Source organism: Solanum lycopersicum, chromosome 3 (genome assembly GCF_036512215.1).
Source record: "Solanum lycopersicum chromosome 3, SLM_r2.1".
In the NCBI taxonomy this organism is placed as follows: domain Eukaryota; kingdom Viridiplantae; phylum Streptophyta; class Magnoliopsida; order Solanales; family Solanaceae; genus Solanum; species Solanum lycopersicum.
The window spans coordinates 52,720,430-52,792,518 of NC_090802.1; the positions used below are offsets into that span (position 1 = coordinate 52,720,430).

The window sequence follows — 72,089 nt, forward strand, 5'->3', positions numbered from 1 at the left end:
AACCAACCTTGCTTTTTGCTTTTGAATATCTCCTTCCTGATTGAGTTTGATTTTGTAAATCCATTTTAGACTTACAACTTCTCTTTCTCTAGGAATAGCCACAAGCTCCCAAGTATTATTTTTTTCGATCATTCGAATTTGTTCTTCCATGGCTTTCTTCCAAACATCATGATTTATTGCTTCTTCATAATTTTCTGGCTCAACACCAGCAAAATTACATCTTTGATGAATGTCACTCAACATTTTTGTTCCTCTTGGAGGCGGTTCTTCGTTATCTGAATCTGAGATTTCTCCCCCTTGAGAGACATCTTCCTCTTTCTCATCCTCTTCTTGATTTGAAGATATGATAGCAATATTCTCTATCTTTTTATCCTCCCAATTCCATGTTGTTTTTTCATCAAAAATGACATCTCTACTAACAACAAGTTTGTTAGTTTTGACATCTAGAGGCACATATCCTTTTGTAACATCACTATAACCAAGAAAGACACATTTTTGACTTTTTTCATCCAATTTTGTTCTTTTCTCAGTAGGTACATGAGCATAACAAATACACCCAAAAATTTTAAAATGACTTACAGAAGGTTTAATTCCACTCCAAGCTTCAACTGGTGTCTTGTCCTTTAGTGCCTTTGTTGGACACCTGTTAAGGATGTGAACTGCTGTAAGCACTGCTTCTGCCCAAAAATATTTTGGCAGCCCTTTCTCATTCATCATATTTCTGGCCATTTCAACAATTGTTCTATTTCTTCTTTCAGATACGCCATTTTGTTGAGGAGTATACCTTGTTGTAAGTTTATTATTAATGCCTTCATTTTTGCAATATTCTTCAAATTCTTGACTTGTGTATTCACCTCCTCGATCATTGCGAATGGTTTTGATGTTGCAACCTTTTTGCTTCTCAACAAGAACTTTAAATTTCTTGAACGTAACAAATGTTTCTGACTTTCTTTCAACAAATAAACCCAAGTCATTCTTGAGAAATCATCTATAAAGATTAGAAAATACCTTTGATTTCCAAAAGATGGAGTGTTCATTGGTCCACAAATGTCGGTATGAATTAGTTCCAAAAATACACTTGCTCTCCAAGACACCTCTTTCGGAAAAGACTTCCTGTGTTGCTTTCCCATTATACAACTTTCACATGTATCCACCTCAGTATGTATCTCAGGAAGGCCTTGCACCATGTCCGTTTGATTGAGAAGCTTTAAACCATGAAAACTCAAGTGACAAAATCTTTTGTGCCAAAGCCATGAATCATCTACAATTTAATTTTTTAATGCATTGTAATGAAATTGCAAAGGGAAGTTTCTTTTTATCATCTTTACTTCAACAATGACTTGATTTGACTCAATTTTATCATTAATCTTGCAATAATTATCTCTAAACACAAGAGAATAACCATTTTTCATGAGTTGACCAACACTAAGCAAATTTTCTTCCAAATCAGGAACATAAAGAACATCATGAATTTGCTTACCGCATCATTTCATGTTGATCGAAATAGTACCTTTACCTTTCGCATCAACTAAGGCTCTATTCCCCATCTTCACTTTAGTAGTGATGCTATTATTAATTGAGAGGAAATCCTTTTCATCTCCAGTCATGTGATTAGTACAACCACTATCAACATATCATTCATTGCTTTTTGTTGAAGCATCAGATTTAGAAGCAAAGAAAAGATTTTCTTCCCTTTCTTCCTCATGTTTTTCACAAAAATTTGCTTGCTCCCGTTTCTTGTGCCAACAATCCTTTTCAACATGGCCAAACTTTTTACAAAAATTACATTGGGGCTTGCCTTTGTGCCAACTTTTTTTGCATTGTGATTAGTCTTTTTGTAAATTTTACATAAAAGACTAGAGTTTTTCTCACCTTTTTCTTCAACCTTCTTGGAAGAACCATCATGATCCTGCTTCTTTTTTGGCTTTTGATTTTTCTTCTGATGATTTTTTGAGAAATTTTGAGAATTCTCATTTATTTTAGACTGGAAAGCCGTCTCTTTAGGTTGATCTTCACGAAAAAAATTTCGCTTCTTGTGTGCACGAAATGATCCAAGTAGCTCTTTGATGGAAAGCTTAGAAAGATCTTTCGTCTTCTCAGTGATAGCAACGATGTACTCATACTTTTCTGTGACACTAATTAGAATCTTTTCCATAACTTGTTGGTCAGAAATTGTATCACTATGATTTCTCATTTCATTAACAGTATTCATGACTCTTGTGCAATATTCATCAATTTTTTCAGATTCTATCATCTTTAAATTTTGAAACTCTCTTCTAAGAGTTTGAAGATTTATAGTGCGTACATTTTCGTCACCATACATTTCAGTTTCCAGAAAATCCCAAGCTTCCTTTGCAGTCTCACAAGTAGCAATTTTTGCAAAAATGCTCCCGAGACTCCCATTTGGATTTTGCTTAAGGCTTTTGCATCTTGACAATACTTAGCCTCAAGATTTTTCATCTCTGCTGCTGTAAGATCACCATCGTTTTCTGGCTCTTCAAAGCCATTTGCAACAATAGTCTACAAACCTTCAGCTTTCAAATGTGTTCTCATTCTTATCTTCCAGTATTCAAAATCAGTTCCATCAAAAAATGGAGTAAGAACAACTGAAGAATCAGCACCTTCATTTGTTTTGGATGCCATATTTTTTTCTTCACCTAACCCTTGATTAAGAACGAAAACCTGCTCAGATACCAATTTGTAGGAAATGTGGAAGGAAATAATATCTTTAGAAATGCTCAAGTTTATTATAGGCTACTAAAGGCCACTTTGAGATAATTACAATCATCAACTACATCACTATTTATACTACTCAAAATAGAAAACAAAAAGTCTTGCACAAATAACTAAATACATGTATCACAATTTACTAGATACATGTACTACGGAATTCTGAAAAGACTTCTTGAAAAACTAAGAGACAATTTTGAAAGACTAAACATTCATGCATTAATTCCAACAGGTAAGACATCTATGCTTATTGGTGATATGGATATAGTGAGGTTGATGATTCATGTGCAGTAGGAGGATAAGTTGAAGGATAGAGAAAAATTGAGAAATAAGAAATCTAAGACAGGGAACAAATCTGGGCAGTGAACAAGTGATGCGAACTGGTCTTCTTTCCAACAGAAACATATGGGACCTGCTCCATCATCAGCTAGTGCACTTGCACCAAGGAACAAAGGTGAGTATAATAGTCAGAATTCACAAAATTTTATATCAAGACCTGCACAGTCTGGAGGTAGTGTGACACAAGGAGGTAACAGAGCTCCTACATGTCCCAAGTGTGGAAAAAATCACCCCGAAGCATGTCGTGATGGATTTACTGATTGTTTCAAGTGTGATCAAGAGGGCAACTTCATGAAAGAGTGTCCAAAAAATAGGCATCGCAATATAAATAGGGACAATAGAGCCCAATCTTCCTCTGTTGCTCACCAGTTATGGCTTCACATAGAGAATCTATTTCATGGACTAGCCAAGGAACAAAGTCTTTACTTGTGATGTTTATGCTTTACTTGATCTAGGAGTGAGTGTATCTTTTGTAACCCTCTCTCTCATGTATACATTCTCGCTTTCTGCAATAATATTTTCATGCTGACTGCAATAATATGTTCAGTTTCTGTTCCATTTCAACTAAAAACAGCCGGTTCCATTACATAAAAGATAGATCAGCAACTAAATTTGACATAAACGAGTTGAGACTTTGGATATACCTGCAAATTATACTCTAGACTATCAGCCTTTTCATCCTTAATTTTCAAGAAGCTATAGAGTTTTACAATTGTGTGCCACGTATAATGATGAAATATATGCTTCAGGTATATTAGAATGCGATAATTTTTGGACGAATTTTCATCTCGCAATGATTTATTTGTAAAGTGTTGCCTAATGCATGTTACTTGCTTGAAAATTCATGAATGAGCTATTTAATTTATAGCCTATTTCATATTTGCTTTCATTGGTCATGTCCAATTTAGATACACTGGTAAGTTCAAAGACACAAATTGAGACATATTTAGAATTTGAGTTTTATTAGTTTTAACCTTCTAAACTTAGTAGCTTTGAACCATTAGATTTTAAAATCAAGGGGTTAAGACCTACTATTGTTACAATTTTATCATATAAAGATATCTTTATGTAATAATCAATTATAATTTTTAGAACTATGATGTTTAAATCCTGGGTCTGCTAGTATATATATGTATTAATGTATTATAATTTTTATGTTTTGTGATATTTGAAAGGGCACCCAGGACCATTTTTAAAATAGTCATCGTAAATTTACATGGCTCAAAACGTTTACAAACACCTTCACAAACTTGCAAGTTTAGCTTAAAAGAAGCAATGAAACTAAGAAAGGGTACATGTTACGAAATTGTGCAATCTATTTATAAGTTGTTAATCCTAAGTGGATATGGAGATGTGCATCATTTATATCTTAACAAATCCATATGTACTCTCTCAAATAAATTATTGTATTTAGAAGTTTCAAAATTATCATTATTTATAAGTTGTTAATCCTAATTTTGGATTTAAGTCCTCTCAAGTGAATAAAACTTGAGGATAAAACTATGTATAACATTTTCAAACGTGCAAAGCACTGCACGTACGGTACTTGTCTAGTTAAATGGAAAAACGTAAGTTTTTTTTTTTAAATTATTCAGTGAATAAAATTATCGTGATACTGCGGTTAAATTTGTGTCAAACTTGAATATAATGTTGATGATTAAATATACATGAGAATCTCATCCATGAAGGGGTGATGAAGTTTGGAAATAAAGAGAACTCAATATGTGGAATCTTATCAGATTTTTAGGTGTATTTCGACAGTTTTCTTAGTGCTACTTTTGTTTAACAAGATAAACACTACAAAGTTAAAAAAAAGTTAAATATTGAGCACACCCAGCTTAACAATATATCTTAGAATGAAAAGGGAAGATATAATAAAACTTCCTTGATTTTATAAATTAGACAATTTAATTGGACCAACTATTTAGTATGTACGACAGAGGCGGAGCCAGGATTTTCAATAAAGAGATTCAAAATTTATAGAAATAGGTAGCCCAAAGGGGTTTGATATTTACTATATATACATATAAGCTTATTTTAACCATGTATAAATAATATAGTTTTTCGCCGAAGGGGTTTCGAATGAACCCCATTCATTGAGGGTAGCTCCGCCCCTAATGTACGATAATTACAACTATTTAGTTCTTAGGCCATCTAGGGAGACCCCGCCATTCCCTTTTTAATCTGATGTTGAACTCTTCAACATTACAAAAGTATATTGATACAGTGACATAATACATAAATATGTTCTTGACTACTAAAACATTAATAAATGAAGCATGATAAAAAATAGAGACAATTTCTTCTTTTCTTCCACTCTTGACTACTACAGATGCAAACCTTTGCTTTACTGCAACAAAGGAACTATTAAAAATGATAAGCTAATCCAAATGAAACATACTAAACATACCCAAACAACATGTACGGTTTGTCTAAAAAATGTATACATAGTTTGAAACTTTTTTTTTGTTTGCATATTTCAAGTTCAATTGGCAAATAAAAATATTGATTAACAAATAAAAGTTTAATGACTTGCGAGTTACATGAAATTAATGATATACAAGGGGAACATTTTCTCAAATTGTAAAAATGTAATGAAATACAAATTCATAAGTTACATGATTTAAATGATAATGACTGTGAAATAAATTCTTAAAGTTGAGTGACTGATTTAGAATATTAACTCCAAAACAGAGATGTGTCGCTTGACATACTATACTTGTATCCTTTTTATGGAAAAAAGTCAAAAATACCTCTAAAGAATGCAAAATAAATTACTTATACCCTTAATTATATTTTGGGATCAAACATACCCTGTTGCTATCCCAAGGGACCACAAACACCTTCAAGAGTTGAGTACCTAAATTTTTATTGATGTGGCAAGTCACATAGACTATTCCCTCCACCTAAGTGTTGCCAACTAGGATTTACTACAAAGAACTTGACCTTTAGAAGCCATAAAACACAAAATCCTTGTCACTAAAGGTTATGAGTGATTCTTAGTGGCGACTAAGGTTGCAACAAGATTTGCTAGTAAAACCTCTTTTTTCAACAAAAAAAATATGATAATTAATTTTTGGTTGCAACATAATTTTCTAAAATAAATAAGTTGTTACGAAATCATCAAAATTAGTTCATGAATCAAATCTCCTATTACATAATGTATTATTATAAATTTTATACATTTGCATATGACATAAGAATAAAATATACATTGTCTTCAAAGTCCTCCTTAATCGATATCGATATCATTTTATTTTTAAAAAAATAATGAAGAAAAAATGCAAATTCAGCATTTGATGTTAAAAAACCGTTTGTGACGATATTTTGGGCTTTGTGGTGACTATTATTACCGCTAATGGACTACTTTTCTTTTAGTGAATCCTAGTTGACAATGCCCGCCTTGTCAGTAATAATTTAGAGTATTAATTTTTGAGGGTATTTGTAGTCTCTTAGGATATCAGCGGCGACATTTTTTATCCCAAAATGTAACGAAGAATATACGTGGTCTGTTCCACATAGTTCATGAGAAATTTTGACCATTTTCTGTAAAATTTAAAACCTCCAATGTATCTCTTAAAAATCCTCAAAAGATTTACGGAATATAATAAAAAAAAAAAAGCAAATTTTACCAGTCACAATGTCCAAACATTGATGAAAATAAAATTTCAAAAGAAACAGAGTTTATGTATTGATCTTGAGTCTTACCTTTTGTATTTTTTTAGCCATGGCTATTACTCTGTATTACATGCTAACAACAGGCAAAAACCTTTCGAAGGGCACCAGTAAACATCTTAGCTACTTTTTCAAGAAAATGAAAAATTTGAAGATAAATGTTGCGGTGACAAAAAATAAAAAAAGAGAAGGAGAGAGGGATCATAGAAAAACTTACAATTTCTTTTACGTTAATGAGACACATTTCATTAATTAATTTGAAGAGACTAAAATATTCTTACATAAAATATAAAAGGACACCCAGTAGACATGTTGATACCTATGTTTTAAATATTGTTGTTGTTGTATTAGATTTAAATACTAAAATTTGGTATTAACTCTATTTTGAAGTTACAATAGTATTTGGTAAAAATGTTAAGGCAACAATCATTTAATGAGAGAAACTCCTACAAGGAATGTTCATCTAAAAATAATATTATTATCCAAATTGAGTATATATAAATGGAAAATAATGGTTACCATGCTTCAGACTAATCCAAGTTAGTACAATCAAGTCTAAATTCTTATTTTCAACAGTATTAAAGCTTGGACATAAAATGCAAATAGATTTATTAGCCTTTTTTGTGCAAACATAAATTCTAGTACTATATATAGACACACAAAATAGACCTAGTTCAGTACACAAAATTATCATGGAGGCGCCTCTAGAAGCTGTTAGGGATAGAAAGACAGGTGATTTGTTGTTCTACAAAAAATCTCCTCCGCCTTTCAAGATCGATCCTCTTCGAATTGGTTCACAAGAAAATAATTTTGTTGATTTGGTTCCATCAAAGAATGGGCCAGTGACCGCTTATAATTTCAAAGATGGAGCGGCTGCTCAACAAGTGTGGTTGAATTTCGGAGATGATTATGGATATGAAGAAAATCTTCGACGTTTAGAGGAAAACTTTCCATCTGCCAATCATCAAATCAATGAACGATCTAAGAGATTGGGCGAACTGGCAATTTCAACCGCCACACCAGAAATTCTTAAAGATATAAGAGGTCTAAGTGAAGATGTCTACCAGTTGTCTTCCACTGAAGACATGCTTAATCAGTTTGAGGAAAAAAACTTTTTTGATTTGACCGAAATAGCCAGGTTCTACAATTGATTGATTTTAGTGTAATTTACTTTAATATTTTTATATGCATATATATGTTTTTTATATAGTTAGATCTCAACTTGTTTGCATTTACATTTGCATTTTTATATGCACCGTTGTTTGTGTACTGAAATTGCACTTTTTTTTTTGAGTACAGGGCATCTTCAGGCGGTTGTTGAGAGACCTCAGCTAGGAGATCACTGACTTATCGAGTTTAAGGGTGACCCAGTTCTTTTTGGCTACCATGGATTCATCTAGGATTTTAGCCTATTTCCTTCGACTTAGACCTTTCAAACTCTTACTTTATGTTTAGTTCGTTTTGGGGTTGCACCCCCTTATCTTAATGTTTTGATACAATGACTTTAGGGTCCTTGGAGTTGAATTTCCACTTGTTTATGTTTATGTTCGATAACTTAGTGAGTTTATGGGAATTCAAATTTCTCTAAATGCTTGTCTTTTGATTAGCATTGTTTAGTTGGCTGTAATAATTATCCTCCCATTAGAGGATTAGTGTGGGTGCCAATCATGGCGGTTTGAGTCATAACACTCTTACCATCCTAGGTTTACTAATTATGACCCATACACCTTATTTTTAGCCATCCTACCTCATTTTGCTGCCAATTCTACCATTAAACATTAAACCATATTTTCACTGTAAGGTTTTTCTAAATCTACCCTTTATGTCAAATAAGATTTTGCAAGCCTACCTTGTATACTAAAAGCCACATATACCTTACTCTTAAGTTACAAACCACTTTAACCCACAGAAACATACACATACACAAATATATATAGTCCCAATAAATAAACTGAACACAAGATTGTCGGTCGCCAACCTGATCTACAAACCATATTAGACATGTCTAAACGATCACCATAACTAACATCTAATTTCAAATCACCTTTAAAGAAACCGGACTACTAAGGCTCCTCGGGATATCTACGATAATATTTAACATTCCAAATCGGTTTACACTTGAACCATCCCTTAATTAAACACAACTCAGCTACCCATGGATAACAAGGATAGATACATCACAATAAAATAATTGGTTCACTCATGGAATAAACAAAAAAATATCTAATGTGCAAATTGGGCTACCCCAGTAAACCGACAATAGAACATATACTAGGTGTGGTATCTAAGGCAACCATAAATATTTCATAGAAAATATGTACTCGAGTCAATTGATAATATTTACGAGGCATGATGCATGATCTAATCAAGAGATATCTTATATTAGGCATGGTGTCTAATCGAACCGATGAATCACATATATCACACAATTACAATGATTGCAATTACACTCGTAAACCACGAGCAATTAAGACAAATTCATACCTGAGATTAACAATAAAATATCATTCACATTTATTCCTTTAATTTATTTTGTGAACATGCATTATGTATGGCACACTCAATCCTTATGGCATACCGTCAGTTCACCTCAAAAAGAATTTTAAAAGGTTTACAATTATGAACTAGTCAGCCATAGCTAGTCATAGAATAATGCTTGCTTACACAGTACATTTCCGCCCTATTAATTTGCAATAATTAACACTCTTTAATCAACCTGACCCCGCATCAAAAGTCCTAGGTATTAAATCTACCGTCAATCTACTAGAACATTTTGAATTAAACACCGATTTAAGTTCTAAGTACCTAGTAAACCCAGACCAAATCATGAATTGTTACTACTTTTGTGAAATATACCCGAATTTACTTCTAAAAAGTCTTACGAACTCCTTCATGCCTTAGGAACAAGAAAACAAACTCTACTTAAACACTTCACCCAATTATTTTCTCGAATTTCCCTAGAACTCATCTTACTAAAATTTCGTCCGAGTCTAGCATAACCTGAAATTTTCAATTCTTCAACCCAGAAATTTTCTCACACTATTTCTTTACAAATTGTTCGTTTTTAACGATTGGAACATTATATGTTATTCTTTCAATTGAAGTTAATTTAGTGTTCAATGTCAAGATTTTTATCATTCTTACCAAGTCTTGTTAGGTTGAAATCACTACATTTCTCCAAGTTCCGTTGCAGTAAATACTATGAGGTTAAAAATAAAGATGATATACAGGTTATGCTTCAATTACATGGAAAATTATTTATACTTTAGAAATATTAAGTGACAATGACAATATTTTTTAACGTATATTAAGGTGGTAAGGGATAAGTTTCAGTCACTCAATTCGTGAGATGAGAAGTGATCTCATTTCGTGGTTTCTATGTCACGACAATGGTATGGCAAAAAAAAGAACTTATTTTGAACAGGAAGAAGTGAGTTTTTTTAATTATTCAATGAACGAATGCGATACTACTATTAAATTTGTTTCAAACATGAATTAGATGTTGATGATTGGGTTTACTTGAAAATCTCACTCATAAATGGAGTGATGAGATTTGTAAATAAAACGAAGCGTAGTCCCCAATATGTGGGTCCATATGACATTTTGAAGTGTATTGCAACATTTTTCTTAATGCTACTTTTGTTTAACTAGATAACCACTTTAAATTTAAAAAAAATTCAAATATTTATCACACTCAATTTAACAATACATTTGTAACACTTCGCGATTTGAAAGAAATAGAATGAGAAAGAAGGCATATTTTTGGAAATAATCAAATTTGGAAAGTTTGACCAAGTTAAGTTAAGTATGAGTTTTGGGTCAACTTCAAACGACTATAAATTCTAGCTTAGAACTACTTAGGTGTGCTACAAGATACCATAGGAAACATCTTTGAATTATATTTTCAATGCCACCACGTTTGCTCAATTTTGATTTCGCATAAAGGATATGCATATGCCCATTTAAAGTCGGGTTGTCTAGATAAGAAAAGTCAAAATCAGATTTTAAAAGGTATTATGGTCATTTTGCTACCCAATTATTTAATTTCAGTTTTAGTGATGTAATTAGGGTCTAAACTATTTTGACTCAGTTTACGCTTCATAAAATAAAGTTAGATTTTTGAGAGGAGAGAAAAGAAGAGGAGAAGAAGTTAGGAAATTGTCGCGTTCTTGGAGAATTGCATGTGCATTTTGCCAAGCGTTAATCTCTAAGAAGTAAGTGAGATCACATAGCTTTGGGTTGGTTCACCCATGCACCAATCATGATTTATTTCAGCAAATTCATGTTCTTGAAAGTATAGAAGTTGGGTTCGTGATGGACTTTGTTGAAGTCTCTATTGGGTTCTTGATTGTTGAAGTTGTAGAGAAATTCTTGATCTAAGCTCATGAAATTGGATGTTGTTTTGAGTTTGTTGACACCCAATTTTGATCCGCGTCGGTATAAATTAATTTTCGAGCTTCGTAAGTTTTCCAAACAATTTAAATTAATTAGTTTTATCAATTTTGCGAAAATATAATAATATAATACATGAACTTTATGTTACTTCGGATACTTTTTATCATAACTGTAGTTAATATATATGTTTACATAGTTATGTATATAATTGGTATATTTTATGATTATTCAAAAACCATCTCAAAAAATATTTTAGGTTTAGTAAATATTCTATTAAACTAGTTTAGTTTAAATCATGGTTATATTTTTTAATCACTATTTTACAATTTAAATAATTATATTACTAAATAAAGAAGCTCGTTAATTAATTAATACAAATTCGTTTATTTAAGGTTTAGCCAAATTAATCATTTTTATTCAATTGACTATTTATTAAATCTAACCAATTTTCCCTTTAATTCATTTAAAGTACTAGATTTGGGCCTTTGCTTCAAAAACGAGCCCACCCCTCTTCCTCTCTAATCAAAGCCTGAATTATTTTAATTCCCAACCCATTTTCCTTGCCAACCCCAATTTCCTTTCCAGCCCATTTATCTCTTTAAATTAATGTTCCTAGCCTAATTCATTTCCTGGGCCATCCAAATTTTATTATTCCAAGCAGATCAGCCCAAAGCTACTTTCCACCCGACCCAATCCCCTTTTCAACCAAGCCCACCCCCTTAAATTTCAACCCGACCCAACCTTCTTCCTCCCCTACCCGTTTTCCCCAGAAAAAACAGAACAGAACCCAGACGCGAAACTCCCACGCGACTCCCAGCAGAAACAAGAAACAACAACTGCGAAATTTCCAGGAACCCCCCCCCCCCGCTCTCCTTCACGCGTAAACCTCTCCCCCAAACACCCTCCTCTCTCTTCTTCTCTCTATCGCGCGTGAAGGAACGAATTTGTGTCTCTTCCTCTGCGATTCGTACAACAGTACGCCCGCATAGCTGCAGCAAGGAAGGCTGCAAATCCCGTCTTTGTAGCGTAGGATCATTCCACGTAATGGTGCAAGGACACGTGATTGATCCGAGCCCTCTACGTGTGCTCCCTTTCCGTTGGAATGGGACGAATTGGGAGCATCTTCAGGGCATATTCCCTCAACCTTTGGATAATATTTGGGCCTGAAAAGGCATCTTCCAGCCATTTCTCTTGGAAAAACCCTAATTTTCCTCTATTTAAACCCCCTTCTTGCTTCAGAAAACGGGTTGGAAAATTCTAGGGGGAAATTCTTTTAGTTTTTTTGTTTATTTCGAAAGAACTAAAGGAAAATTACAGAGGTTGGAAATTTTTTTGTGTGTATATTTGAGCGGAGGATTTCTTTTCTCTCTATCATTTTTTTCTATTCAAACTTGTTGAGAAGAGTTTCAAGCTATCTTAGAAAGGGTTTCCAAGATCGTGCGAAACCAGAGATTATCGGATTGGTGAGCTAATCGATCCAGCGGCTTTCGTTTCGTCATGTGGTGTTCGTGTTTTCGTTTAGGGTGGAGGTTGTTGCTGTTGCTGCTCGTTCTCGTCTCAGTCTTGCTGCACCGGAAAAGGTACGGTTTACCCCTTTCGAACTTACCTCATCTTTGTTGCTTTGATGCGATGGTTTTTAGCTGTGACTATCGATTTTCTCTAGTGATAGTCTAAATCGTTATGTGTTGCTGTTCACCAATTTGTTGTTCCTTTGTTTCGTTTTTGGGTCAAGTTGTGTTGAGATACTCGAATGTGAGTATACATGGTTGGTCCGTTTACGCTTTGACCCAATAGCTTCGTGTTTGTTTTCGTCTTTGTTTCTCCTTGTGTTAAGTTTATTTAGTTGTCATCCGTCAAGTCGCATCTTATGTTTTCATTGCCAATTTTATCACTTCCTCCGTTCATTTGTTTGAGTGCTACAATCAGATTCTTGAAATATCAGTGTAGTTCTGTTTGGTTCTTTGTGATATTTTTTTCAGTTTCGAGTGTTGAAGCATGTCGTTTCTTCCCCCATTCCATACTGGAAGTAGTAAAAATGTCAAATTCCATCTTGCTCATATATAGAAGTGATTTTTTTTTTGCGATTCTCGTTGATATTATGCGTTGTTGGTCCATGTTTAACATGCTTATTTTATGTCATTGCATTTTGCTGTCACCTTCCTCAACTATAATACGTAATAATAATGCGAATATGTTTGTTTCTTCAGTTTTCATCTGCTGTATTTTAGAAAAAAATTATACTTATGTTACTTTGGATTTGTTGTAAGTTGACATTTGTCTATTATGTTTCTTCAGTGAAAAGTAATCAAATCCATTGCTTCAATCCTTTAGCCTGATGCAATATTTTCATATGTGGGTTTACATATACATATATAATAGTTGGGTAGAGTCTTCTTTTTCTTATTCGTTTAAAATTTAGTATAAAAAGTGGCAGTGCATTGATTCTATATATTTCCTTCTATGTAATGCACGTGATTCAACCCTTTTCATACGTTTATGGCATCATATTTCATGCTTCGAATAGTACGAGTAGAGCTCCGATGATTCCCAAGTGATATGTCGGCATCTATTACTTTTTGTTTTACTTAAAATTCTATGTTCATGTCAACGTGATGTTCCATTATGTATCTATTTTATCTTTACATGTATTATCTTTTCCAATAAAAATGCTAATTTTGATTATTTGTTTGTCCTTCTGCATGTGAAATATGTTCTGGTCCTCATGGACTTTGTCTATGCATTTTCCCATTGGGCCACAAAGGCCCGAATCTCCATATTCGAATAAGCTTGCAAAATAGAAGAACTAGTTCCGAAAGGCTTACACATATCGAAGTGAAAAGAATCGAAGAAAGTCACAGAAGGCGGATTAGAAGATTTTTTTTTTTATTTATTATGTTGTATTTATTTTGGGCATAAGCCCTTGTCATTTTTACCTTTCTTGTATTTATTTTGTATATTTAGACTAAGACAGGTGAAGTGAGTCGAAAACCCAAACGAGAAATGGGTTAAAAACCCAAAAAGCAGGTGGGTTCAAATTTCGGTCAAGGTGGACAGAACCCGAAATTGGATCCAATCTCTCTCTCTCCCTCTTTACTATATTGTTTACATGCTTTGTTTGAATGCCGTTAGCTTAGGATTAGGAAAACTCCAATCCCCGTCGAAAGTCATACTATTTTATCAAACTGAAAACTAAACTAAATTTCAAAACGGTAATGTTCCAAATTCGCAAGTTCACTTAGATTTAAATTTTAGGAAGTTTAACTTCAAATAAAATTAACTCTTTTGATTTTTTCGATAAAACAAAAATGGCGAATCCGCTGGTGACGGGAGGATTTTAACCCTAGGACAAACTTTATTTGACTACTTGCGATTAACTGTTTAATTGTTTAGTTGCTTTAGCTTTTGAAACTATTGCATTTCATGGCATATTCCCGCCAAACGACAAATAGTATGCATTAGGAAATGAAAGTTACGTGGCTTACCACGACTTTCTTCAGATATACCCAAGAATTCATTTGGGAGGATCAAACAAATAGTTGAAATGCGGTCATCCGACGTTGTTTGGTAGCTCCACCCCGATATTTGTCCGACTCGGGTAACCATCAATTTAAAAAAAATTCTAGAAAGCCTAAGATAGAGCGAAACGAAAACTAAATTAAGCATTAGTCTAAGACGACTTAATACCCAAGGTGTATTAAGTCCATTTAGTAGAAAAACCGCCAAATCGTGTCTAAGGTCTTCGACTTCACGACACATCATACTGTTTGACATTCGAATAATGTATGTGTGAAAACCAACATGGGGGTGGGGAAAAATCTAATGGGTTCTATTTTATAGACATGGATCATTTCTCGAAGTTCGATATGATCGTCTCAGCGCCACCTCAACTTACGATGTGGTACAACGATTTTGATGGGGATCATAGAAGGACCCTTAACAAGTACGTAGGTGCCTTAACCGAACTGGTCAACATGAATGGTTGGCCAAAACTAATTGAGGTACTTACGAGGTATTGGGACAGTCACAAGATGGTTTTCCATTTTGGAACAGCCGAAATTACCCCGACTCTGGAGGAAATAAGGGACTGTATAGACACCGTAGGCACCGGGATAGAAATAAGAGCCAGAAAACAAGAAGACATCTTCATCCCCAATAAACCTTCCGTAGAGAATATTGCGGACTGGTTCGGATTAAGAAAAGACTTCGCTTACTGGTGCCAGGATTCACGTGGCGTTCAGAGATCTCTATATTCGATTTGGACACGCGAGTTTCTACGCCACGTACAATCGAGAGTTCAAGATCTCCTACAGAGAGTGGAACGAGATCGTCCCCTAGCATTTGGTGTGGCATTATTGGGAACAATGGTCTTCCCTCACGATCCGAGTTTGAGCATCAACACCCGAGTCATAACACTCATCCACACTTTGTTCAAAGGATATGAAAATCAAGGGACAATAAAATACTACTCTATAGTTCCATTTGTACTATCTGACATGTATCGAGCCTTGGAAAAGTGTAAAGAAGGACACCGATACTTTCAAGGATGTAACCTACTCCTCCAGCGGTGGATCCTCAGCCATTTGGCAAAGGGTGCAGGGACTCGGGAACTACATACCCTCGATAATAAGAACACCCTCAAGGACTTAAATGACTTATTATACTGGGCAAATATGGACAATCGGAGAACAAGGGGAAGATGGGCCCAAATTTTCTCTGAATTGAAAGAAGAAGACCTCCAATGGATGCTCGACCATTTTATATCCAAAGAAGTCATCGTGGAGAGTCGCAGATATGCTGTGCTTTCTCTACCAGGCATTCGGGGAATTCGCCCTTACGCACCATTTTGAGTCTTGCAACAGTTCAAAAGAAAACAAACCGTGCCTAGGGAAGCGTACTACGGCGCTTATGTGTATGCCATTGGAGATGATAGAGTGCACGACGCTTCAAAAATGTTTCGAGAATGGAAAAACGCCAAGCGCATGGATTAAGACACCATCGCCCCTGACTGATTCAATGCTGAGTGTGACAAGGGTTACAAAGAATGGGTGAAGAAGGACATACACAATATCTCCTTTCAAACTCCGCGTAGATTTCGTAGTGTGACGGACAGAGAAGCCAAAGACGTGGCCGAGCTACAACAGATAAAGGAGGAAACCAAGGAGGTGTACTCTATGTTCGTAGAGAATCAAGACGCGCATAAAGGGCGACTCGAGAGGTTGAAAGACTGAGGCGTGGTTACGATGACTTTGATAACTGGATCCAGGAGAAAATTGAGAGGATGCGATACGAAAGTTTAAAAGACAAAGGACGCCTGGGTGGAGGTTTTCTACTGATGATGAGGTATATGTTTCAACAACACAAAATTTAGAAAGACGTCGACAAAGCAGGATCTTCTGGAGCAGCATAGTGGACATCACCCCTGCGCGGATTTTTACATGTATTTACACTGTTTAGCCCCTGCGCGGGCCTGATTTTGTTGCACTTTCAAATGGCCCCTACGTGGGTTTGTCTTTATATTTGTTTCCTTTTTGCGAACATTATTATTCATTAGTAAATGTTATTTTGGGGGGGGGATTGTTTATTTGATTTAAATTCACACGTACATCATTCGAATGCGCTAGGCCTACCCTTGGCACAAAAGGGTCCTCCTATATGTTTTAGGACGCGATATATATGTGTGTTTAAATGCTTATATGTTATGTTTCTATGAATGAGGATATCGTAAACCCACTCCTATCCAAAAACTTCCAAAGAATATACGGAAGTCACTATTACAAATGTCCGACCAAAATTCCCAAGTCTCAGATCTCTCACTCAAAAAGTTATCTCCTATATCACAAATCCTAAATACTGCTCTATCGTCTCAGGAAAGGCAAATCACCGCTATGGACAAGGGTAAGAACGTCCAGACGAAGCTCACTAAAGAGGAGTTACAAAGAAAGATCGAGCGAGTCACTCGAGAAATTCAAAAGGTTAATGAGGAACGATTCAGAGTTGACATAACCACAACAATTTACAAAGCTGTAGTTGTGACATTAGATGAGGATCTGGCATCGCAGATAAAAAGGAAGAAAGACGTTGAGATGTAAACCGAAAGTTTGAGAAAAAAGTTGGACATGCTTCGTTTGAAAGTGCACGAAGGAAAGGCGAGAGAAACAAAGATAGATGTTGAGACTGCCATTCTGTTAGCCAAAAGTGCGTCACACGATAAGGAAGTGACGAACCGTAGCAACCTGAAGGGCGGAAAATACCTTGCTTGCAAGCAGGGAGCAGACAACAATGACCCCGACAACGAGTTGACTAAGGAGGAAGATAAGGAGGAAATCGTCTATAGGCCTCCATTTCTAGATTGTCCGAAAGAAAGGGAGTGACGCAACAATAGGAGGAGAAACGACTAAAGTGTTATCGTCATCTTTTAAGAATTTCAATGTTGTCTTTTAATTTCCTTGTAATCGCAATGAAAGAATGAATGAAAATATTTCATCCTAAACTCGAACTACGTTGGGCCTGAATTCTCCTTGTGAGATGCGTAGGCAGCCTTTCCCGGCCTGGACCCTATCTTTAAAATTTTTCATTCTCCTTCATGTTACCAAAGATATGAAGATTAGATCAACGGACATCAAAAAGCAGCCGCAAGAAGACCATAGCTCAACGTGATTCAGCCTTCCCGAGATAGCGTTAAAAAAAACAAATTCCTCCTTGTTAAAAAATGTATTCCCATCCTCATTCGTGGGTTAAAAATATCCTCAAACAAAGCAACTTGTATGTTTATCTGCTCTCTATGTGATACTATGCATTTTGTACTCTGAATATGCGCTAACAAATCTGCCTTTGACTTGTTTCACTTCTCAGGTATTTCTAACTGGTCTGTGTCGATCAAAGCTGGTAGACCATCCTTACTTCACCAGATCGAAAGGTCCTACAGATTCCTTCCCCAGACCAAACTCAGAAAAAGGAAATACAATTATGGGAGACAATAACGACGAAGTTAGTCTCACAGACATTGTGGTGGCCCAGCCCACCGCGGCGGAACAAAATGAACTGATCGCGCAACTGATGCAACAGATAGCCGAGATGAGAGTCGAAATGCAGCCGAGGCAGGACACGCCTCCACCCGGATTTTGCCCTAAATTTGTTCATTCAGGACCTTCGATTTACTTCCCTTCGTCAAACATGGATCCAACTCAGAACCAGCCGTCAACACTTGTGAATAATCTGTCTGTGATAGATTTAACAACCCAAAACCCCCACTATGCTTCTGTATCTTATCAAACTTCCTGACCTCTTCCAAATAACCCTCCTCAAATGCCACCACATCCCTAGAATACTCAAACAGCCCCACCGCCCCAGATTCAAAACCAAAATCCAATTACTTTCAACTCCCAAACACCGCATCCCCACTTAAACCAAAACACCAATCCTCAAACCTACCCACAAAACTACCAAATCACCGAGAACGTCCCAAGTTCTTCTATAGCTCCACCACTCCCAAAAAGAACCACATTTCAAGCTTCCATTCCTGCCGAGCATGAGGTGCACTCTGAGTTGGATCACTATGATGAACAAGAGAGAGAGTGGAAGGCAAGAGAAGATGCAAAGATTGACATAAAAGAGGAGATCAAAAGGGCTATGAAAGAGCTGCAGTGCATCCCAGACGTCGCCGAACTGAGTTATGGAAAATTGTGTGTCCACCCAAATTTGAACCTTCCTGAAGGGTTAAAAATTCCGAAGTTTGATACCTTCGGAGGAGTAGGCAACCCCATGGCGCATTTGAGAGCGTACTGTGACCAGCTCGTGGGAGTTGGCAAAGTTGAGGCTTTATTGATGAGGCTTTTCAGCCGGAGTCTCTGCAAGGAGGCCCTCGAGTGGTTTACGTCACACGAAACTAGGCAATGACCCAGTTGGAGCGCGCTAGCTAAAGACTTCATTGACCGATTTGCGTACAATGTTGAGATAGTCCCTGATCGGTATTCTTTAGAAAAAATGAAGCAGAAACCGACTGAAAGCTATCGAGAATTTGCCTATAGATGGAGGAAAGAAGCAGCAAGGGTGAGGCCTCCAATGACTAAAAAGGAGATTGTAGAAGTGTTTGTACGGGTGCAAGAGCCCGAATACTATGACAGAATCATTTTGTTAATCGGAGCCAAATTTGCCGAGATAGTCAAAGTTGGCGAGACTATCGAAGACGGCCTGAAGTCGAGGAAGATAGCCTGAGTATTCGCATCTCCTGTATCTTCCGAATTAATAAGGAAGAAGAGAGAGGAAGTTGCCGTTATTTTCTATGGGGGAAGAAAAACTCCCAGAAACTCATCGCGTCCTCAAATTGCTCCAAGCCTTCACCGAAGTCTCACCAAGCCTATTACCCACAGTCCAATCATCCTAGCAACCACAATACTGCCTCCACCTATCCAAATGCTCAAATTTTGTCGTACCAAAATCCATCCCCAAATCTCCAAAAATTTTCCCCTATGTACCCAAATTACCCCAATCTTACCGAATTCCGCCCCCTTATCAGAATATTTCTCCCAACTCTGTCAATTTACAGTCGAGCTACCGAGTGCATGCCCCCACTTTTCAAGTCCAAGCTCCAGCATATCAAAATCCCCTCCCGGATTACCAAGCTCCAGTGCCAAATTACCAGACAAACCCTTACCCTAGAACCCAAGCTCCTCGCCTAAATACCTGCAATTATCAGCAAGTTCCTCCCCCTCAGCAAAACGGGTATGATCCTTCTCGTCCAAGGCTTGAAAAAAAGCCTTCGAGGAACTTCACTGCACTAGCTGAAAGCCAGACCAAACTCTTCGAAAGACTATCAGCGGCTGGATACATCCACCCTGTGGGGCCCAAGCCCGTGGATGTCAACTCTAAGTTTTACGAACTGGAGAAATGATGCGCTTATCATTCCAACAGTGTTGGACATGACATAGAAGACTCTATTAATCTTAAGCACAAGATCCAGGATCTGATCGACCAGGAGGTAGTCTCCCTCCAACCGACAGTGCTAAACGTCAATACAAATCTGTTGCCGAATCATGGAGGTGGAAACATTAATATGATAGAAACGGACGAAGATGAGTGTGAAACCAAGAGGATTACTCCTTTTGCGCAGGAAGACTTGGAAAGGGCTGTCAGTCTTTTAAGCGTCAAAGAAAAGAGAGAGTTTGTTATTCTGACACCTACAAAGGTTGTTGCCTTGGTGCCTTCGAAAACTCTTTCCAAACCCAAGTTTGTCATCGAAACCGCTGTGGCCCAAGGCATGACCAGGTCCGGAAGATGTTACACTCCTGATGAGCTTGTTCTCGGAGGACAGAAGAAATACCATGCCAAGAGTCCAATAAGCGAAACAGAAGCAAAAGAGTTCTGGAGGAGGATGCAATCGAAAGATTATTCCATTGTCAAACACTTAGAGAAGACTCCGGCTCAGATCTCCATGTGGGCCCTACTGATGAGCTCCCGGCCCCACAGGCAGGCTTTGATGAAAGCTCTTGATGATACGTACGTGCCCTCAGGTACAAGCAGCAATAACGTGGCTGCCATGATTCATCAAGTCATTCGGGGCACCGCATCAGCTTCTGTGACGATGAGTTGCCAGCCGAAGGGAGATCCCACAACAAAGCTCTGCACGTCACTGTGATATGCCGTGGAAAGGTCGTCAATCGTGTTTTGGTAGATGATGGATCTTGTTTGAATATATGCCCCTTGTCAACATTGAAACGGCTGAGGTTTGACCTCAGAAAATTTGAGCAAAACTAGGTTAATGTAAGAGCGTTTGATGGTGTGCAAAGAGACACATTGGGGGCGGTGAACTTGACCCTTCAAATGGGCCCCGCAGAGTTCAGCGCGAAGTTCCAAGTGTTGGATATCAGCACCAGTTATAACCTTCTTTTGGGAAGGCCGTTCATTCACATGGCTGGGGCCGTCCCCTCCACTCTCCATCAAATGATGAAGCTGGTATGGAAAAATGAGGAGCTAGTTGTTCACGGTGAGAGAAGTCACTCAGGCAAGCAGGTGCCGGTCTTTGACGAGACGCCGCAAGGTGCAGAATTTTACACGGTGGAGTTGGTAAATGCAACCGATGAGGATTTGGCCCCGCAGACCCCCACTCTAGCCGTGTACAGAATGATCGCCACAGTAATGCTACAGAATGGGTTCAAGCCAGGTTTCGGATTGGGAAGAGATTCCCAAGGGATTATTGAACCTGTTCCAGTCTTTGCTAAAGGATCCAAATATGGTTTAGGGTACATCCCTAGAGATGACAACGGGAAGATGAAGAAGAAAAAAGATCAAGAGTTGGCTAAACCGATCCCGCATCTGTATCAATCCTTTCCAATCTGGGAGTATGTCGATCCTGAAGACTGTAGGGAAGGAATCTGTGACCTCTTCAAAGAGATCAATGCTATTATCGAGGAGGAGGTCGAGTCAGTTGACATCCGTGATGCTGAACCAGGGAAGGTGCTGCAGAACTGGACTTCCACGCCGATCCTGATGTCCCAAACTCTTCGGCAGAAAGGGGTTATTTTATGCATTCTAAAATCGGTGGTTGTCTGGACGAGGCCCGAGACCTACTATTTTTGCATTTTTCTTAATTGTCCAAATTTTGAATTTTTGTTGTGATGTTTAAAAAGGGCAGCATGGCCCTGTGCCATGACCAATGTTTGCATTTCGTTTTAAATGAGAGCCTCTTTATTTTTTAACTTTGTTTACTTAACTGTTTGTTACACTTTACTTTCCTAATTTTGTCTATTTATGATTTCAGTAACATAAGTTACAGACCCGCCAATGTCATGTCAAGTCATGAGCTAAATGAACAAAATGACTACACGGTTGACAATGATGAAGAAGAAAGTGGGGAACCAGATTATGTTGCCGAAGAATTTCGACAGTTTGAGAATCAGCATAAACCGAATCTAGAGGAGATGGAAACGGTGAATTTGGGAGATTCGGAATGTGTCAAGGAGGTTAAGATCAGCACCCACCTAAATGAAACTCAGAAGGAGAGCCTGGTTCATTTGCTTGCCGAATACAGTTATGTGTTTGTTTAGGAAGTCGGTGATATGCAGGGGTTGAGTACCGATGTCGTATCTCATAAGCTACCTATCAACCCAGGGTTCGAGCCAGTGAAACAAAAGACTCGAAAATTCAAACATGAGCTGAGTTTGAAGATTAAGGAAGAAATCACCAAGCAAATAGAGTCTCGATTGGTGGATGTAACGCAATATCCAACCTGGTTAGCCTATGTCGTCCCGGTCACCAAGAAGGATGGGAAAATCAGGATTTGTGTTGATTACAGAGATCTCAACAAGGCTAGTCCAAAGGATAATTTTCCGTTTCCAAATATCCTTATTTTGTTTGACAACTATGTCAAGCATGAGATGCAGTCATTTGTGGATTGTTACGCAGGTTATCACCAAATTTTGATGGATGAAGAAGACGCGGAAAAATGGCTTTCATCACACCTTGGGGTGTATGTCACTACAGGGTGATGCCATTCGGCCTCAAGAACGCCGGTGCCACTTACGTGAGAGCCATGACGACTATTTTCCATGACATGATTCATAAGGAAGTTGAAGTGTACGTGGACGACGTCATAATCAAATCCTGGGAGAATTCAGATCATTTGACACACTTAAGGAAATTCTTTGAACGTTTGCATCGGTACAACTTGAAGTTAAATCCAGACAAATGCGTTTTTGGAGTCGCAGCTGGGAAGTTGTTGGGACTTATAGTCAGCAGAAGGGGTATTGAGCTTGACCCCTGCAAGATTAAAGCAATTCAAGAGTTACCTCCTCCGAAAACGAGAAAAGAGGTGATGAGTTTCTTAGGGAGGGTAAACTATATTAGCCGGTTTATAGCACAATCAACAGTGGTGTGTGAGCCTATTTTGAAGTTGCTGAAGAAAGACACCTCGACTAAGTGGACCGAGGAGTGCAAAACTGCTTTCGATGCTATCAAGAGCTACTTGTCTAACCCACCAGTATTGGTTCCTCCGCGAGAAGGGTGTTCTTTGTTGCTGCACTTGTCTTTTCCAGATAGTGCCTTCGGATGTGTACTTGGTCAACACAATGAGACAGGAAAGAAGGAAAGTTCTATCTACTATATAAGCTAGAAGTTTACTCCGTACGAGTCTCGTTACACTTTGCTGGAAAGAACATGCTGTGCTCTGACGTGGCTTGCTCAAAAATTAAGACATTATTTATCTTTGTATATTACATGTCTCATTTCCAGAATGGATCCATTGAAGTACATTTTCCAGAAAGCGATGCCGACTAGAAAGTTAGCTAAATGTAAAATGCTGTTGAGTTAGTTCGATATCGTCTATATGACTCAGAAGTCAATAAAGGCACAAGCTTTGGCTGATCATCTTGCAGAGAATCCCGTGGATGAAGAATACAAACCACTCAAGACTTATTTTCATGATGAAGAAGTATCATTTGCGGGTGAAGATATTTCTGAAACATACCCAGATTGGAGATTATTCTTTGACGGAGCGGCAAATCACCAAGGTAAAGGTATTGGAGCAGTCTTAGTGTCAGAATACGGTCAACACTATCCCATGGCAGCTAAACTACGATTTAATTGCACAAACAACATGGCTGAATACGAAGCTTGTATTCTTGGTTTGAAAATGATCATCGACCTGAATGTTTACGAGTTACTGGTTATTGGAGATTCAGACCTTTTGATTCATCAAGTTCTAGGTGAATGGGCTGTGAAGAACTCGAAGATTATACCTTACGTACAGTATGTGCAAAATTTGTGTAAAAGGTTTTGCAAGATCGTTCTGACATTATCCCAGAATATAGAATGAATTAGCCGACGCTCTTGCCACCATCGCTTCGATGATCAAACATCCGGATACTGATTACATCGACCCACTGGATGTAGAGTTGAAGGAACATCCAATCCATTGTTCACATGTTGAATCAGAACCAGATGGTTTGCCTTGGTATTTTGACATAAAGAGGTACTTGGAGTCTGGGACATATCCAGAAGACGCTATTCTAATCAGAAGAAGTCGATACACCGTATGGCTCTCAATTTCTTTCTAAATGGAGAAGTCCTGTATAGGAGGACTCCAGATTTGGGTCTTTTAAGATGTGTAGACGCTGCTAAAGCTGTGAGGCTTATTGAACAGGTGCACGTTGGAGTTTGTGGCACACATATGAATGGGCTTAATTTGTCAAGAAAGGTCCTTTGATCTGGTTATTTCTGGATGACTATGGAGAATGATTGTTGCAAATTCGTGCAAAAATGCCACAAATGTCAGGTGCACGGCGATTTGATACGGGTGCCACCTCACGAACTTAACGCTATGAGTTCACCTTGGCCATTTGTAGCTTGGGGAATGGATGTCATCGGCCCTATAGAGCCGGCCGCTTCTAATGGACAAAGATTCATTTTGGTTGTCATCGATTATTTCACCAAGTGGGTGGAGGAAGTCTCATACAAGTCGGTAACCAAGAAAGTGGAGGCTGATTTTGTCCGCAACAATCTGATATGCAGATTTGGAGTTCCAAAATCCATCATTACTGATAATGGTGCAAACCTCAACAGTCATTTGATGAAAGAGATATGTGAGCAGTTTAAGATTATTCATCGAAAATCAACTACTTATCGCCCCTAAATGAACGGAGCTGTAGAGGCCGGCAACAAGAATATCAAAAAGATTTTGAGGAAAATAATTGACAAACATCGAGGTTTGCATGAAGTGTTGCCATACGCTTTACTAGGTTATCGAACGGAGGTCAGAACATCGACCGGTGCTACTCCATACTTACTAGTATATGGAACAGAGGCAGTCATACCTGTCGAAGTCGAGATACCTTCATTGAGGATCATTCAAGAAGCTGAGTTGAGTAACGCTGAATAGGTTAGCAAACGGATTGATCAACTAGCTTTGATTGATGAAAAGAGAATGATTGCCGTTTGTCATGGCCAATTGTATAGACAGAGAATGACTAGCGCTTTTCACAAAAGAGTAAGAGCTAGAAATTTTGAAGTTGGCCAGTTGGTTCTTAAGCGTATTTTCCCTCATCAAGACGAATACAAAGGAAAGTTCGCACCAAATTGGTAGGGTCTTTACATGGTTCGTAAAGTACTGTCTGGAGGTGCTTTGGTCCTGTCAGAGATGGATGGCACCGTATGGCCCAAACCAATAAACTCAGATGCTGTCAAGAGATACTATGTGTGAAGTTTCATTTTGCATTTTCTGTTATTTACTTATAATCGTTCTATATTCTTGTATGTGTTCAATTTGAATTCTTATCTCTCTTTTAATGAACTACGTCTAACCTGAATTCTCGAGAACGAGATACGTAGAGGGCCTATATCGGCTTTGGTCACCCCGTTTATCACCTTAAATTATTTCTTTGTATCTGAACTACGTTCGACCTGAATTCTCAAGAATGAGATACGTAGGCGGCCTATATCAGCCTCGGTCGGTTTCTTTGTAAATTTTATTCTTGTTAACCTTTAAGGGGAACTACGTTTGACCTGATTCCTGCCTCAACGGGATACGTAGGCGCCACAAATGTTCAGTTATATCTCTCGTAAGTTTTATTCCTTTTGCAGTGAAACTGGGAAAGAATTTTTGAGAGGGACTCAAAAATTCTCCAGAAGAAGGTTCCTCCGCGGCAAGTCAAACTAAAGATATTTCGAGACTTGCAACTGGGACAGAATTTTTGAGAAGATCTCCAAAATTTCGCGATCTGCTCAGTTACAGTGGAAAGATAATCAAGACAGTTAATTGGGAACAATGGTCTTCCCTACATGTCCGGAGCGCCTCTGAAACTCATCAGCGAATGTCAGATAGACCTTCAAGTGTAAGGTTTAAAGAAGCTTGTTAAACTTGATATGACATGACTTGTCAGTGACCTTTTCAAAATACTATTTCCTAAAAATTTTATTTCTCTCAAATTTTCCCTTTTATGTTTCATTTGTTTTGGCGTAAAATATTTTGTCTTATCTATCAAAAGTCGAGAAATCGGGAAATCAACCAGAGATATCAAGACAAAGAGAAAACAACTGAAGAAGTCGACACAGATCAGTATGTTTTAAAACTGACAATTTTTCTGTGAATGCAGGTTTATACCTTTGCTTTGAAATCAGCCAAATTCTCTCGACGAATGAATATAGAGAGCTCCCAAAAAGGAGAAAACTATCCCTAAAATCAGTAATTTTATAGAGAGCAGGAAGCAGTTCATATCGTTTGTGTCAGGAGACTTGGGAATGTGGTTTGTTTATTTCAAGCAATTTCCAGCAACATGAAATTTACAAAGAGTGTCTAGCCAGATTCAAAGGTAAATCAAACAGGAATCTCTACGAAGATTTCACGATCTCCAAAGGACGCTATTTGCATTACATTATCAAGCAAGATAATTATTGTCAATCAAGACAATGCATTACCCCAGAAGAGATAGTTATTTTATTATTATTTTATTATCGATCAAGTCGATATATTATGTAGAGGTCGTCTTGCCATTATCATCAACACAGACGATATAAATATTCATGCATTGCGAGTTAAAAATCATGCATTGAGAAAAGTCATGCATTGCGAAAATCATGCATCGCGGAATCATGCATTGCGGAAAGTCATGCATTGCGGAAAATCATGCATTGTGGAAGTCATGCATTGCGGAAAATCATGCATCGTGGAAAATCATGCATTGCGGAAAGTCATGCATTGCGGAAAATCATGCATTGCGAGTTTGGAATTTATGCATCACGAGAAGATTTCATGCCTCGTCAAATTTATACATCGCGAGAAGACTTCATACCTCGCTGGAATTTATGCATCACGAGAAGAATCAAGGCCTCATTGAAAATTATGCATCGCAGAAATCATGCATCGCGAGTCAATAGTTATGCGACGAGAAGATTCCATGCCTCATCAAAATTTACACATCGCGATAAGACTTTATACCTCGCTGGAATTTATGCATCACGAGAAGATTCCATGCCTTGTTGAAATGTGCGCATCGCGAGAAGATTTCATGCCTCGCCGAAAGTTATGCATTGCAAGAAGATTTCTTACCTCATAGGAATTTACGTATCGCGGGAAGATATTCACGCCCCGCAAGAAAGAAATACACAGATAAAGAAAGGGAAATCGTGTATCCCAAGAGAAATATTTATCCATCGGCATCAACCACATTCTTTTATTTTGATAAAAGTAAACATCCAGAAGAACATCAAAGATGACAACAAAAGAAATATCGATATCGCATCAACATTTTTTTATTTTAACATCAAGTATAGAGTACATTAAAGATTATGCTACAAAACACAAGTCATAAGCTTTATTTGCTGTACGTCAGACTGATCGAGTCGACGTCAAATATTGAGGAGAACAATGAAGTGTCAACATGGTAAAAGACACTGTCTCCCATCCTAATTGAATTTTAAGCTGACGAGTTTTTATTTCAGTCTTTGTCGAGAGCATCCAAAAGGATGAATTCTCCGAAAACCACAGGTGTGGATGACATCAAAAAGTATGCAGTACAACGTGGAACTTTTCCTTAGCAGCGAATTGGGACACACTCCGAAGAGGAATGTCAAACTCTTGGGACGCGAGTAGAGGAGCGACTTCCACCACAATCGAACAACACTCCTATCTCAGAGCATGTGGGTTTTTCTTTAGTTTTGTCAGTTTGAGTCCCGCATCTGAAATTTTGATTTACCGGAAGCAAGTTTCCAATCTGAGTGACAATGTGCCAAGAGCTTTGGAAAATATGTCTGTGTAAGTTCTTAACTATGGGTGTGAATCACGCCGCATTCATGTCTAAGAGGTTACAAGCCTCCTTTTCATACTCGTTTAACTTTTCACTTATCCAAAACCAAAGGTTACCTAGCATAATAGATTTTCTTTTCAATCGATCGAGTCGAACTACACACAGCCTGATTCCTAAAGGTTTAAGGATATGTAGGCGGATTCAATGTTGAAAACTCGGCTGTATTCCAACATTCGCTCTCGCAATCTACTCTCAAGCATTTCGATACCTTCATAATTCGATATCGAGGTAACTTTTGAATTCTTTCAAAATCGTGGAAAATCATGCATTGCGGAAAGTCATGCATTGCGGAAAATCATGCATTGCGAGTTTGGAATTTATGCATCACGAGAAGATTTCATGCCTCGTCAAATTTATACATCGCGAGAAGACTTCATACCTCGCTGGAATTTATGCATCACGAGAAGAATCAAGGCCTTATTGAAAATTATGCATCGCAGAAATCATGCATCGCGAGTCAATAGTTATGCGACGAGAAGATTCCATGCCTCATCAAAATTTACACATCGCGATAAGACTTTATACCTCGCTGGAATTTATGCATCACGAGAAGATTCCATGCCTTGTTGAAATGTGCGCATCGCGAGAAGATTTCATGCCTCGCCGAAAGTTATGCATTGCAAGAAGATTTCTTACCTCATAGGAATTTACGTATCGCGGGAAGATATTCACGCCCCGCAAGAAAGAAATACACAGATAAAGAAAGGGAAATCGTGTATCCCAAGAGAAATATTTATCCATCGGCATCAACCACATTCTTTTTATTTGTTAAAAGTAAACATCCAGAAGAACATCAAAGATGACAACAAAAGAAATATCGATATCGCATCAACATTTTTTTATTTTAACATCAAGTATAGAGTACATTAAAGATTATGCTACAAAACACAAGTCATAAGCTTTATTTGCTGTACGTCAGACTGATCGAGTCGACGTCAAATATTGAGGAGAACAATGAAGTGTCAACATGGTAAAAGACACTGTCTCCCATCCTAATTGAATTTTAAGCTGACGAGTTTTTATTTCAGTCTTTGTCGAGAGCATCCAAAAGGATGAATTCTCCGAAAACCACAGGTGTGGATGACATCAAAAAGTATGCAGTACAACGTGGAACTTTTCCTTAGCAGCGAATTGGGACACACTCCGAAGAGGAATGTCAAACTCTTGGGACGCGAGTAGAGGAGCGACTTCCACCACAATCGAACGACACTCCTATCTCAGAGCATGTGGGTTTTTCTTTAGTTTTGTCAGTTTGAGTCCCGCATCTGAAATTTTGATTTACCGGAAGCAAGTTTCCAATCTGAGTGACAATGTGCCAAGAGCTTTGGAAAATATGTCTGTGTAAGTTCTTAACTATGGGTGTGAATCACGCCGCATTCATGTCTAAGAGGTTACAAGCCTCCTTTTCATACTCGTTTAACTTTTCACTTATCCAAAACCAAAGGTTACCTAGCATAATAGATTTTCTTTTCAATCGATCGAGTCGAACTACACACAGCCTGATTCCTAAAGGTTTAAGGATATGTAGGCGGATTCAATGTTGAAAACTCGGCTGTATTCCAACATTCGCTCTCGCAATCTACTCTCAAGCATTTCGATACCTTCATAATTCGATATCGAGGTAACTTTTGAATTCTTTCAAAATCGTGCATTGAATCAAGCTTATTGAACTACAAGTGGCTTGAATTCTCATATGGCCTAAAATATGTAGGAAACCCGTTTCAAGGGTTCGGCCATAATTCCTAAACCCTTTGCCAAATCCTTCCTTAAAAGATGAATGGGGTTAGTCAAAATAGGTTTGGTCAATTTCATTTTCCTCGAATTGCTTGCATCAACCCAAGTAAAATGAGGGAGAGTTGTTGACACCCAATTTTGACCCGCGTCGGTATAAATTAATTCTCGAGCTTCGTAAGTTCTCCAAAAAATTTAAATTAATTAGTTTTATAAATTTTGCAAAAATATAATAATATAATGCATGAACTTATGTTACTTCGGATACTTTTTATCATAACTTTAGATAATATATATGTTTACATAGTTATGTATATAATTGATACATTTTATGATTATTAAAATACCATCTCAAAAAATATTTTAGGTTTAGTAAATATTCTATTAAACTAGTTTAGCTTAAATAATGGTTATATTTTTTAATCACTATTTTACAATTTAAATAATTATATTACTAAATAAAGAAGCTCGTTAATTAATTAATACAAATTCGTTTATTTAAGGTTTAGCCAAATTAATCATTTTAATTCAATTGACTATTTATTAAATCTAACCCATTTTCCCTTTAATTCATTTAAAGGACCCTATTTGGGACTTTGCTTTAAAAACGAGCCCACCCCGCTTCCGCTCTAATCAAAGCCTGAATTATTTTAAGGATTAATTACCTGAATATACAACTTAAGTTTACATATTCTCCATATTTTCCTTATTTTTAAAAAAAATACTAAAATCCCTATTTTTTAATAAGTCTAATTTAACAGATACATTATTAAATTAGAATCCTAATAAATCCTAATTAATTAAATCTTATCCCTAATTTTACTCTTTATTTTCCCCAAATAAAGAACCCATTTACACCACTCCCAAAATTAATGCGTCAATTTCTCAACGGTTCATCTTCTCAATTTTGAAAATCAAAATTTGTGCTCTCCATCCGTTAGCCTTCATCTAATCTGTCCGCCATTTTTGTCTACTTTGTCAGCCTTTGAAAATCAAAATTGTGCTTTCCGTCTGTCTGTCTGTCTTCGTCTAATCTGTCCGCCATTTTTGTCTACTCTGTCCGCCTTAAAAAATCAAATCGCTAATTTCGTCTACTCTGTCCACCATTTTCATCCAATATTGTTGAAAGGTATTGTGTTCTTCTTCGATTCTCTCTTTTCATTCTTCTATTTTTCTAATATTTCATGGATCATCTGTCATTTAGTATTGGGATTACTCAAATAATCACTTCAAACTCTAACCAAATCTATATTTTTGAAGATCCGAAATTGGTTGAAAACAAGTCTAAGAGCTTGCATAATTGGTTTGCATTGTGTTGTTACAATTATGTATCAAGCACAATTTATGTTTCATGTATCATGTTAAAGTTTGTCGTTTATATAAAGTATCAAGTAGACAGACTTATAACTATAGTTACACGTATGTATCAAGTACAACTTTGCATTTTTTGTATCATGTTAGTATTAAGTAGACAGACTTATAACTGTAGTTACACTTATGTATCAAGTACAACTTTGCGTTTTTTGTATCATGTTAGGCTATAAAGTGTCTGTTAAGTATCATTTTGACTGACGTATGATATGTTGTTAGAATTATGTATCAAGTTTATTTTTGCATTTTATGTATCATATTAACAACTTTGCATTTTTTGTATCATGTTAGTATCAAGTAGACAGACTTATAATTGTAGTTACCTTTATGTATCAAGTACAACTTTGCATTTTTTGTATCATGTTAGGCTATAAAGTGTCTGTTAAGTATCATTTTGACTGACTTATGATATGCTGTTAGAACAGATTGGGCAGCATTGGATGCATATAAAGACAAGAAAACTGGAGAACTTTTGGGTCCACAACATTCGTTTAATGTGGAGTTTGCTCAAGACAACATGCAACAAATAAGTGATAGCCTGTGAGTATTGTTTATTATTTTATTTTATTTTTTGTATCTATTCATTCTTATAATTATTCTTATTGTTTTTGTAGTGATTGCGGACTATTCGTAGTTGTATATGCAGAATTCTGAGTGACAAAATCAACATGTCATGTAATAGTTTTAAGAGTAGCTATCTTCGCAAAAGATATGCGATTCTTTTATTGATGTATGGTCTCGACAAGATGAATGTTGGATATGTTAGCAACAGTGATGACCCTTCAAGAATGAAGAATGTATTAAACCCATCATCTGAAGATGAAATTGTTAATGTAGGCTAGTTAGTTTTCAATGTTTGATTTTTTTTTTTGTTTTTTGGAGTTAAACAAGATGTTTGAAGTATTTATTAACATAACAACACATATTGTTAAATTATGAAAGTGTTTTGATTTTTAAAATTATTTATTCTATTACTTTAATTTTATTTTTATTACCGTTATGAATTCAGGAATTATGTATACTGTTATTGGGACATGAATGTCATTATTGTATCAAAACTATAATAATAATAATTACATTAATGTAATTATTGTCATAAAAAAATACTTATTATATATACGTAAATATATTGCATGATACAAAAAAAGAAAATTATATACGTAATTATATTTTGTATATGATACATGAAATATCAAAATATATAATATCACAAACAGTGATACTAGTTATTACACTAGATACACGCCATTTTTTTTTTAAAAAAATTAATATCTTTTGTACAAATAAGATATATTCAGTACTATGATTTATATATATTACGAACAATTATTTGTCCTTCAAAATATGAAATTTTTTTAAGTATCTACACACATGATACTATATTACTAAATTAAATTAAATTAGAACTGACAATAATTTGGGTGAAATATCCGCAATTAATATTGATTAAAGTAAGTTTGAACAAAGATTATAAAATAAAGTATTTGATATATAAATATAATATAAAATTTAAATAGTGTTTAACAAAAAAAAAGAATTAGTCTGCCAAAAAAAAGGGAAGATCACTAATGAAAAGTTATAATTTAATTTAGAGTTTTATATTGGATAAAACTGATTTTGAAACACACAAGTTAATGCTTTTTTTTATGGAATTAATAACTGTAGCATATTAAAAGTAGGAATTAATTCAAATTTCAGTTTTTAGTCCCCCAAATCACTCAACAAACGGATAAAATAACATAATATAGAATGTATCCGACTGTTTTATTATGTATCAAAAACTTCTTAAAAATAAGGGATTTTTTGTAAATTGAAAAAAGTAGGGATAAAAGGTAATTTATGTTTTACACTATGTGATTTACATAATTTTTACTTATTTTAATTCCCAGCCCATTTTCCTTGCCAACCCCAATTCCCTTTCCAGCCCATTTATCCCTTTAAATTAATGTTCCAGCCCAATTCATTTCCTAGACCATCCAAGTTTTATTATTCCAAGCAGATCAGCCAAAGCTACTTTCCACCCGACCCAATCCCCTTTTCAACCCAGCCCAGCCCCCTTAAATTTTGACCCGACCCAACCTTCTTCCTCCCCTACCCGTTTTCCCCAGAAAAAAAAAACAGAGCCCAGACGCGAAAATCCCATGCGACTCCCAGCAGAAACAAGAAACAGCAGCCGCGAAATTTCCAGGAAAAACTCCCTCCATCACGTCTCCTTCACGCGTAAACTCCTCCCCCAAACACCCTCCTCTCTCTCCTTCTCTCTATCGCGCGTGAAGGAACAAATTTGTGTCGTCTTCCTCTGTGATTCATACAACAGTACGCCCGCGTAGCTGCAGCAATGAAGGCTGCAAATCCCATCCTTGTAGCGTAGGATCATTCCACGTAATGGTGCAAGGACACGCGATTAATCTGATCCCTCTATGTGTGCTCCCTTTCCGTTGGAATGCGACAAATTCGAGAGCATCTTCAGGGCATATTCCCTCAACCTTTGGATAAGATTTGGGCGTGTAAAGGCATCTTCCAGCCATTTCCCTTGGAAAAACCCTAATTTTCCTCTATTTAAACTCTCGTCTTGCTTCAGAAAACGGATTGGAAAATTCTTGGGGGAAAATTCTTTCAGTTTTCTTGTTTATTTCGGAAGACCTAAAGGAGAATTACAGAGGTTGGAAATTTTTTTTTGGGTAGATTTGAGCGGAGGATTTCTTTTCTCTCTATCATTTTTTTCTGTTCAAACTTTTTGAGAAGAGTTTCAAGATATCTTAGAAAGGGTTTCCAAGATCGTGCGAAACAAGTGATCAACAGATTGGTGAGCTAATCGATCTAGCGGCTTTCGTTTCGTCATTTGGTGTTCGTGTTTTCGTTTGGGGTGGAGGTTGTTGCTGATGCTGCTCGTTCTCGTCTCAGTCTTGCTGCACCCAAAAAGGTACGGTTTACCTCTTTCGAACTTACCTCATCTTTGTTGCTTTAATGCGATGGTTTTTAGCTGTGACTGTCGATTTTCTCTAGTGATATTCTAAATCGTTATATGTGTTTCTGTTCACCAATTTGTTGTTCCTTTGTTTCGTTTTTGGGTCAAGTTGTGTTGAGATACTCGAATGTGAGTATTCATGGTTGGTCTGTTTACGCTTTGACCCAATGGCTTCGTGTTTGTTTTCATCTTTGTTTCTCCTTGTGTTAAGTTTATTTAGTTGTCATCCGTCAAGTCGCATCTTATGCTTTCATTGCCAATTTTATCACTTCCTCCGTTCATTTGTTTGAGTGCTACAATCAGATTCTTGAAATATCAGTGTAGTTCTATTTTGTTCTTTGTGATATTTTTTTCTGTTTCGAGTGTTGAAGCATGTCGTTTCTTCCCCCATTCCATACTGGAAGTAGTAAAAATGTCAAATTCCATCTTGCTCATATATAGAAGCGAATTTTTTTTTTGCGATTCTCGTTGATATTATGCGCTGTTGGTCCATGTTTAACATGCTTATTTTATGTCATTCCATTTTGCTGTGACCTTCCTCAACTATAATACGTAATAATAATGCGAATATGTTTGTTTCTTCAGTTTTCATCCGCTGTATTTTAGAAAAAAAAATATACTTATGTTACTTTGGATTTGTTGTAAGTTGACATTTTCTATTATGTTTCTTCAGTGAAAAGTAATCAAATCCATTGCTTCAATCCTTTAGCCTGATGCAATATTTTCATATGTGGGTATACATATATATATAATAGTTGGGTAGAGTCTTCTTTTTCTTATTCGTTTAAAATTTTGTATAAAAAGTGGCAGTTCATTGATTCTATATATTTCCTTCTATGAATGCACGTGATTCGACTCTTTTCATACGTTTGTGGCATCATATCTCATGCTTCGAATAGTACGAGTAGAGCTCCGTTGATTCTCAAGTGATATGTCGGCATCCATTACTATTTGTTTTACTTAAAATTCTATGTTCATGTCAACGTGATGTTCCATTTAAGTATCTATTTTATCTTATCATGTATTATCTTTTCTAATAAAAATGCAAATTTTAATTATTTGTTTGTCCTTCTGCTTGTGAAATATGTTCCGGTCCTCACGGACTTTGTCTATGCATTTTCTCATTGGGACACAAAGGACCGAATCTCCATATTCTAATAAGCTTGCAAAATAGAAGAAATAGTTCCGAAAGGCTTACAGATACCAAAGTGAAAAGAATCGAAGAAAGTCACAGAAGGCGGATTGGAAGATTTTTTTTAATTTATTATGTTGTATTTATTTTGGGCATACGCCCTTCTCATTTTTACCTTGTATTTATTTTGTATGTTTAGACTGAAGTGGGTCGAAAACCCAAACGAGAAATAGGTTAAAAACCCAAAAAGCAGGTGGATCCAAATTTCGGTCAAGGCAGACAGAACCCGAAATTGGACCCAATCTCTCTCTCTCTCCCTCTTTACTATATTGTTTACATGCTTTGTTTGAATGCCATTAGCTTAGGATTAGGAAAACTCCAATCCCCATTGAAAGTCATACTATTTATCAAACTTAAAACTAAACTAAATTTTAAAACAATAATGTTCGAAATTCGCAAGTTCGCTTAGATTTAAATTTTAGGAAGTTTAACTTCAAATAAAATTCGCAAATCTTAAAAAATAATATTAGTCAAATGGTTAGTTGTCGGAAAGCCGCATTAAGCGGAACGTCTTAGGTGCCTTCAAAACATTCCTAAGACGTTAATAAGAATCCCCGAACCCTTTTAAATGTTTTCAAACAATTTTTCTGTTTAAGTTATTTGAAAACAATTTTCTTAATTTCTCTTAAAAAATTAAGTGGCGACTCCCTAAAAAGTCAAAAATATCTTAAAACAAAATAAATAAACTCTTTCAATTTTTTCGATAAAACAGAGTTGATTCTAGTATTTTTTTTTGTTATGTAGTTGAATATAATAGTTTGGGGGAAAGAAATAATTGAATCTAGAGGGTTTAGAGTTGAAAAACAACTAAAAGAATTCGTCAATTATCTGGGGAAGGGGTTCAGGCATTGTGCCACTCTGAGTGCCACACATCAATCTCTAAAATTTGTCCTCTAAGGCGCCGGAACTCCGGTGCACCCCAAGCAATGCCAGGTAGTTCAGCATGGTGCCCTGTTCCACTCAGAACACTAGGCGTTCTAAGTCTTCCACTTTTGACCACTTCTTTCCGTTTGAGTTCCCTTGCATCGTACCTAAGTTTTTAATCAATTTCTAAACTCTAAGGTACATCTAAAAAAGTGAGAACATCCATAACATTAGATCATGAGCCTTTAATCCATAATAAAGTAAAGAGTCAAGGCTAGAGAAGTTCATAGAGTTTTCTAAAATTCTTTCACAAAAATTTTAAATTTGTTTAAGACTTGAGTATTAGGTTGAGTAAAGAGTACAATGGAAGTTCATTTCTTTAAAGGATATATAGGAACTAAGTTTTCCCAAAGAAAAAATGTTGCCACATTTAAATATTAGAGGAAACATCAATTTCCAAATGAGTTCTCACGAATCGTTTTGAGTTCCATATCTAGTAAGAGATAAGCTTTTTGAGTAATTACCTCAAATCACAAAAAAGAGTTTTGTTTTAAAAAAATATGATTTGAGTATATTTTGGGACTAATATTAGGCACAGAGACAAGTTCATAATCATTCAAGTCTCCACAAACCATGTAGTCATTGTGGGTGAAAAGGGTCATCCTTTTGAGATGACACCTAATGCTTTTTAGTATAGACTAGTGGATCTAGTTAGTTGAGGTGTTCTATATCCTGATAAGTTATAGAACATTTCTGGCAGTGTGACGAGACGTTGTATAATCATATTAGCTCATAGTGATGGTCGTCCGTTATAGAATCTCCTACATAATTATTTTACTTTATTATAAAAGTAAATTGAGTTGTTATTACTATTTAAATGCTTTATAGAAATTGCACCTTTACTGTTGTTTTATTTTGCATTTGAGTTAAGTACCCATGAGTTGAGTAAATCTAAGGTAAGTGTTCTTTTCAAATTTATTTCATGCTTATGTTGTGTTTAGTTTTCCCCTCACATGCTTGTAAATTCAATGTACTGACGAATTTTAGCATGCATCGTTATGATACAAATACAGGAAATAAGGATCAGCATCAAGCGCCTCGTTGATCCGTTCGATCATTTATAGTTCGTTGGTGAGGCTCCTTGCTTTCGAAGGATCCAATTTTATTGTTTTTTTATAGAATTTTAGTTCATTAGGATGTCATGAGTCTGTTTCCGACACCCATCTCAGCTATAAGAGGCTTCATAGACGGTTAGTTAGTCCATTTAATTGTCATTATCTTGTTATTGGATTATGTTGAATTTTGAGTTTCCAATATGTTTAAGTCGAATCTTATATAATACATTTACGTTATCAACTTCAAACAACCATACCTCCTAGTTAAGGAAGATTTAGGTCTGCTGCAAGATACTATAGAGAATATCTTTAAATTATATTTCCTACTCCGCTGAGTTTGCTCAATTGTGAGTTCGTATGAGGGAGCTATGCCCATTGAAAATCAGGCTGTCTAGATAAGGAAAGTCAAAATGAGATATTAGAATTAAAAATGATTTAGTTTCACTTTTAGTGATTCAATTAGGGTCTAATTTGTTTGATTCAATTTGTGCATCATAAAATAAACCTAGGGTTTTAAGAGAAAAGAAAAGAAGGGGAGAAGAAGCTAAAAAATCGTCGCATTCATGGAGAATTGCTTGTGGATTTTGCTAAGGGTTAATCCCTACAAGGTATGTCAGATTGTATAGTGTTGTTTAATTTACCCACGTGCCAATATTGATTTATTTTAGTGAATTTATGTTCTTAAATGTATAGAAATTGGGTTCTTGATGGACTCTTATAAAGTTTCCATTGGTTCTTGATTGTTGAAGTTGTAGAGAAGTTCTTGATCTAAGTTCATGAAATTAAATGTTGTTTTGAGTAGATTCTTTCATATTTTGGTTATTTTGTTGAATGTAAGTGTTTGGGGAAAGAGCAAAATGAATCCAGAGGGTTTAGAGTTTAAAAACGACCAAGAGAATTCACCCAACATAAGGCTCTACAAGTTTTCCTCTAGGCATCGTGCCAATTGGTGCCCCCCAAGCCATGCTCAGTAGTCAGGCTCTAGTGCCCTCTGCCACTCAGAGCACTAGGGTTGTCAGGCCTTCAACTTTTACCGACTTATTTCCGTTTAAGTTCCCCTGCAGTGTACTAAGTTTTCTAATCGGTCTTTACACTCTAAGGTATGTCTAAATAACATGAGACATGAGTCTTATATCCATAATTCAATTCAAGGAAAGTAAAGAGTCAAGTCAAGAGAAGTTCATAGAGTTTTGCAAAATTCTTTCACAAATGTTTTAAATTTGCTTTAAGACTTGATTTTTGAGTTGAGTAAAGAGCAAAGAGTGAAGTTAATTTCATTAAATGATATATGGGAACTAAGCTATCACAAATAGCAAATATTTTAAGATAAGAGGAAACACTAATTCCCAAATGAGTTCTCATGAGTAGTTTTGAGTTACATCTCTTTTAAGAGATAAGCTTTTTGAGTAATTACCTCAAATCAAAGAAAGTGTTTTGTTTTAAAACATATGAGCTCAGTCTATTTTGGGAGTAGTATTGAGAATCAATATGCAGACAAGTTCACAATAACTCAAGTCTCCATTAATCATGCAGCCATCGTGGGTAGAAAGTGTCAAACTTTTTAGATGACACTTAGTGGTTTTAGCATAGACTAGTGAATCCACTTAGTTAAGGCGTTCTACATCCTGGTAAGTTATATGATAGTTCTGGAAGCATGGGTGGGAGGTTTCATAACCACATTAGCTCGTAGTGATGGTTGTCGGTAAGAAAAACTCACATAGAATTATGTTACTTTAATTTATGAGTAGATCGAGTTGTTACTACTGTTTAAATGCCTTATATAAGCTGCACCTTATTGTTGTTTTATCTTGCATTTGAGTTAAGTATCTATGAGTTGAGTGAAATTTCTTCTCAAATTCAGTTCAAGTTTATGTTGTGTTTAGTTTCCCCCTTAAATGCTTGTCCATTCAATGTACTGATGCCTTTAAGCCTGCATCATAAAATGATACAGTTAACATATATTGAGTCGACATATGTCTTAGTTATTAGAGGCTTTATAGACAATTGGTAGTTCGTTTAATTGTCATTATCTTGTTAATGGATATATGTTGAACTTTGAGTTGCCATTACGGCTAAGTCGAGTGTCATTTAATACATTCAAAGTTTTATATTGAGAAATGTAGTTTACATTTTAAGCCGATCTTATTTGATACATTCTAAGTTATGAGTTAGTCTTCCGCTAAGAGTTGCGCCAATCCAAGGGTTCGTATGGGGGTTGTAATGGTTCTTGAGTACCTGACACGTCCATGGTGTATGCTCGGAACATGACAAACTTTGTATCTGAGCCCTGAGTTCAAGATTCTCAAGGAGTCTATGAAGACGTATCTATAGAGTCCTAGTTATTGGTTTGAAGCACGTCACATCTATAATTATGAGGCTGCAACATTTTAGGATTTTTCTCCTTATCATACTCATTTCGTGCCATTGGGTTTATCTCTATACAAATTTCTTCCAAATCATGCTTGCGCGTATCTTTTAGATCATTCCTTCTCGAAGATCTATCCATTGTCACCTGGTTAACAAGGAACATTGAGGAACAAGGGTTAGTGAATGCACCAGAATTTCAACCTCAAGCTTAGGTCACCAATGCTGAGTTCCGTGAGGCCATCAGGATGTTGAGCCAAGTTCTGACCAACCAAGTAGGAAACAAAGAGAGAATCTTCAGGTAGTGGCTGATACTTCTATAATCGTGAGTTTCTAAGGATAACTCTTCGAGTTTCACTGGTTCAAGCATCACTGAGGATCAGGAAAATTTTGTCGAAGAACTTGAGAAGGTATTCAATATTATGCATGTCACTAATGTTGAAAGAGTGGAACTAGATGCACACCAGTTGAAGGTTATCACTAGAATATGGTTTGACCAATGAAAGAAGTCAAGAGATGAGCGTGCACCAATTTGAGTTGGTTTATGTTTGAGGAAACTTTCTTAGGGCGTTACTTTCACCGGGAACTAAGAGAATCAAAGGTACGATAATTCCTTAACCTTAAAAAGGAATCTATAAGTATTCATGAATATATACTTAAGTTCAACTAGTTTTCCCGTGATGCTTCAAAGATGGTTGCGAATATGAAGAGTAGGATCAGTTTGTTTATTGTTGGTTCATCTCGTTTGTCGAGCAAGGAAGGTAAGACAACTATGGTTATAGGTGATATAGGTATAGCGAGGTTGATGATTCATGTGAAAAAGGTTTAGGTGGATAAGTTGAGGGACAGAGAAGAATTGAGAAATACGAAAGCTAAAAAAGGGAATAAATCCAGGCAACAAACGAGAAATGCGAACCAATCTTCTTTCCAACAGAAACATAAGAGACCTGCTACATCATCTGCTAGTGTACCTGCACCAAGGAACAAAGGTGAGTGCAATATCCAGAACTCCCATAATTTTAAAACCTGAACATGCAGAGTCTCAAGGTAGTATGTCATAAAAAGGTAACTTGGCTCTTACATGTTCTAAGTGTGGAAGAAATCACCCTGAAGCGTGGTGCTATGACACCACAGGTTTTTTCAAGTGTGGTCAAGAGGGTTACTTCTAGAAACAATATCCAAAGAAGAGTAAAAGTAGTAGGAATAGGGGCAATAGGGTTCTTCAGTTGCTCACCAGACATGGCTGCACCTAGAGGAGCTATTGCTAGAACTAGGAGCAAACCGTCTTTATGATAGCAGTAGTCACCAAAGGCAAGATTATTCAGCAGATGTCGTCACTGCTATGATCAAAGTCTTTACTTTTAATGTTTATGCTTTACTAGACCGAAGAGTGAATTTATCTTTTGTAACTCCCCCCCCCCCCCCCCCCCCCATCGTGTTAACATTCTTGCTTAGTGCAATAATAATTTGTTCAATTTCTATTCCATTTCAACTAAAAACAGCGGGTTTCATATCCTACCGGATAGAAGATAGATCAGCAACACATATTTAGGAAATTTAAAGACAGCTACTTTACATACTAAATTTGACATAAAAGAGTTAAGACTTTAGATATACCTTCAAATTATCCTCTAGACTATCAGCCTTTTCATCCTTAATTTTTAAGAATCTATAGAGATTTACAATTGTGTGCCACATATAATGATGAAATATATGCTTCTGGTATGATAGAATTTGGTAATTTTTACAAGGAATTTTCATCTCGCAATTATCTGTTTGGGAAGCGTTGCCCAATGTCTGTAACTTTTTTGGCAAAATGCATGAATGAGCTTTTTAATTTATAGCCTATTTCATATTTGCTTTCATTGGTAGTGTCCAGTTTAGATACAATATCTAGAATTTAAGTTTTAAGAGTTTTAGAGTGTGTTTGGTACGAAGGAAAACATTTTCTGGAAAATGTTTTCCAATTTTCTCATGTTTGGTTGGGGTAAAAGTTTTGGAAAATGTTTTCCAAATCAACTCATTTTCCTCAAAATTAAGGAAAATGACTTCCCTTAAAAAATTAAGGAAAACATTTTCCAAAGCCCTCCTCCAATTTTAAATTACATTTTTTTTTGAAAAAATATAAATTTTTAAAAAAATATTTTCAATTTCAAAATTTTATTTTTTCACCGATCTCTGACCACCCTCCCCCTCTACCCCCTCCCCCAACACCACCCCTCCCCAAAAAATTAATTTTACTTTTTAAAAATATTTTCAACTCCAAATTTTTATTTTTAAGCTCCTACCTCTTCCCCCCCCCCCCCCCCCCCCCGGCCAGCCCCCTACCCACCCCTACCAACCCCAAAAAATTAATTTTATTTTTTAAAAATACTATCAACTTCAAAAAAAATTTTCATTCCTACCTCCTCCCTCTGCCCCCCCCCCCACCACTACTACCCCTACCCCTTATCACCACCACCCAAAAAAAAATTAGTTTTAAAAAATATTTCCAATTTCATAAATTATTTTGTATTCTAGTAAAAATAAAAAATATTCCTCAAAAGTATTTTTCATTCATAAATCAAACACTAAAAATCATTTCCGAAAAATAATTTCTACTCACCAACCAAACATGAGAAAATAAGTCCAAAATCTACTTGTTTTCCAGGAAAACATTTTCTAGGAAAACATTTTCCATGGAAAACATTTTCCTTCATACCAAACACACCCTTAATCTTTGAATTTAGTAGCTTTGAACCATTAGATTATAAAAATTAGGGGGTTAAGACCTATTGTTACAAATTAACATATAAATTTATCTTTATGTAATAATCAATTACAATTTTCAGAACGTATGATGTTTGAATTCTGGTTCTGCTACTATATATGTAATAATGTATTATATTTTAATGTTTTGTAAAATTTGAATGGGCATCAAGGACCATTTCTTAAAATAGCCATCGTGAGTTTTATGGCTCAGAAAGTCTACAAACACCTACATAATCTTGCAAGTTTAGCTTAAAAGAAGCAATGGAACTAAGAATGGGTCCATGGGAAGAATACTGATTGTTAATAATATGCCTAAAGTATGATGTAACCGTGGAAGCCAACAAGTTAAGGTATCAGATTACATATATAGTTTGATGTTTATTGATTTATCACCTTGTACCTTTTCTTCCACTCTTGACTACTACAAATGCAAATCCTTGCTTTACTGCAACAAAGGAACAATAAAAAATGAAAAGATAATCTAAGTGTAACATACTAAATATGCCCAAAGAACATGTACGGCTTCATAGTTAGAAGTTCGAAACTTATTACTCCCTCCGTCTAAAAAAGAATGACCCTGTTTCCTTGTTAGTCTGTTTAAAAAAGAATGACCTTTTCTTTTTTTGGCAACACTTTAACCTTAACTTTTCACGTGGCATGTTTAAGACCACAAGATTGAAGGGCATTTTGGTACATTTGACATAAATTTAATATAGAACCACAAGATTAAAAAGTCTTCTTTCTTTTTTTAAACTCCTTGTCAAGTCAAACTAGATTATTCTTTTTAAAACCGGGGGGAGGGTGGGGGGGGGGTAATTCTTTTTCATATGTCAAGTTCTATTGGCAAATAAAACATATTATGTAGCAAATAAAAATTTAGTGACGTAGTCACCGGGTTCATGACTGGTGAGTTTCATGAAGTTAATGATATACAAGGAGAACATCTTCTCAAATTATAAAAATGTAATGTAAAATTTAGTTGAGTGGTTTTATTGATACAAATTTCTAGGTTAAATGACTTAAATTAATAAATAAAGTTTAATGACTTTATTAAATAAATTCTTAAAGTTGAGGGACTGATTTAGGATATTAACTCAAAAATAGAGATGCATCGTTTAACATACTCTACTTGTATCCTTTTCATACGCAATGAACCTTCAGTATATCAAATGTATAAAAAAAAACTCAAATTTTATAAAGATTTCCGTAAAATTGTATTTTAATTAAAATTCCTAATATAATATTTATAGAAAAGGGTAAAAAAAAATACTCTAAATTATGCAAATAGATCATTATCCTTCATTAAATTTTGGGATAAAAATGTTAGGATCGAATTCACGCACACACACTTGATGAATGAAGAACACAAGAACTTTCAAGAGAAAGAGATGAGAGATCTAGAGAGAGAGAGAGAGAAAACCCAATATTTCGTGGTAACACCCCGTAAGTAAACTTCCACGACAGTGAGGTACATTTATATTAATAAATCAGAGTATTTTTTGTTACAGAGAATAAATAGGAAAGCCTAAAATAGAGAATAAATAGGAAAGCCTAAAATAGAGAATAAATAGGAAAACCTAAAATTAATCAGGCTCCACTACCTAACAATTCTCCCACTTGGAGACTGACTCAGTCATCCAAAAAATACATTCTCAAAAAAAATCTCTTCATCATCAACATCTTTACCGCACCGTAACATCTGTAGCAACAACTACAGAAGACCAACCGAGGTTTTACATAACCTCAGTTTCCCAACATCAACACATTTCGTCAAGATGTCTGTCGGGTTCTTTGCACCCTCTATCTTCTCCAATCACATATCACCATCCTCCACTGCCCTGCGAGTGAAATGGTATAGCCTTCTGATGTGCTTTGTCTTTGAATTATAGACTAGATTTTTCACGTACTGTATGGCACTCTGGCTATCTGAGTAAAGAATCTTCTCGCTCTGCTTCTTGCCCAATTCCTCAAGATAATCTGCCTGCCATATCATCTCTTTCCCAGCTTCAGCTATTTCCACATACTCAGCTTCAGTAGATGAAAGAGAAACACACTTCTGAAGCCTGGACATCCAACTCACTGTTGTTCCACCTATGGTGTAAATGTACCCGGATGTACTTTTTCTCGAGTCAACATCCCCACCAAGATCAGCATCCACAAAACCCTTTAGAGTCCCCTTGACTTTGCCAAAACAAAGTGAAGTACTGGATGTACCTCTCAGATATCTCAGAAGCCACTTCACAGCTTCCCAATGCTCTTTCCCAGGGTTCGCCCTATACCTGCTAACAACTCCCACTGCATGTGCTATATCATGTCTAGTGCAGACCATAACATACATCAAACTACCAACTGCTGAAGCATATGGAACAAGTGCCATATGATCACACTCCTCGGCAGTCTTGGGTGACTACTCCTTTGACAATTTAAAGTGATTTGCCAATGGAGTAGTCCTGGGCTTAGCATCATTAACCCTGAATCTGCTCATCACCTTCTCAATGTACAACTCCTGAGATAGATTTAAAGTTCCAGCAGATCTATCCCAAGAAATCTTCATCCCCAAAATCTGCTTTGCTGGACCCAAATCTTTCATCTCAAACGATGCAGATAACCTTGTCTTCAGATTGTTAATCTCCCTCATACTAGATTGTGCAATCAACATATCATCCACATACAAGAGTAGAAAGACATAAGAATCAGTGTATTTCTTGAAGTAATACAAGGATCCTTTTCAGCTTTGCAGAATCCACTCTTGGTCATGAAGGAGTCAAACTTCTTGTACCACTGCCTTGATGTTTGCTTTAGTCCATACATGATCCTGGTGATCTTGCACACCATGTGTTCCTTGCCTGGAACCACAAATCCTTCCGATTGGTGCATATAGATCTCTTTGTCCAGATCTCCATGCAAAAATGTTGTTTTTACATCCATTTGCTCTAGATGCAAATTCTCCGATGCAACAAAACTCAACAGAATTCAAATAGAGGTTAAATTCACAACAGGAGAGAATATCTCAGCATAATAAATACCTTTCCTTTGTGAATTCCTTTAACCACTAAACGAGCCTTAAACCTTCTTTTGCCATCTGCTTCAGTCTTGATTCTGAACACCCACTTGTTCAGCAAAGCTCTCTTCCCTACAGGTAGCTCAGTCAACACCCACGTGTCGTTCTTCTCAAGTGACCTCATCTCATCATCCATGGCTTGCTCCTGCTTGATCGAATCCTCCACCTGTAGGGCCTCATCAAAAGACTTTGGTTCCCCCCATCAGTCAGCAATAGATAGTGTAATAAAGGTGAATACCTATCTGGTGCCCTGATGGATCTAGATGATCTCCTTAACACCTGCTCAGGTGTAACTTGCTCCACTTCAGATTCTTCAGTAGAAGTTGATTGAGTAGATGCTTCGACATCTCTGGGGTTACTCTTCTCCAACTCAACCTCAACTCCCACTTGCTTTGTAATCTCTAGAACCTTTTGCTCTCTGTCCTTGTAAAGGACAGACTCATCAAATGTCACGTCACAATGTCTCAGGATCTTTCTGTTCTTGTCATTCCAAAACATGTAACCAAACAGATCAAAACCATAGCCTATGAAGTAACACTTCACAGCCTTGGCATCAATCTTGTCTCTCTTTTCTGGATCAACATGAACATAAGCAGTGCAACCAAAAGTCCTCAAGTGTGAGTACTTGAGTTCTTTTCCTGTCCACACCTCCTCTGGAATCTTGAACTCTAAAGGAACTGATGGTCCCCTGTTGATCAAGTATGCAGTTGTGCTCACAGCATCCGCCCAAAGTGTTTTGGGCAGCCCACAGTGTATCCTCATACTCCTTGCACGCTCATTCAATGTTCTGTTCATTCTCTCAGCAATTCCATTCTGCCTTGCCTTACAAGGAACTGTTCTCATCAATTTGATTCCCTCAGCTGCACAAAATTCCTTGAACTTTGATTTGTCATACTCTCCTCCATTGTCAGACCTTAGGCATTTGACTTTCATATCGGTTTGATTCTCAACTTCAGCTTTCCGCTCCTTGAAAGTTGCAAACACATCTGACTTATGCTTCAAGAAGTAAACCCATATCTTCCTGCTGAAATCATCAATGAAGGTAATATAGAATATGGATCCTTCAAGTGATGCTGTATGGACCATTTCCAACTGCACTTTCTTTGCTCTCTAGAAATCTTTGTGAAGCTTACTCCTTTCTGTTTTCCCATAACACAGCTCTCGCAAAGACCCCATATCAACAACTTCATACCCTCTAATGCTCCTATTGCAACCAGCATCTTCATTCCTTTAACACTCATGTGTCCAAGTCTGTTGTGCCACAGACATGAACCGGAAGCACCTTCAACAACAGCGGCCATGTTTATACACCCTGCAGTGGTGTACAAGGTTCCAGATTTGGTGCCACGAGCTACTACCATAGCACCTTTCACGATATTCCACGAACCTTTCCTAAACTCTGCTGCATATCCCGTGCTATCCAACTGACCAATAGAGATCAGATTTTTCTTGATCCCAAGAATATATCTGACATCCTCCAATGTCCACTGGTTTCCCGAGGTGGTCTTTATGCAAACATCCCCCTTTCCTTCAATCTCTAAGGCTTTATTGTCAGCAAGATATACTTTTCCAAAATTTCTAGATTTGAAATTTTGAAACAACTCCTTGCTTGGAGACGAATGGAAAGATGCACCAGAATCCAAAATCCATGATTCAACCGGGCTGTTCACACTAAGGATTAGAGCATCCCCAATGTTTTCTGCTGAATTTACAGAATCATTGTCATCTCCAAATTTCTGATTCTGTTTCTTCTATAACTTTGTACAATTCGTCCGAAAGTGGCCTTTTTCTCCACAGTTCCAACAAATCACGTTTGAACTATTCAGGGATTTTCCTCGATTCTTTGATTTTGATCGACCATGTTGATTTTGGCCTTTCGTCTTACTTCTCCCCCTTCGATCAACCTGAGAGCACTACCCGGTGAATCTCCCATTTCTCGTTTGCGAATACTTTCACTATGAATGACATCACGGATTTCATCAAACTTCAGTTTCTCAGATCCACGGGAACTGCTAATCGCAGCAACAACAGTATCCCAAGACTCAAGCAGAGATGACATAAAAATCAACGCCTTAATTTCATCTTCGAAATTAATATCCACAGAATTGAATTGACTCACAATCATATTGAACTCGTTTATATGATCAGAAACAAATCCATTCTCAGACATCTGTAAATTGAACAATCTACGCATCAAATATACCTTGTTCATAGCCGATGGTTTTTCATACATGTTTGACAGTGCCTTCAACAAACCGAACGTAGTCTTCTCCTTCACGATGTTGAATGCCACGTTTCTTGACAAAGTCAACTGGATCAACCCTAAAGCCTGGAGATCCTTGAGTTTCCACTTCTCCTCCATCATGGATTCCGGCTTCACCTCGGTAAACGGTTCGTGAAGACCTTTTTGGTACAGATAATCTTCAATCTTCATCTTCCAGAAACTGAAATCGGATCCATCAAACTTCTCGATTCCAAGCTTTGAACTATCTATCTTCAGTGATCGTGTTGAATCTCCTTACCTCTAATACCAGTTGTTAGGATTGAATTCACGCACACACACTAGATGAATGAAGAACACTAAAACTTTCAAGAGAAAGAGATGAGAGATCTAGAGAGAGAGAGAGAGAAAAAAAAAGCCCAATATTTCGTGGTAACACCCCGTGAGTAAACTTCCACGACGTTGAGGTATATTTATATTAATAAATAGAGTATTTTTTGTTACAGATAATAAATAGAGAATAAATAAGAAAGCCTAAAATAGAGAATAAATAGGAAAACCTAAAATTAATCAGACTCCACTACCTAACAAAAAACTACCCTCATTGTTATCTCAAGAGACCATAAATACCCTCAAGAGTAAACTATCTAAATTTCTAGTGATGTGGCAAGTCACATAAGACTGTTCCCTCCACCTAAGCGTTTCCAACTAGGATTCACTGCAAAAAAATGACCTTTAGAGGCGATAAAACACAAAATCCTAAAATATTGACACTAAAAGTTATGAGTGATTTTTAGTGTCGACTAAGGTTGCAACGACATTTGCTAGTAAAACCTCTTTTTTCAACAAAAAAAATATGATAATTAATTTTTGGTTGCAACATAATTTTCTAAAATAAATAACTTGTTACGAAATCATCAAAATTAGTTCATGAATAAAATCTGCTATTACATAATGCATTATTGTACATTTTATACATTTACATATGACATAAGAATAAAACATACAATGTCTTCAAACTCCTCCTTAATCGATATCGATATCATTTTATTTTTTTTAAAAAAATGATGAAATTGTGAAGTACAAACAAGTAGTGCACAAAATGAAGCTTGGACAAAAATACCCTCAAAAGAAATTCTGATCATTTGTTGACATGCTGACGGGAAGCTGATTAACTCCCACTTATAATATATATATATATATATAATTTAAATACTAAAATTTTGTATTAACTCTATTTTGAAGTTACAATAGTATTTGGTAAAAATGTTAAGGCAATAATCATTTAATGAGAGAAACTCCTACAAGGAATGTTCATCTAAATAAAATATTACTATCCAAATTGAATATATATAAATGGAAAATAATGGTTACCATGTTTCAGACTAATCCAAGTAAGTACAATCAAGACTAAATTCTTATTTTCAACAAATTCTTATTTTCAACAATATTAAAGCTTGGACATAAAATGCAAATAGATTTAGTAGCCTTTTTTGTGCAAACATAAATCCTGGTACTATATATAGACACACAAAATAGACCTAGTTCAGTACACAAAATTATCATGGAGGCGCCTTTAGAAGCTGTTAGGGATAGAAAGACAGGTGATTTGTTGTTCTACAAAAAATCTCCTCCGCCTTTCAAGATCGATCCTCTTCGAATTGGTTCACAAGAAAATAATTTTGTTGATTTGGTTCCATCAAAGAATGAGCCAGTGACCGCTTATAATTTCAAAGATGCAGCAGCTGCTCAACAAGTGTTGTTGAATTTTGGAGATGATTATGGATATGAAGAAAATCTTCGACGTTTAGAGGAAAACTTTCCATCTGCCAATCATCAAATCAATGAGCGATCTAAGAGATTGGGCGAACTGGCAATTTCAACCGCCACACCAGAAATTCTTAAAGATATAAGAGGTCTAAGTGAAGATGTCTACAAGTTGTCTTCCACTGAAGACATGCTTAATCAGTTTGAGGAAAAAAAACTTTTTTGATTTGACCGAAATAGCCAGGTTCTACAATTGATTGATTTTAGTGTAATTTACTTTAATATTTTTATACGCATATATATGTTTCTTATATAGTTAGATCTCGACTTGTTTGCATTTACAGTTGCATTTTTATATGCACCGTTGTTTGTGTAATGATATTGCACTTTTTTTTAGTACAGGGCATCTTCAGGCGGTTGTTGAGAGACCTCAGCTAGGAGATCACTGACTTGTCGAGTTTAAGGGTGACCCGGTTCTTTTTGGCTATCATGGATTCATCTAGGATTTTAGCCTATTTCCTTCGATTTAGACCTTTCAAACTCTTACTTTATGTTTAGTTCATTTTGGGGTTGCATCCCCTTATCTTAGAACGTTTACTTCAATGTTTTGATACAATGACTTTAGGGTCCTTGGAGTTGAATTTCCGCTTGCTTATGTTTATGTTCGATAATTTACTGAGTTTATGGGAACTCAACTTTCTCTAAATGCTTGTTTTTTTATTAGCATTGTTTAGTTGGGCTGTAATAATTGTCCTCCCATTAGAGGATTAGTGTAGGTGTCAATCATGGCGGTTTGAGTCGTAACACTCTTACCATCCTAAGTCTATTAATTATGACTCATACACCTTATTTTTAGCCATCCTACCTCATTTTGCTGCCAATTCTACCATTAAACATTAAACCATATTTTCACTGTAAGGTGTTTCTAAATCTACCCTTTATGTCAAATAAGATTTTCCAAGCCTACCTCGTATACCAAATGCCACACATACCTTACTCTTAAGTTACAAACCACTTTAACCCACACAAACATACACATACACAGATATATATAGTCCCAATAAATAAACTTAACACAAGATTGTCGGTTGCCAACCTGATCTACAAACCATATTAGACATGTCTAAACGATCACCATAACTAACATCTAATTTCAAATAACCTTTAGAGAAACCGGACCACTAAGGTTCCTCGGGATATCTACGATAATATTTAACATTCAAAATCGGTTTACACTTGAACCATCCCTTAATTAAACACAACTCAGACACCCATGGATAACAAGGATAAAATAATTTGGTTCACTCATGGAATAAACAAAAAAATAGCTAATGTGCAAATTGTGCTACCCCAGTAAACCGCCAATAGAACATATACTAGGTGTGGTATCTAAGGCAACCTAGTATATGTAATCGAGTCAGTTGATAATATTAACGAGGCATGATGCATGAGCTAATCAAGAGATATCTTATATTAGGCATGGTGTCTGATCGAACCGATGAATCACATATATCACACAATTACAATGATTGAAATTACACTCGTAAACCACGAGCAATTAAGACAAATTCATATGTGAGATTAACAATAAAATATCATTCACATTTATTCCTTTAATTTATTTTGTGAACATGCATTATGTATGGCACACTTAATCCTTATGGCATACCGTCAATTCACCTCAAAAGGAATTTTAAAAGGTTTACAATTATGAACTAGTCAGCCATAGCTAGTCATAGGATAATACTTGCTTACACAGTATATTTCCGCCCTATTAATTGGCAATAATCAACACTCTTTAATCAACCAGACCCCGCATCAAAAGTCCTAGGTATTAAATCTACCGTCAATCTACTAGAATATTTTGAATTAAACACCGATTTAAGTTCTAAGTACCTAGTAAACCCTAGACCAGATTATGAATTGTTACTACTTTTGTGAAATATACCCGAATTTACTTCTAAAAAGTCTTACGAACTTCTTCATGCCTTAGGAACAAGAAAACAAACTCATCTTAAACACTTCACCCAATTATTTTCTCGAATTTCCCTAGAACTCATCTTACTAAAATTTCGTCCGAGTCTAGCATAACCTGAAATTTTCAATTCTTCAACCCAGAAATTTTCTCACACTATTTCTTTACAAATTGTTCGTTTTTAACGATTGGAACATTATATGTTATTCTTTCAATTGAAGTTAATTTAGTGTTCAATGTCAAGATTTTTATCATTCTTACCAAGTCTTGTTAGGTTGAAATCATTACATTTCTCCAAGTTCCGTTGCAGTAAATACTATGAGGTTAAAAATAAAGATGATATACATGTTATGCTTCAATTACATGGAAAATTATTTACACTTTAGAAATATTAAGGTGGTAAGGGATAAGTTTCAGTCACTCATTTCGTGAGATGAGAAGTGATCTCATTTCGTGGTTTCTATACCAGGACAATGTCATGGCAAAGAAAAGAACTTATTTTGAAAAGGAAGAAGTGAGTTTTTTTTTAATTATTCAATGAACGAATGCGATACTACTGTTAAATTTGTTTCAAACTTGAATTAGATGTTGAAGATTGGGTTTACTTGAAAATCTAACCCATAAATGGAGTTATGAGATTTGTAAATAAAACGAAGCGTAGTCCCCAATATGTGGGTCCATATGACATTTTGAAGTGTATTGCAACATTTTTCTTAATGCTACTTTTGTTAACAAGATAACCACTTTAAATTTACAAAAAAAGTCAAATATTTATCACACCCAATTTAACAATACATTTGTAACACTTCGCGATTTGAAAGAAATAGAATGAGAAGAAGCCATATTTTTGGAAATAATCAAATTTGAAAAGTTTGACCAAGTTAAGTTAAGTATGAGTTTTGGGTCAACTTCAAACGACTACAAATCCTAGCTTAGAATGACTTAGGTGTGCTAAAAGATACCATAGCAAACATCTTTGAATTATATTTTCAACGCCACCACATTTGCTCAATTTTGATTTCGCATAAAGGATATGTGTATACCCATTTAAAGTCGGGTTGTTTAGATAAGGAAAGTCACAATCAGATTTTAAAAGGTAGTATGGTCATTTTGCTACCCAATTATTTAATTTCATTTTTAGTGATATAATTAGGGTTTAAACTATTTTGACTCAGTTTACGGTTCATAAAATAAAGTTAGATTTTTTAGGGAGAGAAAAGAAGAGGAGAAAAAGTTAGGAAATTGTCGCATTCTTGGAGAATTGCATGTGCATTTTGCCAAGCGTTAATCCCTAAGAAGTAAGTGAGATCACATAGCTTTGGGTTCGTTCACCCATGCACCAATCATGATTTATTTAAGCAAATTCATGCTCTTGAAAGTATAGAAGTTGGGTTCTTGATGGACTTTGTTGAAGTCTCTATTGGGTTCTTGATTGTTGAAGTTGTAGAGAAATTCTTAATCTAAGCTCATTAAATTGGATGTTGTTTTGAGTTGATTCTAGCATATTTTGGTTATGTAGTCGAATATAATAGTTTGGGGGAAAGAAATAAATGAATCTAGAGGGTTTAGAGTTGAAAAATGACCAAAAGAATTCATCAAATATCTGGGGAAAGGGGTTCAAGCGTTGTGCCACTCTGAGCGCCACACATCAAGCTCTGAAATTTGGCCTCTAAGGCGCCGGGAACTCCGGTGCTCCCCAAGCTATGCCATGTAGTTCAGCCTGGCGCCCTGTGCCACTCAGAACAATAGGGGTTCTAAGTCTACCACTTTTGACCACTTCTTTCCATTTGAGTTCCCTTGCATCGTACCTAAGTTTTTAATCGATTTCTACACTCTAAGGTACATCTAATAAAAGTGAGAACATTCATAAAATTAGATCATGAGCCTTTAATCCATAATAAAGTAAGAGTCAACGCTAGAGAAGTTCATAGAGTTTTCTAAAATTCTTTCACAAAAATTTTAAATTTGTTTAATACTTGAGTTTTAGGTTGAGTAAAAAGTACAATGGAAGTTCATTTCATTAAAGGATATATAGGAACTAAGTTTTCCCAAAGAAAAAATGTTGTCACATTTAAATATAAGAGGAAACATCAATTTCCAAATGAGTTCTCATGAATCGTTTTGAGTTCCATATCTTGTAAGAGATAAGCTTTTTGAGTAATTACCTCAAATCACAAAAAGAGTTTTGTTTTAAAAAAAAATATGAGTTGAGTATATTTTGGGACTAATATTAGGCACAGAGACAAGTTCATAATCATTCAAGTCTCCACAAACCATGTAGTCATTGTGGGTAAAAAAGGGTCATCCTTTTGAGATGACACCTTAATGCATTTTAGTATAGACTAGTGGATCTAGTCAGTTAAGGTGTTCTATATTCCGACAAGTTATAGAACATTTCTGGCAGCGTGGCGAGACGTAGTATAATCATATTAGCTCATAGTGATGGTCGTCCGTTATAGAATCTCCCACATAATTATTTTACTTTATAGTTGCTATTACTATTTAAATACTTTATAGAAATTGCACCTTTACTGTTTTTTTATTTTGCATTTGATTTAAGTACCCATGAGTTGAGTAAATCTAATGTAAGTGTTCTATTCAAATTTATTTCATGCTTATGTCGTGTTTAGTTTTCCCCTCACATGCTTGTAAATTCAATGTACTGACGAATTTTAGCCTACATCGTTTTATGATACAAATACAGGAAATAAGGATCAATATCAAGCGCCTCGTTGATCCATTCGATCATTTATAGTTCGTTGGTGAGCCTCATTGCTTACGGAGGATCCGCTTTTATTGTTTTTTTAATAGAATTTTAGTTCATTAGGATGTCATGAGTCTTTTTCCGACACCCATCTCAGTTATAAGAGGCTTCATAGATGGTTAGTTAGTCCATTTAATCTTATTATCTTGTTATTATATTGAATTTTGAGTTGCCACTTTGGTTAAGTCGAATCTTATTTAATACATTTACGTTATCAACTTTAAACAACCATACCTCTTAGTTCAAGAAGATTTAGGTCTGCTGCAAGATACTGTAGAGAATATCATTGAATTATATTTCCTACTCCGCTGAGTTTGCTCAATTGTGAGTTCTTATGAGGGAGCTATGCCCATTGAAAATCAGGTTGTCTAGATAAGGAAAGTCAAAATGAGATGTTAGAATTAAAAATGATTTAGTTTCATTTTTAGTGATTCAATTAGGGTCTAATTTGTTTGATTCAATTTGTGCATCATAAAATAAACCTAGGGTTTTAAGAGAAAAGAAAAGAAGGGGAGAAGAAGCTAGAAAATCGTCGCATTCATGGAGAATTGCTTGTGGATTTTGCTAAGGGTTAATCCCTAAGGTATGTCAGATTGTATAGTGTTTTTTCATTCACCCACGTGTCAATCTTGATTTATTTCAGCGAATTTATGTTCTTAAATATATAGAAATTGGGTTCTTGATGGACTCTTCTAAAGTTTCTATTGGTTCTTGATTGGTGAAGTTGTAGAGAAGTTCTTGATCTAAGTTCATGAAATTAAATGTTGTTTTGAGTAGATTCTTTCATATTCTGGTTATGTTGTTGAATCTAAGTGTTTATGGAAAGAGCAAAATGAATCCAGAGGGTTTAGAGTTGAAAAACGATCAAGAGAATTCACCTAACATAAGGCTCTACAAGTTTTCCTCTAGGCATCGTGCCAATCGGTGCGCCCCATGCCATGCTCAGTAGTCAGGCTCTAGTGCCCTGTGCCATTCAGAGCACTAGGGTTGTCAGGCCTTCCACTTTTACCGACTTATTTCCGTTTAAGTTCCCCTGCAACGTACTAAGTTTTCTAATCGATCTTTACACTCTAAGGTATGTATAAATAACATGAAACCATCCATAACATGAGACATGAGTCTTATATCCATAATTCAATTCAAGGAAAGTAAAGAGTCAAGTCAAGAGAAGTTCATAGAGTTATGCAAAATTCTTTCACAAATGTTTTAAATTTGCTTTAATACTTGATTTTTGAGTTGAGTAAAGAGCAAAGAGTGAACTTAATTTCATTAAAAGATATATGGGAACTAAGCTATCACAAATAGCAAATGTTTTAAGATAAGAGGAAACACTAATTCCCAAATGAGTTCTGATGAGTAGTTTTGAGTTACATCTCTTTTAAGAGATAAGCTTTTTGAGTAATTACCTCAAATCAAAGAAAGAGTTTTGTTTTAAAACATATGAGCTCAGTCTATTTCGGGAGTAGTATTGAGAACTAATATGGAGACGAGTTCATAATAACTCAAGTCTACATTGATTATGTAGCCATCATGGGTAGAAAGTGTCATACTTTTTAGATGACATTTATTGTTTTTTTAGCATAGACTAGTGGATCCACTTAGTTAAGACATTCTATATCCTGGTAAGTGATATGATAGTTCTGGAAGCATGGGTGGGAGGTTGCATAACCACATTAGCTCATAGTGATGGTTGTCGGTAAGAGAAACTACCATAGAATTATGTTACTTTAATTTATGAGTAGATCGAGTTGTTACTACTATTTAAATGCCTAATATAAGTTGCACCTTATTGTTGTTTTATCTGGCATTTGAGTTAAGTATCCATGAGTTGAGTGAAACTTCTTCTCAAATTCAGTTCAAGTTTATGTCGTGTTTAGTTTCCCCCTTACATGTTTGTCCATTCAATGTACTGATGCCTTTTAGCCTTTGATACAGTTAACATATATCAAGCCGAAATCTGTCTCAATTATTAGAGGCTTTATAGACAATTGGTAGTTCGTTTGATTGTCATTATCTTATTAATGGCTTTACGTTGAATTTTGAGTTGCCACTATGGCTAAGTCGAGTGTCATTTAATACATTCAAAGTTATATATTGAGCAATTTAGTTTACATTTTAATCTGGTCTTATTTGATACATTATAAGTTATGAGTTAGTCTTCCGCTAAGAGTTGAGCCAATCCAAGGGTTCGTATGGGGGTTGTAATGGTTCTTGAGTACCTGCCACGTCCATGGTGTATGCTCGGAACATGACAAACATTGTATCAGAGCCCTGAGTTCAAGAGTCTCAAGGAGTCTATGAAGACGTGTCTATAGAGTCCTAGTTATTGGTTTGAAGCGTATCACATCTATAATTATGAGGCTGCAACATTTTAGGATTTTTCTCCTTTTCAAACTCATTTCGTGCCATTGGGTTTATCTTTATACAGATTTCTCAATCGTGCTTGCGCGTATCTTTTAGATCATTACTTCTCGAAGAGCTATCCATTGTCACCTAGTTAGAAGGAACATTAAGGAACAAGGGTTAGTGAATGCACCAGAAATGCAACCTTAAGGAGAGGTCATCAATGCTAAGCTCCGTGAGGCCATCAGGATGTTGAGCCAAGTTGTGACCAACCAAGCATGAAACAAAGAGAGAATCGTCAAGTAACGACTGATGCTTCTATAATCCATGAGTTTCTAAGGATAATCCTTTGATTTCACTAGTTCAAACATCACTTAGGATCCGAAAAATTTTGTCGAAGAAGTTGAGAAGGTATTCAATATCATGCATGTCACTAATGCTGAAAGAGTTGAACTAGATGCACACCAGCTGAAGGTTATCGCTAGAATATGGTTTGACCAATGGAAGAAGTGAAGAGTTGAGGGTGCACCAATTTTGAGTTGGTTTGTGTTTGACGAAGCTTTCTTGGGGCGTTACTTTCCCCGGGAACCTAGAGAATCAAAGGTACGATAATTCCTTAACCTTAAGAAGTAATCTATGAGAATTCATGAAAATATCCTTAAGTTCAACTAGTTTTCCCGTGATGCTTCGAAGATGGTTGCGAATATGAAGAGTAGGATCAGTTTGTTTATTGTTGGTTCGTCTCGTTTGTCGAGTAAGGAAGGTAAGACAACTATGGTTATAGGTGATATGGATATAGCGTGGTTGATGATTCATGTGCAGAAGGTTTAGGTGGATAAGTTGAGAGACAGAGAAGAATTGAGAAATAAGAAATCTAAAAAGGGGAATAAATCCGGGCAACAAACGAGAAATGCGAACCAATCTTCTTTCCAACAGAAACATAAGAGACCTGCTCCATCATCTGCTAGTAAACCTGCACCAAGGAACAAAAGTGAGTACAATAGCCAGAACTCCCAGAATTTCAAAACCTGAACATGCAGAGTCTCAAGGTAGTGTGGCATAAAAAGGTAACTTGGCTCCTACATGTTCTAAGTGTGGAAGAAATCACCCTGAAGTGTGTTGCTATGACTCCACAGGTTTGTTCTAGTGTGGTCAAGAGGGTTACTTCAAGAAACAATATACAAAGAAGAGGAAAAGTAGTAGGAATAGGGGAAATAGAGTTCTTCAGTGGCTCACCAAACATGGCTGCATTTAGAGGAGCTATTGCAAGAACTAGGAGCAAACCGCCTTTATGATAGCAGTAGTCGCCAAAGCCAAGATGATTCAGCAAATGTTGTCACTGCTATGATCAAAGTCTTTACTTTTAATGCTTATGTTTTACTAGATCGAAGAGTGAGTTTATCTTTTGTAACCCCACCCCCCCACCCCACCCCCCTCTCGTGTTTACATTCTTGCTTAATGCAATAATAATCAGTTCAATTTCTGTTCCATTTCAACTAAAAACAGCAGGTTTCATATCCTACCGGATAGAAGATAGATCATCAACACATATTTAAGAAATTTAAAGACAGCTACTTTACATACTAAATTTGACATAAAAGAGTTAAGACTTTAGATATACCTTCAAATTATCCTCTAGACTATCAGCCTTTTCATCCTTAATTTTTAAGAAGCTATAGAGATTTACAATTGTGTGCCACGTATAATGATGAAATATGTGCTTCTGGTATAATAGAATGTGGTAATTTTTACAAGGAATTTTCATCTCACAATTATCTATTCGTGAAGCGTTGCCCAATGTCTGTTACTTGTTTGGAAAAATGCATGAATGAGCTCTTTAATTTATAGCCTATTTCATATTTGCTTTCATTGGTAGTGTCCAGTTTAGATACAATATCTAGAATTTAAGTTTTAAGAGTTTTAACCATTGAAATTTAGTAGCTTTGAACCATTAGATTATAAAAATTAAGGGGTTAAGACCTACTATTGTTACAAATTAACATATAAAGTTATCTGTATGTAATAATCAATTACAATTTCAAGAAGTATGATGTTTGAATTTTGGTTCTGCTACTATATATGTAATAATGTATTATATGTTAATGTTTTGTGATATTTGAACGGGCATCAAGGACCATTTCTTAAAATAGCCATCGTGAATTTTATGGCTCAGAACGTCTACAAACACCTTCACAATCTTACAAGTTTAGCTTAAAAGAAGCAATGGAACTAAGAAAGGGTCCATGGGAAGAATACTGATTGTTGAAATGACCTATATAGTTTTCTTCAAATAATAATATGCCTAAAGATGCAATGGAGGATTCAGGATTTAAAGGTTGTGAGTTCACTTTCAGGGGTAAAATTCGCTGGAAAAAAATAAAAAAAGAAAGCATAGTGGCGGGATTCGAACCCTCGCACGTGGCTTCGCCACAACTTCTTTTGTTCTATGGGTGCTCATTTAAATTATAATAACATATGTATCATATTTTCTATATATATATATATATATATATATATATATATATATATATATATATATATATACAAAAAAAAAATTTCGAAAATCAATGAGTGCTCAAGAATCCGCGTCTGGCTTACTGGGTCCGCCCCTGAAAGTATGATATAACCGTGGAAGCCAACAAGTTAATGTATGGGATTACATATATAGTTTGATGTTTATTGATTTATCACCTTATATCTTTTCTTCCACTCTTGACTACTACAAATGCAAATCTTTACTTTACTGCAACAAAGTAACAATAAAAAATGAAAAGCTAATCCAAATGTAACATACTAAATATGCCCAAAGAACATGTACGGCTTCATAGTTAGAAGTTCGAAACTTATTACTCTCTCCGTTTAAAAAAGAATGACCTTGTTTCCTTGTTAGTCTATTTAAAAAAGAATGATCTTTTGCTTTTTTGGCAACACTTTAACCTTAACTTTCCACGTGGCATGTTTAAGACCACAAGATTGAAGGACATTTTGGTACATTTGACATAACTTTGATATAGAACCACAAGATTAAAAAGTCTTCTTTCTTTTTTTAAACTCCATATCAAGTCAAACTAAATCATTCTTTTTAAAACGGAGGTAATTCTTTTTCATATGTCAAGTTCAATTGGCAAATAAACCATATTAATTAACAAATCAAAATTTAGTGACGTTGTCACCAGGTTCATGACTGGTGAGTTCCATGAAGTTAATGATATACAAGGAGAACATCTTCTCAAATTATAAAAATGTAATGTAAAATTTAGTTCAGTGGTTTTATTGAAAAAAATTCTAGATTAAATGACTTAAATTAATAAATAAAGTTTAATGACTTTATTAAATAAATTCTTAAAGTTGAGGGACTGATTTAGGATATTAACTCCAAAATAGAGATGCATCGTTTAACATACTCTACTTGTATCCTTTTCATACTATACTTGTATCCTTTTCATACGCAAATTTTATAAAGATTTCCGTAAAATTGTATTTTAATTAAAATTCCTAAGATAATATTTATAGAAAAGGGTAAAAAAAAAATACCTCTAAATTATGCAAATAGATCATTATTCTTCATTACATTTTGGGATAAAAACTACCCTCATTGTTATCTCAAGAGACCACAAATACCCTCAAGAGTTAATTACCTAAATTTCTAGTGATGTGGCAAGTCACATAAGACTATTTCCTCCACCTAAGTGTTGTCAACTAGGATTCACTACAAAAAAATGACATTTAGAGGCGATAAAACACAAAATCCTAAAATATTGACACTAAAAGTTATGAGTGATTTTTAGTGGCAACTAAGGTTGCAACGACATTCGCTAGTAAAACCTCTTTTTTCAACAAAAAAATATGATAAATAATTTTTTGCTTGCAACATAATTTTCTAAAATAAATAACTTGTTACGAAATCATCAAAATTAGTTCATGAATCAAATCTCCTATTACATAATGCATTATTGTACATTTTATACATTTGCATATGACATAAGAATAAAACATACAATATCTTCAAACTCCTCCTTAATCGATATCGATATCATTTTATTTTAAAAAAAAATAATGAAGAAAAAAATGCAAATTCAGCATTTGATGTTAAAAAACCGTTTGTGGCGATATTTTGGCCTTTGTGGCGGCTGTTATTGCTGCTAAAGGACTAGTTTTCTTTTAGTGAATCCTAGTTGACAATGCTCGCCTTATGAGTAATAATTTAGAGTATTAACTCTTGAGATATTTGTGGTCTCTTAGGATAACAGCGGAGATATTTTTTATCCCAAAATGTAACGAAGAATATAAGTGGCATGTTCCGCATAGCTCATCGGAAATTTGGACCCTTTTCTCTAAAATTTAAAACCTCCAATGTATCTCTTAAAAATCCTCAAAAGATTTACGGAATATAATGAAAAAGAAGCGAATTTTACCAGTCATAATGTCCAAACTTTGATGAAAACAAAATTTCAAACGAAACAGAGTTTATGTATTGATCTTGAGTCTTACCTTTTGTATTTTTTTTTAGCCATGGCTATTACTCTGTTTTACATGCTAACAACAGGAAAAAACCTTTTGAAGGGCATCAGTAAACATCTAAGCTACTTATTCAAGAAAATGAAAATTTTGAAGATAAATGTTGCGGTGGGAAAAAATAAAAAAAGAGAAGGAGAGAGGGATCGTAGAAAAACTTACAATTTCTTTTACGTTAATGAGACACATTTCATTAATTACTTTGAAGAGACTAAAATATTCTTACATAAAATATGAAAGGACACCCAGTAGACATGTTGATACCTATGTTTTTAACTCATACTTCTTTAATAATAGAAAAGAAAAAGGCAATGATGGATGAAAATTGAAATGGAAAAATGTTCCATTAATAATATAAGCAAATGGCTAAGTTGTCAATAGATCAAAATATATTATGGTACATACAGTCAATTAATTTTTTGACCAACAACACTACTCATTCTAATAGGTCCACAAAATGAAGCTTTTGAGCCCATATTTCACAATATAAGATAAACTTGACATTTAAGAGGAACAATTAATTTTATTGATAATTGTTATTCAGGAAAAAGTAGTCTAGCACAAAGTACTGAACAAGATTATAAATAAATAAATATATATATATATATATATATATATATATATATATATTGTTCTTGTATCAGTCTTAAATACTAAAATTTTGTATTAACTCTATTTTGAAATTACAATAATATTTTGTAATAATGTTAAGGCAATTATCATTTAAGGAGAGAAATTCCTAGTAGGAATGTTCATCTAAAAAAACATTATTATCCAAATTGAATCATATATTATTACAAGGTAGCAGAGTTTAATTACAATGTTTATTTATCGTTTTATCCCTACAATATTACTTAAATATTTATTTATTAAAAATAATCGGTTTCTCTTTGTTGTTCCTCATTCAAATACATCAGGTAAATATTTTTTTTCTCCTCTTTATTTATCAAGAACCGCTCTATGTCCATATGTATGTCTTTATCTAGCTAATTTCATTTGCTTTTCTTAATCATGTCTGATTTTGATATTATTATTTCCTTGATGTTACTTGTCACAATGTTATCTTAATTATATTGTTGCAAATTGCCTATTGTTGCTTGGTGTATAACTATTATTCATCGTTGAAGTGAAAGCCCAAGTACGTTCCCTTGGGCTTTGTTTCTCCTGTTTTCTGTTTATTCCTTGGGAAGTTTGGAATTTGTAGTCAGCTATTTGAACTTTTGTTCTTGTTTTTTTTAAAATTGTTCAATTTTGCTTATTTTGTTATTGTTTGATCATTATATAAAAACATATTGATTTATTTCAACGGATTTTATCTGATAAATTACTTATTCGTTAGGTGGAAATATTTTACGACCTATTATTTTCTTTTTCCAGAACACATTAATAATCATCCTCTAACGTTTTATTATAACATAGCAAAGTTTTATGTTAAATTGGCTTCAGTGGCATTTTGCCTCCTTGTAGCTTGGGTTGGTTATTCTTCCATCTCTCAGCCATTGTACTTGCATAATAAAATATGCATTTGGATTGTCTTTCCTATGCTTTGTGGATTATTATGTGAATGGTTCGGGTTTTACCCAATTCTTTATTAATGGATAGTAATAAAATAATATTATTTCGTTGAGAGTGAACACACACGTGGGATTTGAGATTAACATTGTTGTCAAAATGGTATATTTATATCAGTTGAAAATAGTTTCGTGAAGGTAATAGGACTCTTACAAACTTCAAATGTCTACTTGAAAAAATAGATATAAATTTAATGGGGCAATTATGTATTTTCTCCTTCTTCTACATCATATCACACGCGTTCATGACAATACTACTTTACAAATATCTCTTGATAGAGAATAAAACAAATTTATGGCTCACACGTGCAACACATGTGCCAATGACTAGTAGAAAAATAAGCAAACAGGGCAAAGAAGAATTTAAAATGCAGCAAGACAAGTCTTCACCTACCCTATTGTCATCCAGATTTAAGAAAATTATAATATGGGTGGATCTAGGGGTGGGAGGGTGTTCACCTGAATCCCCTTGATAAAATATTACCCAATATATATGGTAATTAATTTATTTTTACACACATGTAGATTTTTACTCCCCTAAATAAATAGAGTAGAGTTAGGTTCGACGGTTAAGGGGGTTTGAAATTCACCTAGAGATTTCAATTATAAATTTTAGGCACTATATTTATTGTTCTCAAATCTCAATAAGGAAAATTTTAAATTAACCAATGACTTACACAAAGAAAAATGGGATTATTATGTCGATTCAATGGAACTTATCTTCTTTACTATCTCCAAAGTTCGTAAAAGTCTAACACATATGACAAAAATATTTTCCTCTAACTTTCAATGTATTTCTCTTTCTTTAAAATTTCATCATTTATCAATCTACAATTGTAACTATTCCAAATGTTTAGATGTAGATCTCAATCAATGAAAAAACAAAAATGATTTTCGGATTTTATAATTTCTAGCAAACTAAGAGATAATTATAATTTAATTTCAAAGCAACATTAAAAATTATTTTTACAAAATTATTTCGCCTCCTAATCAAATATAAGCTGTCATAAAACACGGAACGTGTTAATACCATATTTAGGGTGCAGTTGTTTGAGCAATCTAGCAGATTGAGGAAGTTGTGATTGACAACTCCCATAAGCATCCCCCATTTTTCTTCTCGCTACACTTTAAAGAACAGTTCACAATAAAAAAAGAAAAAGAAAAAAAAAGTATACGAGTGAAGTATGTAACATAGAGAGGAAATGTATTCAAGTAGAAACCTTGAAGAAGATCCTAACAATTGTACTCATAGACTTGTAACAATAAAATTTGACGGAGAAACTTAGGCGTTATTATTCTATGTTTGGTGTGCATCATGTGTACATTTGTATGATAATACACCCGATAGTTATTTGACACGTAACTCAAATAAACATTCCAAATATTATTTTTTTTGTGAGAACACTATATTTTAACTTTTATTTGAAGTTAGATGGAATTATATCAATTGTTAAATAAATAGTTATTTAGAAACTAGATATGAAAAGTATTAAAAGTTGTGATTCGTATCATCTTAAATGCTTAAAATAATACTGATCAAAATTTATAGTATTTGAATCATGAAAAGAAACATGTATCACTTGAATTTGGATAAATTGATTTTATAATATTTTGGATCAAGAAGAAAATATTTATAGTACTAGTTCTCAAACACATTCAATGCACGTGTATTTCACGCTAAGTAAATAATTGTAAAATTCAGAAAAAAATTTATATAAATAAGAATAAATAGGTATTTAAGGGCATAATTGTCCTTTCACATTTTAAATGAATAAATAAATAAATAAATCAAAAACAGATTTGTATTTATTTATTTTAAATGTTATTTGACTAATTCTTTAATTAGTCTCCTAATCCTAATAGTTTTCTCTTTTTTTCACGCTTCTTAACTCTCTCTCTCACGTTCTCCATCTTTCTCACGTTATTCTGCCAAATACCAATAGTTCTTCACGCTTGAAGAACTCACAAGAATTTTTAAGTAAAAGAAAAAAATAATCAAAACGTCAAGGCTAAGAGAGGTTCGTCGAGTGAGGTGTACGTTGAAGTGAATTGGGAGTGGTTTGGAGGAGTTTTCCGGGCAGCAACATCAAAGTTTGAACATCGATTAAGGTATGGGTTTCTTCTCTCTTGGCTCCTTTCCCAAGAGGCCCCTTACGGTTCAAACTATTCATCTCGAAACTAAGGTTGTTCCCCGTTGCATGCCCCTGTCACTAGCTCCCTATGATCTTAGGTTGGGTATTCTTGTTGGTAGAATTTAGGGATACTTGTTTGTGGTGATGATATCGTTTCGAGTATATGTTTATGGCTATGTGTTTATATTTTGTATCTTTTGAGAATATGTATGTATTTGTGCAAGATTGTGATCATGATTTTGAGTTTTTCTTTAGCATGCTAATAGCATAAAGGTTATTCGTGTTTTGTGTGCAATTAGAGGCTCTTAAAATCTTATATTCACATGGTTGAAAGACTATAAATTCTAGTTAAAACAAATGATCAAATCATCTCCCTAAACTTGTCTTAAGAACATTAACGAATTTATAAGAAACAAATGCTAAATTAACCCGTAAAAATGATGTACAAAATTGTGGAGTAATGTCCCAGAACCTGGAAATATGTTGTAGATGCATTCTAGAAATTTTGAACAAAAAAAGAATTAAAAAAAAGGTGAGGTCTGCAGGGATCGAACCCGAGACCTCACCAAAACATGCCTTCATAAAATAAATAAAGAGGAGTGCTAGGCGGGGCTCGAAATGGGGGCTGGGACCGGCGAAATTCGCCAAGAAAAGAAATAAAAAGGGGGCTGAGGGGATCGAACTCGCGACCCCCAGCCACGAGCGAAAAAAAAAGAAAAAAAAAAGAGAATTAAAAAGGGAATGTTGGGGGCGGGGATCGAACCCACGACCCCCGTTCGCGAAAAAAAAAAGGGGGATGCGAGGCATGGGGATTGAACCCACGACCTCAGAGCTGAATGGGGGGAAAAATATTTATAAAAAAAAAAAAGGTGAGGCTGTGGGGGTTCGAACCCACCACCTCACAACCTCGATCCCCAGCGAAAATAAGTGAAAATAAGGGGGTTTGTGGGGGTTCGAACCCACAACCTCCTTATTCAAACGAATTTAATTAAAATATATATATATATATATATATATATATATATAAAATTAATTAATTAATTAAAATTCTAATTAAAGTTGGAAGATCAATTCTTTTATGAAAATATTGAGATTTAAATTAGAATTCTAATTAAAATAGAAAATTAATTCTTTCATGTAAATATGGGGATTTAATTTAGAATTCTAATTAAAATAGAAAATTAATTCTTTCATGTAAATATGGAGATTTAATTTAGAATTTTAATTAAAATAGAAAATTAATTCTTTTATGTAAATATTGAGATTTACTTTAGAATTCTTATTAAAATAGAAAATTAATTATTTTATGAAAATGTTGAGATTTAATTTAGAGTTCTAATGTTATGAATATTAGAAATAAAATTAATGAAAAATATAAATGATATCCAAGTGATTCAAGAGTCGGGTTCCCGTACCCAAACCTCCGTAATGATACATAAGTCATACTTGAGTAAAATATTCAAGAATAATGCTATCTACATAGATCAAAAATCAAAATCTTAGTATATAAACAAGATACATAAGTCTTGTAGTACATACTCTTAGGAAAATAAGAATCACTTAACAAATTATAAATGAAGCCTCATGGCTTGTATGTATAGACACATAAGTTTAACATACGGTCAAGAATAAGTGAACCTAAGATATACGTAATGAAATGAAGAATGTGGTGACAATCATGATGTAAGGCTAATGTATATGATGAGAGCAATCTCAAATGAACCTAAGTAAATGTTACCAATACGTACTCACCAATGAGAGTGTAAGATAATGAAGAGACCAGTCTCTATGAACACTCTAATGAAAAATATTGAGTTTAAAACACCTAATACAAATGATGAGATGAGAAATCATCTATTGAGCTATGATGTCCTCATACTAGATGTCAGCTTCTATGATATATGAGTTGAATGTAATGGAACTTTATACTGAGCACCGATAGGCTAGCTATGAGCGGTGATGCCTTCTTTCAGGAAGGGCGGAGGTTCACGTAACTCTCATGAGATGAGACTGTCCGGCTTGCCGGGTATGGGTCTCCATACATCTCTTAGTCTTTGAACCTATATTGCCACTATAGGGATCTGGCGGGGTTAAATTCCCATATACGCTAGCATGTTATTGAATCGCTTTTGCCGGTGATTCCACCTCTTATCGATGTGGGGGAGACACTGGATCTCATGATGCTCACGTGATCTATGTCGGTTAAAGTTAAAGTTCCCAATGAATGAATGAGGTCAGCCTCAAATGAATCGTATACAGAAATGAAACCGAAGGTGTTAGGATAGGATAATCAAGAGGTGAGCTAGATTCATGTAATGACATTAGGTTATTCCTAATCATTGCACAGCAAACCCGATGAAAGTCTTAAACTACACCCTAGGTATAGCTGGTGTTCACACTGTCCTATTAATGAACTGAAACAAGGTACGTATGAAAGAATGAAAAAGACTCTGTGTTTGCTAAAGAAGGCTCCCTAGTTGAGGTCCTATATGTTGAGCTCTCATTTTGGGAAGTCTTAAGGTTAATTCTATGATAATAAGGTCTCATGGTATATGAATGAATAATATGAAAGAAACTATGTGTTATATGTTATGTATTATATGAGGATGTTATGTGTTGTGTGTCATACGATGATTATAATGATGCATGTCACTCTCATGGCATAACTTCCCCAAATCTCAATTTAGCAAGTCCACTGACTTGACTTCCAAACATCATGTTGTTAGGAAAGAGCTCTTCTTCCTCATGCATGTCCCTGGTGTGTGCTTGCATATACCCAAACTTAGTACAAGTGTGTACTAATTCCATACAAATATCTACTTTTAGGTGCAGGCACAGGTGGACGGTAGAGTTATAGGTTCGTTGTTGCAGCAATCCGGACGTCAGCATTCATCCGAAGTTTGGTAGGTCCTCATGCTTTCAAGGATGCTACTGTTTTACATTCTAGCGTAGTTTTAGAGTTGAGCTTGTGGATCATGTTCCACTAGCGTTTCTTTCCTGTTTTGGTTCAGGCTTTGTATTGGTGCTATTTTGGCCGATATACAATTAATACTTAATGAATTATTTCTTTCAGTTGCTTATCTCTTAAATGTTAGATGGTTGATGATGAACGATTATGAAATATTAAGAATGTTTAGCAAGTATGATTAAAGAATCAAAAATTTCAAATTTTCCGCTAAAATTAACATATGTAAAGTAAGAATGACGTAAGTAGGCTTGTTTGCGACCTCTGAGAGGTCAACGACGTCGGTCACGTCTGGGGTCTAGATTTTGGTCGTGACAAAGTTGGTATCAGAGCGCTAGGTTAAATTCCTAGAATAATGAGTTCACATCAACCACATTGAGTAGTTTCTAAGTCATGGTAGTGAAGTGCACCACTATCCTGGATTAGAGACTGCATGATGCGTAGGAAAAATTTCTCTTTTTCTGATCTTATCGTGCTTTTCCTAATGTTTGAATTCTTGGTGTTATGAACGTGTCTAACATCAATCCTTGTTGTTTTCAGAGAATGAACACTTGGGGAACTAAGGGTCTGAGGACGGGAGCAGCGGCGGCTAGGGGTAATCAGAATCCACCCCAGGCTCCAGCCGAAGGAGTGGCTATGCCAGTTAATTTAGTTGGGTTGACTGATGCGGAAGTGAGGGCATCTCTAGCCCAGATGGCACAGGCCATCACGATGCAGGCCCAAGCTATGACTGCCCAAGTCAACCGGCAGGATGTTCTGAGGGAAGACCCACCGGTTCGCAGCATGGCTGACAGACTGCGAGACTTCACGAGGATGAATCCTCCAATTTTCACAGGGGCTAAGACTTCAGAAGATCCTCAGGAATTTATAGACGAGTTGCATAAGATACTGGTGGCCATGGGGGCCACTGATATTGAGAAGGCTGAGCTGGCTTCCTACCAGCTCAAAGATGTTGCACAGACTTGGTGCAAAATGTGGCGAGATAGCCGTGTCCTAGGAGGGGTGCCAGTCACCTGGGAGCTGTTCAAGACAGCATTTTTGGAAAGGTTCTTCCCTAGAGAGATGAAAGAGGCCAAGGTTGAGGAGTTCATCAACCTTAAGCAAGGATCTATGACGGTCAGGGAGTATTCCCTGAAGTTTGTGAAACTATCAAGGTATGCCACTTCTCTTATGTCTAACAACAGAGACGAGATGACTAGATTCTTGACAGGAATTGCTGAAGATCTTGAAGGGAGTGTAGGGCAGCTATGTTGCATGACAACATGGACCTTTCCAGACTTATGGTCCATGTCCAGCAAGTGGAGGAAAGCAGAAAGAGGAAACAAACTATGGTAGGTAACAAGTCAAGGCAAGCTGATGCGAATTCTTCAAGGAAGAGTAGTACTGAAATCAGGGATAAGCCCGGTTTTAAGAAGGGACTCTCCCACCAAGGGGATTCAAGTTCATCCAAGGGTCCTCATGATAGAAAATCGGAGTCCAGAGTTGAGAGAAACAATGAAGTAGATACACCTCAGGAGAGGCCACCTTGCAAGAAGTGTGGCAAACTACATGGAGGAGAGTGTATGTGGGGCACTAATGCTTGTTATAGTTGTGGCAAACCAGGTCATATGGTGAAGGATTGTCCGATTAGGAGAAGTCAAGAACAAGGGAAGGAGAGAGTTCAGTCTAATGGTCCAAGTGAAGAGGCTCCAAGGAGACAACGATTCTTCGCACTCAAGTCTAGGGGTGCAGAGGAAGACACTGCTGGTGAAGTCACAGGTGAGTAGCCTTAATTAGTCTTTCATGTATTTGACTGTGCGTGGTGTGTATGCACTAGTATGAGGTTAGACTTCCTACTCGTAAGGCTATAGTTCTTTATCTCCTCGTATTTTGTTGCTATTGGCTGATTGTACATAGCAATTAAGTTATGATATGATTGGCATTATGTCGTGTAATGGTAGTGTCATTCGAAGACGAATGTTCCTAAGGGGGGGATAATGTAACGATTCAGAAAAAAATTATATAAATAAGAATAAATAGGTATTTAAGGGCATAATTGTCCTTTCACGTTTTAAATGAATAAATAAATAAATCAATCAAAAATAGATTTGTATTTATTTATTTTAAATGTTATTTGACTAATTCTTTAATTAGTCTCCTAATCCTAATAGTTTTCTCTTTTTTTCACGCTTCTTAACTCTCTCTCTCACGTTCTCCATCTCTCTCACGTTCTCCATCTTTCTCACGATATTCTGCCAAATACCAATAGTTCTTCACGCTTGAAGAACTCACAAGAATTTTTAAGTAAAAAAAAAATAATCAAAATGTCAAGGCTAAGAAAGGTTCGTCGAGTGAGGTGTACGTTGAAGTGAATTGGGAGTGGTTTGGAGGAGTTTTCGGGGCAGCAACATCAAAGTTTGAACATCGATTAAGGTATGGGTTTCTTCTCTCTTGGCTCCTTTCCCAAGAGGACCCTTACGGTTCAAACTATTCATCTCGAAACTAAGGTTGTTCCCCGTTGCATGCCCCTGTCACTAGCTCCCTATGATCTTAGGTTGGGTATTCTTGTTGGTAGAATTTAGGGATACTTGTTTGTGGTGATGATATCGTTTCGAGTATGTGTTTATGGCTATGTGTTTATATTTTGTGTCTTTTGAGAATATGTATGTATTTGTGCAAGATTGTGATCATGATTTTGAGTTTTTCTTTAGCATGCTAATAGCATAAAGGTTATTCGTGTTTTGTGTGCAATTAGAGGCTCTTAAAATCGTATATTCACATGTTTGAAAGACTATAAATTCTAGTTAAAACAAATGATCAAATCATCTCCCTAAACTTGTCTTAAGAACATTAACGAATGTATAAGAAACAAATGCTAAATTAACCCGTAAAAATGATGTACAAAATTGTGGAGTAATGTCCCAGAACCTGGAAATATGTTGTAGATGCATTCTGGAAATTTTGAGCAAAAAAAGAATTAAAAAAAATAGGTGAGGTCTGCAGGGATCGAACCCGAGACCTCACCAAAATATGCCTTAGTAAAATAAATAAAGAGGAGTGCTAGGCGGGGCTCGAAATGGGGGCTGGGACCGGCAAAATTCGCCAAGAAAATAAATAACAAGGGGGCTGGGGGGATCGAACTCGCGACCCCAAGCCACGCGCGAAAAAAAAGAAGAAAAAAAAGAGAGAATTAAAACGAGAATGCTGGGGGCGGGGATCGAACCCACGACCCCCATTCGCAAAAAAAAAGGGATGCGAGGCGTGGGGATCGAACCCACGACCTCAGAGCTTAATGGGGGGGGGAAATATTTTTTTTTTAAAAAGGGTGAGGTTGTGGGGGTTCGAACCCACCACCTCACAGCCTCCATCCCCAGCGAAAATAAGTGAATATAAGGGGGGCTGTGGGGGTTCGAACCCACAACCTCCCTATTCAAACGAATTTAATTAAATATATAAATAAATATATATATATATATATATATATATATATATATATATATATATATATATATATATATATCAAATAAGGTGATATTTCAAAAATAAAAATAAGGTTCAATAATTTTTGGTTCAAAATAAGGTGATATAAGGTTCAATAATTTCGTAAATCTTTTAATGTTGTAAAATCCTACTCAGTACTCCTTCACTCTCTTATTCTATTATGTAATTATCATATTAGGTTCTAGTTTAACTTCCCTTTTTTTTCTTTTTTTTTATGGACTCTGTCCATTCATGAATCTAATATTACTGTTCATCTCTTTCTCTTAGCTTTTATTCTTAAAAGTTTCTTCTTTAACCACACCCTGGATTTGGTTATTCATAGTTCCTTTCTCAGAACATTTAACCTGACAATATCCTAGGAATTTACAAGTTAATCCATCGATACAAATAAGAAGCTAAGAGACTAACCATATACTAAGTAATATAGATTCATGATGATATTCATAAATTTACATAAATTTACAAGATTAAAGTTTTATAAACACGCATAATTTAACACACATAATTTACATATATGGGAAGTTTACTAGAAGCTTAAATATGAAAACTTACATTTTAGAATAGAGTGAAGTTTATATATATATATATATATATATATATATATATATATATATATATATATATATATATATATATATATATATATATATATATATATATATATATATATATATATAAATTAAAATTCTAATTAAAGTTGGAAGATCAATTCTTTTATGAAAATATTGAGATTTAAATTAGAATTCTAATTAAAATAGAAAATTAATTCTTTCATGTAAATATAGGGATTTAATTTAGAATTCTAATTAAAATAGAAAATTAATTCTTTCATGTAAATATGGAGTTCAATTTAGAATTCTAATTAAAATAAAAAATTAATTCTTTTATGTAAATATTGAGATTTACTTTAGAATTCTAATTAAAATAGAAAATTAATTTTTTTATGAAAATGTTGAGATTTAATTTAGAGTTCTAATGTTATGAATATTAGAAATAAAATCAATGAA

General features: G+C 35.4%; 3 protein-coding genes and 2 long non-coding RNA genes across 5 annotated transcripts; all 5 read left to right on the forward strand.

Annotated features, from left to right (window-relative positions):
* Positions 1 to 19,122: 19,122 nt before the first annotated feature.
* Positions 19,123 to 20,773, forward strand: LOC138347655 (uncharacterized). The gene is made up of 3 exons (XM_069295958.1): positions 19,123 to 19,305; positions 19,685 to 20,007; positions 20,050 to 20,773. The coding sequence occupies exons 1-3, from the start codon at positions 19,123 to 19,125 to the stop codon at positions 20,771 to 20,773; spliced, it is 1,230 nt and encodes a 409-aa protein (XP_069152059.1).
* Positions 20,774 to 20,958: 185 nt separating this feature from the next.
* On the forward strand, positions 20,959 to 22,622 carry LOC138347656 (uncharacterized). The gene is made up of 3 exons (XM_069295959.1): positions 20,959 to 21,626; positions 21,896 to 22,097; positions 22,182 to 22,622. Exons 1-3 carry the CDS (start codon positions 20,959 to 20,961, stop codon positions 22,620 to 22,622), a joined length of 1,311 nt encoding a protein of 436 aa, XP_069152060.1.
* Positions 22,623 to 23,458: 836 nt separating this feature from the next.
* Positions 23,459 to 24,763, forward strand: LOC104646489 (uncharacterized). Its single transcript, XM_069295960.1, has 4 exons — positions 23,459 to 23,875; positions 23,943 to 24,164; positions 24,275 to 24,328; positions 24,407 to 24,763. Exons 1-4 carry the CDS (start codon positions 23,459 to 23,461, stop codon positions 24,761 to 24,763), a joined length of 1,050 nt encoding a protein of 349 aa, XP_069152061.1.
* Positions 24,764 to 31,230: 6,467 nt separating this feature from the next.
* Positions 31,231 to 31,996, forward strand: LOC138347267 (uncharacterized). The gene is made up of 2 exons (XR_011220044.1): positions 31,231 to 31,574; positions 31,649 to 31,996. It is a non-coding gene; the product is annotated as an uncharacterized lncRNA (long non-coding RNA).
* Positions 31,997 to 33,153: 1,157 nt separating this feature from the next.
* On the forward strand, positions 33,154 to 35,383 carry LOC101247798 (uncharacterized). The gene is made up of 2 exons (XR_182570.5): positions 33,154 to 33,957; positions 35,140 to 35,383. It is a non-coding gene; the product is annotated as an uncharacterized lncRNA (long non-coding RNA).
* Positions 35,384 to 72,089: the final 36,706 nt, after the last annotated feature.

What these genes read in the sequence shown, in the direction of transcription:
- LOC104646489 (XM_069295960.1), top strand. Translation starts at nt 23,459, where the DNA reads ATGACTCAGAAGTCAATAAAGGCACAAGCTTTGGCTGATCATCTTGCA. An exon ending in TCAGAAGAAGTCGATACACC is followed by an intron (nt 24,165 to 24,274) that starts GTATGGCTCTCA and finishes CTTATTGAACAG; the next exon opens with GTGCACGTTGGAGTTTGTGG. An exon ending in GGCTTAATTTGTCAAGAAAG is followed by an intron (nt 24,329 to 24,406) that starts GTCCTTTGATCT and finishes CACAAATGTCAG; the next exon opens with GTGCACGGCGATTTGATACG.
- LOC138347655 (XM_069295958.1), top strand. Translation starts at nt 19,123, where the DNA reads ATGAAGCAGAAACCGACTGAAAGCTATCGAGAATTTGCCTATAGATGG. An exon ending in AATTTGCCGAGATAGTCAAA is followed by an intron (nt 19,306 to 19,684) that starts GTTGGCGAGACT and finishes GTCAATTTACAG; the next exon opens with TCGAGCTACCGAGTGCATGC. An exon ending in CCCGTGGATGTCAACTCTAA is followed by an intron (nt 20,008 to 20,049) that starts GTTTTACGAACT and finishes TCATTCCAACAG; the next exon opens with TGTTGGACATGACATAGAAG.
- LOC138347656 (XM_069295959.1), top strand. Translation starts at nt 20,959, where the DNA reads ATGGGCCCCGCAGAGTTCAGCGCGAAGTTCCAAGTGTTGGATATCAGC. An exon ending in ACTTCCACGCCGATCCTGAT is followed by an intron (nt 21,627 to 21,895) that starts GTCCCAAACTCT and finishes TTATGATTTCAG; the next exon opens with TAACATAAGTTACAGACCCG. An exon ending in ATTCGGAATGTGTCAAGGAG is followed by an intron (nt 22,098 to 22,181) that starts GTTAAGATCAGC and finishes GTGTTTGTTTAG; the next exon opens with GAAGTCGGTGATATGCAGGG.